The sequence below is a fragment of the Ictidomys tridecemlineatus genome, chromosome 8 (genome assembly GCF_052094955.1).
Source record: "Ictidomys tridecemlineatus isolate mIctTri1 chromosome 8, mIctTri1.hap1, whole genome shotgun sequence".
NCBI classification, from domain to species: domain Eukaryota; kingdom Metazoa; phylum Chordata; class Mammalia; order Rodentia; family Sciuridae; genus Ictidomys; species Ictidomys tridecemlineatus.
In genome coordinates this window covers 133,305,530-133,376,740 of record NC_135484.1, presented here as the reverse complement: position 1 = coordinate 133,376,740, position 71,211 = coordinate 133,305,530, and the positions used below count along the sequence as shown (strand labels likewise).

Below are 71,211 nucleotides of genomic sequence, written 5' to 3'. Positions count from 1 at the left end.
TGAGATCTCTCTGATAAAATTAATGTGAGGACTACATGAGATAACACTTGTGAAGGAGCTGCCTTATTGGAGGGGCTGGGTTCTTCTCATTCCCATCTCCATCTGGCCCCCCAGTCGCCTCCTACCCAGGAAGGGTCTGCTTTTAGTAAAACAGCAGCATGGCTTTGTTAAGTAAGAGTTCTGTCTCTACTTACCAACAGTAAACTGGCCCAGGACATTGATTGCTTGGCCACCCAGAAGAAGGTCTGAGCTCCTCTCTCCTCCCACCTGGGCAGATTGGTTGTTTTCTAAAAGGAGAAGAGTGGGCACTCCTGCCCGAGTTCACCTGCACAGTCACCAGGATGACTCAGGCCTCAGGCCACATAGATGGTTCCCACCCTCCCATGCCCTCTCAAGATTGCCATTTTATACTGCAGTTCAATGGTTTCCATATCTACGTATAAATAAAGTGTATTTGTTTTTCTGATTCTTGTAAGAAAACCCAAAGCCACAAGATTGTGTTTGAAGCTCCCAAACCAAAGACTTGAGGTTTCCCTCCCGTGGAGTGTTCCCCCTCCACCTCTGGACACAGCCGCTACACAGATCACTGGTCTGCTCTGGTCAGGCCCCCAGAGGGTGAAAGGCAGGCAACCCAGGGAACACACCAGCCTGCCACTGTCCTTGAACATCGACCAAGCCTTCGGAAACAGGATTGTTTTCGTCATCTGCCTTCGATGGCTGCAGGGGCTGTGGAATTGTTTCGTGTTCCTCCCCCGAACGGAAAAAATATTACCCATTTCAATGCATAAAAGAATCGATTTGTGTGTGTATGTGTGTGTGTGTGTGTGTGTGTGTGTGTGTGTGTGCGTGTGTTTAAGGAAGATCACAGTTCTTTTCAGTAAGACTTTTAAGGACTGAAAGTAAATGCATAGGAGTAAAGAGAAAATAACCAACTGGAAATTTGGGGAAAGTTATACTTTGTTTCAGCACCTAACAAGATTATAATAAAAAAGGTTAAATTTATTTCATACACTGGTGGTCTCTGATTTATGATGGTTTGACTTTCTGATGGTGTAAAAGTGATGCACTTTTGGTAAAGAAATCATGCTTGGCAGTCTCATCCCTCTTCCCATCTCTTTCCATGCTGGAAAGCAATAGTGAACCACACAGCTCCCATTAACCGGTGATCTCAAGGGTGAACATTCCACCCTCCTCAGAATGCTGTGTGGCTACACTAGGATGTATGGTCGTGTAGGCAGATGAAATTGTATTTTTGACTGATGGTGTCTTCAATTTATGATGAGTTTACCAAGACGTAACCCCACTGTAAGCTGAAGAGCGTCTCTGCATACTTACATACATGTAGACTCTCTTAGAAGGACTCCTAAGTAACAACACAGGGATTGCTTCTGGCAAGGAGAGGATGGTGAAGGGAGGGATAGAGGAGAAATACTGGGAACTCAACTGGAGCAAATTTTATGCCATACTCCTATAATTGTATCAAAATGAACTAATCTTTCTATATGTAACTTGACAATATACATTTGGGTGGGCAGATAAGCCATTGCAAAGCTACTATGTGCATGTACCCATTAAAAAATAGAATAAAATTTAAGACAAAGTAAACAAAACAACTAAACTTCTCACAGAGCTTTCTAAGATAAGGAGGGAAAGAAGAAGAACTTAAAGGAGCTTGTAGAGATATATTTATCAGAAGAGAGGAAGTCGGGGGCGAGATCAGCATGTGAGAAAGAGCGCTATGGTTTTGGGAGATGGGTGGGAGGTGGCTGAGTTCAAAAATTTTCTTGGTCAGAGCTAAGAGCCATATAACTATTATTTAAGTGATTTGAAGTGCATCAGTTAAAAGCCAACTGGTACCCAAGGCTGCTCTTGATGGAACAAAACGTGACCTTAATAAGCCTCCTACAATAAATACACTAGTGAGTATCAAATAGCAGTTCTCTGTAAGGCCCCTCAACATGGGCCTCATGTTCATGCCCATGTGCTACTAATGGGTACCTTATCTGGGTATCAGAGGATGGTAAAGGGAAAGATATCTATCTATCTATCTATCTATCTATCTATCTATCCATCCATCTATATCAGTACTTCTTTCCCAAGTACTTAGCACTGTGTGTGGTAGGCTGGTGAGTCAATGCTAGAATTTTGAGTGGGTGAACAGTAGTATGGTCTTGGGATAATCTTTAATGAAAATTATTTCTTAAAAATCAGCTTTAGGGCTGGGATTGTGACTCAGTGGTAGAGTGCTTGCCTCACATATGGAAGGCACTGGATTCAATCCTCAGCACCACATAAAAAATAAAATAAAGGTATTGTGTCTATCTACAACTTAAAAAATTTTAAAAGTCAGCTTTAGTGATGCATTCTCCTGTCATATATAAATAAAAAAATTACCAAAAAAAAAATTCAGCTTTAGATGGGTGTCATGTTGTGTGCCTGAAGCCCTCCCACTTGGGAGGCTGAAGTAGGTAAATCACTTAAGCCTGGGGACTGAAGACCAATGAGACCCCTATCTCTCTTTTTTGAAATTAATTCATTTTAGTTATATACAATATTGGGGTTCATTTTGATATAATTATAGGCGTATGGCATAAAATTTGCTCTAGTTCCCAGTATTTCTCCTTTCTCTCTCTCTGTTCTCTTTTCTCTACTTTATTGATTTTTCTTCTTGTAATTTTTCTTCTATAAAAAGTTATGGTTATGGGGGGGCTGGGATTGTGGCTCAGCGGTAGAGCGCTCACCTAGCACGGGTGGGACCCGGGTTCGATCCTCAGCACCACATAAAAATAAAGGCATTGTGTTGTGTCCATCTACACGTAAAAAATAAATATTTTTTAAAAAACGTTATGGTTATGGGTATAAAAATTTAATGATTATAGATAAAGTAAAGGTGAAATTCACTGTGCTATATTCATATATATACATAGGGGAGTTTGGAGACTGCCATCTCTTTAAAAATAATAAAATAAAAATTAGCTTTCTGATAAGACTTTAACAAGTTAGGGTTTAAGCTTATCTTCTCTGGCAAGAACTTCGATGTGGAGACTCTCAATTGCCAAAAAACCTGTATCCTTGAGTGGTCAGCCAGAGCCCTTGTCAACTCTGCACAGGCACATGTAAAATTGATGGGTTTTTCCTTCACATGGAGAAATATAAAAGGATTTGGTTTTTAACCTGTCGAGGGCAGGCCTCAGAAACATAAAAAAAACTATGCACGTTTATTTTTTTCTTCTTCTTTTCCCTGAATCGCTAGTTTGTGTCTGATGCAGGAAGCCGCAATGGTGAGCTGTGTGTTTACACAATCAAATCTCCTCTGGCCACAAGCCCTTGCCCCAGTCAATATTTTGACTGAGCAAAGCCCACTCCCTATCAGTCAATCAGTATCAAATCCTGCTTTCCCATGCGCCTGCTGCCGATGCAGTTGGTTCCCAGGTGGGCGTTAGTATAAATCTCAGATCTGACCAACATCAGGCGCCCAGGATCTGGAAGGAGGTCTTTTGCTGTGAGTCCCCAGCTGTGGTGTGCTGTGAAGTCACAGTAGCCTCCAGAGTGAGTGTGAAGGGGAAGGGCTCTGCAGCTTGGGGGTGGGGGGTTAATTGCCAAGGGGGGAAGCTGGAGAATTTAATCAATCTCAGTAGCCATTTACTGCTTCATATATTACAAAGCAGAAGAGATTATGTCTTAATTACACGCTCTTCATTCTAAAAGGCTAGGTTCATCTGCGGTGGCCACTAGCATTTAAAGAAATCTATGGAAAACATGTGTCTGGCCTCTGAAGTTAATAACGTGCTGGCGATTTTTCCAGGAGCCAAGAAGGTTTCTGTAATCACGGACAATTGCTCCACGGGCTTATGGAAGGACGAGTGCTGAGCTGAGTCACTTGACTGTAAACATGTTGTGGGGGAAGGTCTGGACGCATCCTGAGTTTTTCGTGGTGTTGAGGGTGGGAACGTGGTGCTGAGGAGGGCACCAGGATCCAGTCCCAGGGACGTGACTGCTGAGGAGCTGGGGACCCTGCAGAGCGGAGGCTGGTCTCTTTCTCCCACAGGCCCTGGCTTCTCCCCTCTTGAAGGAAATGCAGCAGACATTAAAATAGTTCCAAACCAAACAAGACACCCTGAAGGGCTCTCCCTTCTGCAGCCCCATCATCTGCTTCAGGCCAGATCTGAAAATATCAAACAAAGCAATGACCGAAGCGGCCCTATTCGGAAGGGGGACTGGCAGAGGAGACAGGAAAACAAAGCCTGGCTGCCCTGCTGCCCTCGGATTCAGGGGCTGCTTTTAAAAACTGCAAAGTCAAGAACGTGGGGTGGTCTCCAAGTCACAGTTCACTGAGGGTCTCGATCTCTCACCCCTCCTCCAGGGTACAAAATAACAACCCAGGGTGGTCATGTGGAGTTCCATTCGTCATATCTATTCCTTTGCACGGGGGAACTCTTGCTTTCGGGTTTTTCATGTCTATTTCCAAGAGAGCATCTTTGTACCTTAATTTATCCTAAAAAGGCTCTTTATGCTTTCTCCTGTCCCCAGTAGTTCATTCAGATGTAACATCTTTACCTGGGCTTTAATGATAACAGAAATAAAAGCATTAGTCTCAAGCCATCTGTGCCCCCTCCCCCACATTCTCCTTCCCTACCGCGGAGTCACCTCTTGTTTTCTTCCCTGAGATGAGAGCCAGCTCAGAAATTCTGAAAAGACTTATCTCATGTCAGCACTGAATTGAGGGAAGAAAAAGGAAAGTTGTAACTTTGGCCTTGTTCTGCATATAATTGTTCATAGAATTGTGGTTTCTTTTTTTTTCTTTTTTCTTTTGTAATCTTGTTTTCCAAATTAAAGACCCTCGATGACTCAGTCTTCAGCTCCAGTCTGAGAAACAAAGAGTCCTGCAAGAAAAATCAGGAGAGCTGGCTCAGGAGGTTGCTGGGGCTGCCTAAGTCAGACAGGGAATACAGGAAAACTGCAGTCCTAGCAAGTGCCCACACCAAGTTTTCTCCCACCAAATTGGATCTGCAGCTTTCTTTCTCTTGGGCAGTATTAGCTCATGTCCTGAGTAGGAAGTTGGCCTCTGAAGGCCCAGCAGATCCTGTTCAGTGTGAGCTTCTATCCCATCCACCCCAGTCCCCTGGGAGCTGAGGCTGGGACCCAGACACTCCTGGATCCCACTCTGGTATAACCCACACTCTCTCAGAGCAGCTAGTTCTTGGCTGGAATCTTTGGAGAAAGGACAGGTATCCTAGTGGCCATGCACATGCCTTTGTTGAAGTCTACCCTGTGAGGTGAGGGTGGGGGTAGTCCACAATGGTGTGGACTGTGCTTTCAGGCCATCGATGCACAAACACCCTGGTACATGCCTGGTGCACCTCATGAATTGGCAGGGTGACCAGAGGCATATGGATCCTCCCAGGAAAACTACTACCACTGTGGCTGCCACCTGTCATTTCCTGAGTAGCCAGATCCTGATGGATTCTGTTTGGGATTTCAGCTAGCTCAGTTTCTAGCTATGTGACCATAAGCAAGTTTGCTCATCTTCAAGGACTGACCAGGGATCTCCCACATGGCCAATGAACAGAGCCTGGTGCTCAGGGGCTCATGGTTCTTAATGCTATGTCAATAGAACAAATGTTTCCCAGGTTCAGAAAGAGCAAATATCTTTGCACTAATCTTTCTCTTTGGAAGTTAAATCTTGACACAGAGTCTGTGTGACTGCAAACAACACAGCTCCCCCAAGACTTTGCCATCCCTGAGAAATCGCAGACTGCCTGGGGACTGTAGCTTACTTGCATGAAGGAAACATAATCTAGCTTGTGAACTCTCAATGCTCAAGGGGACAGATGGAGATAAGGGATATCCTTTTATTAGTTTCCCCAGAGGGCTTATTTAATCTAAATTCTTAAGGGCAGGGCAGAAGGCCTGGGTGAAGAACCATGGAAATCAGGTCTACATCTGTGAACCTGATTCACAACTGTCATGAGTGGATTGAGCTCTCCACTCCTCTTCCAAAAAGAAATATGTTGGAGTCTATAAAGGTTCATCCTGGTTGTCAAACTGACTAGATTTTGAGAGATGCCTAGAAGATTGGTCAAGCACACTTCCGTGTGTATCTTGAAGGTGGCATGTGGGGTCAGTGAACTGAGTGCGTGGCACCATCCAATAGTCTGGGGGCCCAGAAGGAATAAAAAGTGAAAGAAGGTGGAGCCCACAGGTACACACTGGACTCTTTGAGTGGGTGGGATTTTTGTGGTGGTTATTTGTTTTTGCTGCTGCCATTGACCATGGACATTGGACTCTAGTCTTTGGATGTAGACTCATACCTGCCAATACCCAGGGGCCTTCCAGACCTTCAGCCATAGACTGGGGCTGCATCCTTGATCCCTCTTGTTCTGAAGCTCCAGCTTCTTGGACTGAACAGCTACTGGTTCCCCCATTTCTCCAGCCTGCAGAAGGTTGTGGTGGGAGTCTCAAGCCTCTAAGTCCCCTCTATAGTACATACACATTCTATTGTTTTTTTTCCCTCTGGAGAACTCTGGAGTCCTAACTGCCAGTGATCCTATTTGGAGGGATGGTCTTTACAGAGGAAATCAAGGTAAAATGAAGTCATTAAAATGGGCCCCCATCCAATATGACTGGTGTCATCATAAAAAGGGGAAAATTGGACAGACAGACAGACAGACACATATTAGAGAAAGAGATACAAAGCCATAGGGAGAATACAGCTGTCTGCACTCCAGGGAGAGAGGACTGGAACAGATTACTCCCTCACAGCCCTTGAAGAAACCACCCCTGCCAACACAGTGAGTTAGGGGTATGGCCTTCAGTACATTTGAAACAATAGATTTTTATTGCTTAAATCACCCAATCTGTCATACTTTGGTATACTTTGGTGCAGCAGCCCTAGTAGACTAATTCAATAACCTCATAGCCTTTCTGCACCTCGATCTGTTCATCTGCCTACACTGCTAATGGAAGCCTTTCCCTGGTCTCTGTAGGACTTCATTGGGACTCCATTCATTTATATACAGAGTGAGAAGATCCAATCCCTCGAAGCTTTACCCTCCCAGCTTCTATGCTTATAGAAAACTGAGGGTGAGAACAGTATCAGGACCACCTATGTCAGGCCAGAAAGGAACAGCTCTGTAGCACTGTTGATCACCCACTGATTTAAAGTTGATATTAGTACCCCTGTTGCTCAGCTTAGGAAACTAAAGCACAAACAGCGTAAGTCACAACATTATTGGTAGGACTAAGATTTCCATAACGTCAGCGTCTGCCTGCCTTTGATGGCCCAACTAACTCCTTTGTGAGCAGGACTGTTTTTTGGAAGAGACCCATGGGCTGAGGGTGGGTGGACCATCTGCTCAATACCCTCTATGAGATATTTATTTTAGCATATATACTTTATCTAGGAGCTATTTCCCAGGGTACAACAAGGGCAAGGGTTTACCTGTAGTGGCCTATTCGGGGGGTTCCCTAACTTTGCAGGCCAGCACCTCCACCATGGAAGACTGATGCTGAAGCATGTACGTTGTTGGTAAAGACCATTGTTGGTTGAGAGTAACATCCAGACTAGAAATCCTTGCCTCGTCACCTGCCTGGTTCCATTTGGAATTTGAACCTATTTGGAAAGAATGGGTCATCCAAAGTAAAAGGGGTAACCAAGCCTTATTCTTATCATTGCTGGGGACTCCTCATGTTCAGAGGCTGAGTCAGAGCCCCTAGACTGTGCAGTAGCCATGTCTTGGCTTCCTGAGAGGGCCCTGTGCCCTACTTGCATCCTGGGAAACTTGGCACTTTGCTCAGATTCTAGATGGTGGCCTTATTCATAGCCAGCAAAATAATTTTAACTTTGGGAAACAAAAGCAAAATTTAATTTAAAAGAGGCAGTGTTTTCTGCTTTGTGGATCAGAGTAGGAGGAAAGTCTTGCTATTAGAAAAAAAGGAAACCTCAGACAATAAGGACTAAACCCTGGTGGGGGGGTTTGGAGATTCAAAAAGATGGCAGGCATGATAAATGTCAGCCTGGGGACTTGGAGCTAGAAGGACAAGTGAATAGGATTGTGTGTGATTGTTGGTGCCTGTGTCTGTGCATCTATGTGAGCGTGTCTCTGTGAATGAATGTGTGTGTGTGTTTGCATCTTTGTGTCTATCTTGTGGTGTCTGTATGTGATTGTGTATGTTTGTGTGTCTGTACCTGAGTGTGTATATGTTTACATGTGTCTGTGTGTGTGTGCCTGTGTGTTTTTGTATTTATGTGTGTTTGCCTGTATTTCTGTTTCTGTGCTTGCATGTGTGTGTGTGTGTGTGTGTGCTTGTGTGTCCATGTATGTGTGTTTGCATGTGTATGTCTCTATGTGTGGCTTTGGCATGCTTGGCCTGGAGCACTCTGCTTCTTTAGTTTTGTTCTCTCTCAGGCACTAGGGCAAGCTCCTCTGTGGTACTTCCTACTGGACTACTATGCCTTAGAGCACAGGGGAGTGGACTTTATAGTCTTTATACTCTCTAATGCGTCTACAGTCATGGTCACCATGCTAACTAGCATATTGTCAGCTGCCCTTCTGAGAGCCCACGGGAAGATGAGCCCGAATCTCTGGATCTATTGTCCAAATGTCCTATGTCTTGCCTACAAGGTGGTATGCTTCATGACATTGAGTCCACAGAGCCTCACCAAGGTACCAGGCCTTGACCTCCCTGCTTCTCCTTTCCTGTGTCCATCTTCCAACACTCAGATTCTGCTGTGCCACAGCATGACTCATCTCTTAGGAGAGAGCCTGGGTACCTGATTAATGTAGTTACACGTGGTAGCCTTCCCGGCTGGGCCTCCCTTTTGCAAAACTAATACAAAAACAGAGTCTGAGGGTCTGTTGAGCAGCTGCACACTTGACCTTTGGGGCAGATGGCTCTAAAGCAGCCATTCTCAACCTCAGCTCATCACCTGGAGACCCTCAAGCCCACCCGGAGATTCTGATGTCATGGCTTGGAGTGGGGGCTGGGTTTCTGGTTGTCAGAGCTAAGCAGGAGACATGACCAGGTGCATGGGTCAATTTTGATCAGGAGAACCATGGGATTATGAACTAACACACCTGAGACTACATTTCCTCATCTGTAAACTGCCATCCTCCAAGAATTTCTGAAGACCATCAACAAGATACTGCCCATTCCAGGGAGCATTTAAAGGACAAAGGCCAGCACCTACCCCTGACAAGTTGACCTAATAGGACAGATGGGATCTAGAGCAGCCATAGCCACAGTTGTCTTTTCCAAACTTCTGGGTTGCTCAGCACTCGCTCAAGCTGCTAACCAGTTGTGCAGACAAACTCCCCATCCAGTAACTGCTGGCCCCAGAAGTGAGCTTCTGGTGGGTGACTTAATGGTTTTGGAATCTCTATTCAGACAAAAATATCTGGGCCTGGGTACCTTGTGTTTCACCCTGCTAGAACAATTCTGTTCTGATAGCAAGTCTGTTCCCTTTCCTCCTTCTTGAAGATTGGAAGATGTGGGCTGGGGATGTAGCTCAGTGGTGGAGGCATGTGTAAGGTCCTGGGTTCCATTCCCAACACTACAAAAAAAAAAAAAAAAAAAGGAAGGCAGACCATTACGGGGTCCTATGGCTCAGCCCATCAATTCACATGGTCTTTTGATGATTCCTGGGTGCTCAGGGCCAGGTCGAATTGCTTAGGGTGGTGGAGTAGGAGATGGCATGGCATCCCAATGATCACTGAGAGAGCAAGAAGACAGGTCTTTCTCTCCCTGTGCTCTGAGGCTGGACTTGACCCAATTAAAAGCAGCTTGTAAAGAGCTGGGGATAGAGCTCAGTGGTAGAGCGCATGCCTAGCATGACCGTAGGTTCAATGCACAGCAGGGAGAAAAATAAGTTTGGATTTTGGATGGAGGGAGGTACTCTGTCAGTTCTGGGAGGTGATGCCCTGCCATCCTGCAGACTCACTGCCCCATCTGTAGATGAGGCTCCCTGGGTGAGAGGCAGCAGCTCTAGGTGGCCGGGTGAAGAGTGGGATGGGGCCCTGCTGGAGGGAAAGCTGTGCAGGGCACCAGCTTCCTGCTGCTCCTCAGAACTCTTCTCTGTTCTCTCACGAATGCATTTATGCCAAGAGGGCTGGCAGTTCAGCCATGGGATGAGCAGGGTTCTGCATCACACACACACAAGCCTCAGGAAATGGAGAGCTGAATATTTATCATTGGGATTGCTGTGGCCTCGGGGCACTCTGAACTCCAAAAGAACTTCCAGGACTTTCATTTTTTTACCCCAATGATCTTGACGTTTGTGTGCCTAACCCTCCCAGTGTCTACGTTTGTGATATTTTCCCTTGCTAAGATAGTGTTTCAGAGAGGCAGGTTTGGTAAGATGCATTTCCTCTCTGATAAAATACATTAAAATATATTTCCATCCTAAATAAGTTGGTGCCTGTTTTGAATTAATCACCATGATGCACAGTAATTAGCTATACACGAGTCTGCAAAGAGAGTTTTTCTTTCGGGCGGGAGCTTGCTAATTCTGTTTAATGTCCTACGGTGGCCTGTTCTGATTGCCTGAAGATTTTCTCCAGAAATCAGACTTCTACATGCTCACAGTAGGTTTTTAGATTCCTCCTCTCTAGATCTCTGTCTTCTCCTTCCCTCCTCTTCCCCTCCCTTGCTCTCTCTATCTCTTCCTCCCCCTTTTTCTCTTTTCTCTCTCTTCCTTCCTGCCTCCCCTCTCCTACCTTCAGGGTCCTGCCTGGACCACTTGTAACTAGCATCACTAGGGCTGTACTCTGAGATCACAGCCCCTTTTCTTTCCCTTCTCTGTTCTACCCTCAAAAGGTTTTACAACCAATAGGAGAATTTCTTTTCCTGAGCCACCTCCTGTTTGGAAAATTCTGACATTGCTGCTGTGTGTGAGTCCTGAGACTTATTGCTCTTCTGAACAGGAAGACTTTAGTGATTCCTCCTGACTCCCCTGTGGCAAAATCTTTTGGAATAAAACAAGCATGTTTGTGGCTTTGAATAAAAATGGGGAGATTCTATTTTGTGGTGCAGGGTTCAAAGTTAGGACTAGTGTTTTTCCAGGGGCCAGTAATTAATGACAGAGGCATGTGAGTAGGCAAATTAAAAAAAAAAAAACTCTCCATTTTAGATCTGTGCTTAACTAATGGGCTAGACTTAACACCCTCCATTGGAACCTGTAAATATCTGTCAAACTGTCTTTCTAGAGCTGTGGTTCTCAAAGTGTAGTTGCTGGACCAGTATCATCTGCGTTACTTGTGATTTTTTTTTTTTTTCAGTGCTAGTGAAGTAATACCAATTCTTGAAACCTGCCCCAGACCCACTGAAAGAGCAAATGTGTGTGGGCTCTCCAGGCAATGCAGATTCACACTCAAGTTTAAGAACAACTACTTCTGAGTGCAGACCACCTCTGCCATTATGTCTGCAATGTCAAATGCAAAGTTCTCCTATACAACCCTGGGAAATGCATGAAAGGAATTGAAATCAGAACTCATGGGCTGAACCCATCACAACCATGACTTAATGCAGATCTGCAAATAGAATTCAGATCCCCAGGCTTTAATTTTGATCTGGATGTCACTTAAAGACCTGAGTGTTAAAGGTTTGGTCCTCTGACCTTGGTGCTATTAGGAGGTACAGAGTCTTTAGTCGCTGGGGCATAGTGGGAGGTCTTCGGGTCAGTGGGGGTTGCCCTTAAAGGGGATGGTGGAATCCCAATCTTCTTCCCTTTCTAACTCTCTAGCCATGAGGTGAGCAGTTTGTTCTACCACCCCCATGCACTTCTGCCAGGATGCTCTGCCTTACTGCTGTCCTGAATGGAATGAGACCTATTGATCATGGGCTAAAACCTCCAAAATTTTGAGCCAAAACATACTTTTCCTTCTTACGAGTTGATTATCTTAGGTATTAATTATGGAGATGAAAAGCGGCTAACTGACCCCACATCATAAGGATAGGGCCTTTTCCTTAACTAAAAATAAATAAAAACAAAATTCTTCCACAAAATAATCAAATGTCTTTTTAAATATCATTTTATTGTCAATGAATAGAAAACTAAGTGTTCAAAATACATTGGATAATTGAGGGAGGGGCTGGGGATGTAGCTCAGTGGTAGAGCATTTGCTTAGTATGTAAGAGGCCCTGGGTCCAATCCTCAGCACCAAAACAAACAAACAAACAAAACCCAGTGACATTTACCCCCAGTTAAGCTAGTTCATTTATTTTCACTTCTAAAAGCAATGAAGTGCTTCTTTGAGAACTTACTACGAACTCTGGAGCAACATTTAAGACTAAGCACTGTATGCTTCTCGAAGAAAGGGGGGGGAATTGGAGAGAAGAAAAAGAAAAGAACTAGATATTAATTTGTCTTGGAAGGAAGGGCAGTTAGGAGAAAAGCAATTTTGACCTTAGCTGGGGAGAAATCTAGAAACGTACCAAGACGGCTAGTCAGGATTCTAGCACCTACTACATATGGGTCAGGACTGTCCATGTATCTCCATCACGTTTCAGGATGACATTAATCGAATCTCCATCAGATTTCAGGAATACATTAGAAAGAGTAAAACAGAAAACACCAAAAAAAGTATTCCCTAAAACCGTAAAGTATAATTCCTCAAAGTGAGATAGATATTCTAAATGTTTGTCGTCAATGCACCACGAAATGGGTCATTTTGTGAAGTTGCTGGAGTTCTTGACAGGACCGGCGATCCCCATGCGTGGGTCTCCTTGCACCACCAGGGGGCGCGCTGGCCCTCCCAATGCGGTCAGTCAGACAGACGCGGAGTTTTTGTCTTTGAGGTCCTGTCATTCTCTGTATAAACAAGTTACGTTCAAGTGTTTAGGATATAAATTACGACCATGCCGGCTGCCTCGGAAGGAATGTAAACACAGCACTGTGGTCGGAGCAAACTCTGAAACTGACTTCATAATTTATAGCAGGCCCCCGAGTAGCTCAGTGTAAAAGAAAAGACAAAAAAAAAAAAAAAAAAAAAGAAAGGGGGCAGGGGTGTGTGTGTGTGTGTGTGTGTGTGTGTGGCCCTATTTAACTACAAATATAATAGACAAAATAAAATGTTTAAATCACAGCTTAATTTTTGTAAAATAGAGGAAGGAAGATTAGAAAGATGACTTTTTAAAATAAGATATTTTACTCAGGAGACAGTCCCTGGATTGAAATTCACTTGGAACACCAAAGTCCCCAACATATAAGAGTTCTCCAGAGTGGTAATAAGTGCCTAGTAATGGATTAGCAGGAAGACCTTTCAGGGGCCCAGAAACAAAGGTGAGTTTCCCACTCAGTAAAAGCAAAAAAAAAAAAAAAAAAAACCAACCAAAAATCCAGATCTGAGTTGAACAGAAAAACCACCACAGTGTGATTATGGCTGAAAATTTCTCTGTTCCTGCTCAGAGAGTGAAGGAAAGGTCAGACAGAGAGGATGGTCTGGGGAAGAAATAAGGCCTTCTATTAGTTGTCTGTTTTTTTTTTTTTAATCCAGAGCATTACCAGCTCTTTGTGTTGTATTCATGATTGGGAAGCCCAACAAGAGAAGGAAAAAAGGGGGTTAAAGGAACCCCTGAGCGAAACCTCTGTTAAAGCTGGGTGCCAGCTTTAAACCCCCAGATGCTTGGAATTTCCTTCACTAACCCTCAGCAGCCTTCCCCAAGAACTCTTCAGTACCGTCACCAGCCATAATACAACTGCAACCTGCCAAGAAGACGCAGGCCCCGTCCTTTGGGCACCTTACCCTCACTGGGCCGATAAGCCCAAATCACACAGGTGCTAGATGATGGCTTACCACTCTGCCCCCACATCTGTCACCTCCACCTGGTGAGGAGGAGGAAAGAATAAAGAACAGAAATCTTTTGGGGCACAGGAAAGAAAACAAAAGGGACACGGAGCTTGATTCCTCAAATCAGACTGTCCGCCTTTCATTATCTTTCCTGGTTTTCATTTAAGTTCCTTTCACCTTCTGTTTTTTGTTTAGCCAGAAAAAAAAAAAGTGAGGGTGAAGTAGAGAAACAAATAACAGAAAGCATTCCCTCTTTTTTTCTCCTGAGAAGACCCACAATCACAACCTGGCCTGTGTTACTCAAGGCACAGACCCCACACCACATCAATTATACAGTGTGGGGGTGGGCAGGGTAGAGTTGCAACGCTGGATGAGGGTTGTGGGGTGGGGGAGAACCTGGCCACTGATCCATCCATAGCAGGGTGCCTGTAGAGGAAACAGATCCCTAAAACAACTACTTGTTATATACATTTTATTGAAAAAAAAATTTTACATCAAAATATTTTTGGCAAACTGTAAAAGTATACATAAGTGCAAATATATCCTCCTTTTAAAATACAAGCAAAGTGTGAGTATACACGAAGATCATAAAAATATCTTTAAAATACGGTGGTAGAAAACAACCTTGTAAAAATGTTGTATTGTCACAATACTGAGAACCATTTTCTTAAAATAGATGTGGTTGGTTCTAAATCATTTCTTCATAATGTTCTTTGGCACCTGTATACAAACCTAGTGTTTTTTTTTTTTTTTTGAGGGGAGGGGGGCAGAATTCTCCTAACTAGCTAGGCAACAAGATGAGGCTTTCTTGAAATCTTGTGCTTAGCACTGCCTTTTTGAAAAGCACACAAGTTTTCATAGACCAAGAAAAAACACACACATACACGCAACTTGTCTGCTTTTTTTCAGACCCTGATTACTGAAGGCAATGGCCATCCCAGAGTTATAAGTTTATGTTTTACATGTGGTAACTTGTTACCATCCCTCAGTTCATGCTCTCCCTCATCTGGTGCATTATCTTGCCAAGGTTTTCTCTCTTCCAATGGTAGGCAAAAAAAAAAATCAGCATACGAGGCTTTCCTGGGCATTCAGGCTAAGTGACAGAGTGCTACTTACTGCTATCCGCGTGCACATTGTGTGAGTCCTTCGAAGTTCCTATCTGCCCCTTAGTGGAAGATGAAAAGAGAAGAGAGAGGGCCTTCATGTGGCCTTTGTCCATTCACATGACACAGGGCTTAATATCCTGACACACGCTCTGGTGGTGATGGTGATAATAAGACCCACTTGCCGAAGGATGGAAAGAAGAAATGCCATTGAAATTGAGGACGAAATCTTTTCTGTCACACACTGGAGTTGAGTGATGCTGGTAACGAGGCAGTCCCACTGAAAGAAGTAAGAGAGAGGGGGGCTCATTTCAGACACAAGGTCACCCAACTGATGACGGGGTGCATTGTGTTTAAAATTTCAATTTACCGCATCTTAATTTTGACTCAGGGTACAGAACTGTTGGTGTGTTCTTTTGGTGCATTGCTGATGCAAGAGGGGTAGATAAAACCCAGCTCTGAAAAATCACTGTTTCAAACTATCTGTCCTCAGTCCTTAGATGCCTCTGGAATCTTGTTTTGGTGGGGTCTGAGGCAAGAGCAAGATCTTCCCTGACCTGGTATTCTTGTATTCCTGAATTCCCATATCATTCTGAGGCTGGGGGTCAGAGCTGTGGTCTGAGTCGGGTGAGCGCAGGCTGAGACCACAGCATCCAGGCCCTGAGTCCTGGGCGCAATGCGGGACCAAGCTCCCTCCCCCAGAACCATCACTGCTCTCTTCCCCTCTCGCTTTGAGTTTTATTTTCCAATTGATTGGCCTGGTAAGAGTAGTGAGCAGCACAGGGGTGGTTCCCTGTGCCAAAGGGGATGACAAAAAATAATTCCATTGCAGAGAAAGGGACAGGAAAAGTAAGTGCAGCTCTCTTCTGTCCGCAAGCGGCTTCAGTCACAAAAGTCTAAGACTTCATCTAGAGAAGCCAGGACTTCCCTGCTCCTCAGGGAAGGCATATAGCAGCACAAGGAGATTTTGAGGGAGCCTCATGCTAGTAGAGGATGGTGAAGGCCTATACCTTGCTCCCCAAGGACTGCTTCTCCGCCCAGGGCCTGAGCCTGGCGCTTCTCAGCACCGACCCGCCGCCCACTTTTGCTTTTGCTTTCTCGGCGCCTTTCGGCCGGCCCGACCCCGGAGCGCAATCGGTCAAAGGTGTCCGGCAAGCTCTGGGTCCCAGCATCTCCTGCCTCCGCCTCTTTTTGGTGCCAGGCTGGGTAAGGCTCATTTGCTTGGTTCATTTGTGGTCACCCTGGTGGTGTGGGCAGCATAAACCACACATTCATGCCGGGGGCCGGATTCAGTTTTTCAGTAGAAGAAAAACCGTACCCGAGACCAATGAGGCTTAGGCCCTGTTCGCGTCGCCCCAGGCGCCTGCGGAGAGACCAGGCTGCTCAGTGGCTGGCGACTCGGTCCTGGCGATCGTCTGCGTGCTAGCTGTTAACAAAAAACGGCACTGCTTTATTAAAGCAACCGCTGACCTACGCGTCCCGGACCCGGGCGCTTTGCCCTGCACACAGGTGCGTTCGCTCAGCCCGCTAATGCCAGTTCCTGGACCAATAAAGAGCAGGCTCCTGCAGGGCAGAGAGCAAGAGCTCATGCCTCCTAGCAGTCTTCACTTTAATGTGCTGCGCGGGATGACAAAAATCCGAGATACTGCGCAAGGCCACTCGGGCCCCTGCGGGCCTGGCTGTCCGAGGTCTCTCAACATACCCGCCAGGGTCATGGGATCGGAAAATGGGACAGCATGGGAAGCGTGGGTGAGCTGAGGGCGGGAGGGTCGTGCTGTGTGCGCTTGTGTGTGCGCGTGTGTGGGCACACTCGCTGAACTGTGGTGGGCGTCCTCAACCCTGTCTGGCCTCCCGGCCTTCAGTCTCAGTGGGTCGCAGCCCATCGGGCGGTGCGCTCCAAACCAGGCCCAGTTAGAGCCTGGCGCACCCAGTCTGCTCCTTCCTCGCAAGCCCGATTGGGAGAAGCCAACAGGGAAGACAGCAAGAGGAGGAAGGAGGATGCTATGGTCTCCTGTGCACACTGGGCTCAAACCAAAGGTCCCCGGGCCTCAGAGTGATACAGGAAGGCCTGAGCTATCGAGGGCCTCCAGAGTGTTCCCAGACAGAGAGTTCCCAGGAAGGTCAGCCCCGGGAGGTGATGGGCTGGAGCCCGGAAGCCGGCCTGCTCGCTTTTGGAAGTTTTGTCTTCTAGAATCGTGCTTGCAGACCCCAGGATTTTTAGGGGCTTGCCTGTGGGCCTGGCGTGAGGGATGGGACAATGGCGGCCTCACGTAAAGATCTGGAGCCCCTTTCCTGCCTGTTTTGTTTGTTTGTTTGTTTGTTTGTTTTTTCCTGTTACCGTTTCCTGGCACTAGGAAGCCTGGGAGTCTGGGTTCAAGTTGAGTAGGGACTTCCAGAAGACCAGGGGCTGGGAGAAGAGCAGGCGGGCAAGCAAGGGTGCCAGTGGGCTCCAGCCTACTGTGGGAGAGAGATTGACAGCCGGCGCGGGGGTGCTGAATAAGAGGGGTGTCTGTATTGGTTACTTGTTGAAATTCCCATAAAATTGAACAAGGCTCTGCTCTCAGTGGGTTAAGTCAGGCTAAAATCCTCTCTGGTGTGGTCCTGCCGAGACTGTCTTTGTTTAGTTAACCTCTGAGACCCGCATTTAAAAGGCCTATTTGGGAAATTTCTCTGTTCAGGGAACCAACATCTTTTGCCCATTTCTGGGCTTCCTTTCTCCCCTGATGTCCTTGTTGCACACGGCATCAGGAACATATAAAGTATGCATTATTCTGTGAACGATTTTCTCATCAGGGAAGGAGGTAATGTGAGGGAGAACACCTTTGGGCCCAGCCTTTGACAGGCAGACTTCGGATTTTAATCTGCAGCCCAGTCCTCCTTAGGGGTTAATAAGGGTTTATTTTTCATATAAAGCTAGCCAAATATTCAAATTCTCTCTACCCCCCCCAATCTCTCCTCCCACCTTTCACTGCTTTCCACAAGTCAATAAATTTTCATAATCTGTAACCCATACAGTTTAAATCAGCCACATTACAAGTAGCCTCCAGGCACATTTCTCAGGGGACTTACAGCAGAGTTCTCAGGTTCTGCTGCCTGGGGACATTCATGTGTCACCAACCGTGGTCCATACTGCACGTGGGACTCCTCAACAGCCAGTGCCCCCTCCACTGACATTGTCCCTCCAGTGAAAGACTCTGGGACCCCATTCTGCTTTTCCCTCTGCCTTCCCTGTCCCCTCCTCTCAACACTTGCTGAGTTAAGAAATCCTCCCCCTCCCCAACACACATACACTCCTAGATACAGAACTGACATTTACTTTTTGACAAAGGCTCAGAAAAGTGAACTTTAAAAAAAAAAAAAAGGACAAGAAGAACTAGAACCAAACACAACTCCCTGGTCAAGGTCCCCCAAAGGCCACATGCCTTCTCTCAAAACTAAGTCAGGCCTGAATCAGAAAATCCAAAGCCCATATAGAGACATCCATGAAGGCCAGAAAGGCAGGCACCATCATCCTAGAAGCTAGAAGCTGGGCAATTCTGGAGGCCCTGTTCCTGGCTATGGGCACCTGGGAGAGCAATGAGACCCAGATCTCTGGCATCCCCACATGAATAAGGCGCCAGCTTTCCCCAGCATCCGCTCCTCCCCATGCCCTCAGACCCTAGGCTTTGTTGTCCCAGAGGGAGTGGCAGTAGCCGCTGGCTGGACCTAGAGGCATAGATGTAGGCCCGCAGCGGACCACTCTGGTCGCGATGCGTTACCTGAGAGGTCCTCGCGGGCATTCTGGTGCAAGTAGCTCTGCTCCAGCGAGTAGGAGGACATGCTGGAGTGCAGGCCTGCAGAGGCCGCGGGGTTGCTGCTTGGCGTCAGGGCGGGCGGCTGCTTGAGGTAAGGCGAGGCGCCGGGCGAGCTCCAATGCGCCGCAGGACTCGTGTAGGGCGAGTGGCACTCGATAGCGCTCGCCATGGCTGGGGATGAAGGCACTGGGCTGCTGCTGCTGTCCGGCCCATAGTCCCCGCCGCCGCCACCACCACCGCCGCTGGCTGCACCGACGCCTCCTGGACCCGGGGGCACAGGGCAGCTGGCCATGTAGGTGGAGCCCGGGTTGGGCGACATGTGTGGGACGTGGTGGTGGTGGTGGTGATGCGGATGCGCGTGGCCCGGGGCTCCGGCGCCGGCATCATAGCCTGCGGGCATCATGTCGAGGCCACCGTAGCCGCCCTGGCCGTGGCAGCCAAGAGGCGCCGACGGGGGCGCCTGGAAGTCGAAGCCCTGGGGCAGCAGCGAGGCCCCAAAGCCCAAGCCGCTCACCACGCGATGGTACATGGGCTTGAGCGCCTGGCACTTCCGCCTGAATCCGCGCGGCCGGCGGCGGAAAGAACCCTCCTCGAACATAAACTCGCTGGCCGGATCGATAGTCCAGTAGTGGCCCTTGCCGGGCCGTCCAAGGCCCTTGGGCAGCTTGATGAAGCACTCGTTGAGAGAGAGGTTGTGGCGCACCGAGTTCTTCCAGCCCTGGTAGGCGCCGCGGAAGAAGGGGAAGCGCGCCTGCAGGAACTGGTAGATCTCGCTGAGCGTCAGGCGCTTGCTGGGGGAGCTCTGGATGGCCATGACGATGAGCGCGATGTACGAGTACGGCGGCTTCTCGGGACGCCGAAGCCCCGAGTTCGCCTTCTTGGTGCCCCCGCTTCCCGCGCCCGAGCCGCTGCCGCCAGCCGAGCTCTTGCAGGCGGCCGAGGGAGCGCTGGCCGAGTTGGAGGAGGACGAGGCACAGGAGGTGGAGGACGACGACGACGAGGACGAGGTGGTCTCCAGGGCGGCGGCGGCGGCGGCGGCGGCGGGGGGCGGCGGGCTCATCAAGGCGGCCTGGAGCGCGCCGGGGGCCGGGCTGCACGCGCGGCGGAGCGGGGCTGGCGGCGGGCGCGGCGGGGGCGGCGGCGGCCCGCCCTCGGTGGTCATCTGGGACCCGGGAGCGAGGCCCGGCCTGGGGGGCGGGCCCCGGGCCGGGAGCGGAGGCGCAAGAACGGGGTCGGCCCAGAAGCCGGGCGAGCGCCCTAGCCCGCCGCCCGGGCTGCAGCCGTGGTCACTCCGGGCCAGCGCTTCGGCGTCGCCTCCCTCAGCTCTGCTGGGGCTTCTGGCGGCGGCGGCGGCGGCGGGCTGGAGGCAACGCCCGGTGCATCCCTTTTCGAGGCTCGGGCCCCGGCCTTGCGCAACCTCCTCCCAGGCCGCGGAGCCGAAGCGGCCGGACGCCGGGAGGCAGCGCCCGTGAGCTACGACCGCGGCGGGGACCCCGGGGACGAACCCGACGTCTCCCTTCAGGAGCGCTTCTCCCTCTGTCTCTCGGACTTCCTCCCTCCCGCGCCCTCCCCGCGGCCGTCCTCCCTCCCTCCCTCGCTCCCTCCCTCCACCCCTACCCCGCCCTGCCCCCTTCTCGCTCCGGGCCGCTGCGGGGAGGGCGCGCTCCGGGCGTCGCGCTCACTCCTCCCCCCTCCCAACCTGGAGGCCCGCTCCCTCTCTTATCTCCTTCTTAGCTCTCCTGGGTCCCCCTCTCTCTTTTAGTTGTTCTCTGGTCCTCTTTCTCTTTTCCCACCCACCCTCTTTCAAATGGAGGGATAACTGAACAACTCACATTTTGCTAAGAGGACGACGCCCCCTCCCCCACCAGACTACCCACCTATGACTTCACGAAAAGCGTTCCCTTTACCCCTTCCAGCAGTCCCTTCTTCCCCTCCCAGAAACCAGCTGCCCCCCCCTGGGAGTGGACCCACCCCTCCTTCCCTCCCCCTCCCCCTTTCCTCCTCCCAGCCCGGCCCCAACCTAGTGGTGCTGCCGCGGGTGCCGCCGCCGGGAGCCGCCTTCCCCAGTGCCCGAAGTGACACCATCTGTCAACTTCATTTAGACATTGCGGCCCTCAGCCACACGCCAGGGTGCCAGACGCCCAAAGGTAAAGTGCCAATCCTCTCTTTCTGGCCGGGCCTGTAGGCTCCGGACCATTGTTTTAGTAAAGGGTGAACGCCGACGCCCCAGGGTGCGGCCCCGGGCGATCGAGGACATTTTGGGAAGTTTGACCAGAGGGGTTTGGATACAGAAATCTGGCCCAGCTTCAGAGACTCTGGAAACCTGGGTCGATAGGACTCATGTTTGCATTTGATGCCACTTCCTTTTGGTTTCCCACTTCAGGGTTTGTTTGGGATTAAAAAAAAAAAAAAAAAAAAAAGCAACCAGAAGGCCCACCCTGAGATAAGCGCGGCGATAGCTTTATTTCAATGAAATCCCGAAGCAGCCTGCAGCTGTAACGTTCTCAGTCTCAGTTTTGCTCGCCCCCAAAGGTGCCATCTCTAAGTTGCCTTCTGTAAGAGAACACACCACCCCAACTGTGGCTTATTCTCTCTGTTAGAGTCCCGGCTCTGAGAGAGATGTGCCCTCAGGAGAAATCATTTCCAATGAGACCCGACAGTTAGTTATTGGATTACACGTGTAGGGAAATGTAGTCTGACCAGGGATAGGGGCTGGGAATCTGGAGGAGAGCAGGAGGCCAGGAGCAGGCCGGGCCACACAGGGGCTGATGGGGAGGCCCAGAGGGAAGGGACTACAGAGTAGGGGACCAAATGAGAGACAGAGCCTGACACCTCTGTGCATCTATCTTAAAGGATCAAGGTGAAAGGGCATCTGTGGTTGCCTGGGAAAATGGGGGGACAGAAGAAGGGGAGATGGTGCAGGGACCCAGGTAAAGAATGCAGCAAAGACCCTTCCCTGCAGCAGAGCTGAGCCCCTTGAGGCTGGCACCAGCTCTCTGTGCCCCTGGAGTGCGACGGGGACTGAGCCTAGCTGGGAGTACTGGTAGGTCTGTAAAAGCAGAGGAAAGAGGGGGTGGGGAGGGGGAGGGGGGTTGGGCTGGGGCTGGCCCCAGACAGTGACCTGAAGTTGAGTGGAAGCAGGCTTTTTCCATCAAACCCTGCCTGGATACCACACACAGAGACCGAGTGTCAGTTTACTGCCCTGAGCCGGACTCCTTTTCCCTAAGCTCCACAGTAATTAGACAAAGAAAACCTAAATTAGCTGAACAGGCGTCGACAGCTTCCTCCAGAGCACCCCTGGTACCTACATGGGAATGTGTCCGAAAATGGCCTGATTGTAGCCAAAAGTCAGCTAAGAAAACACCACCAAACCGAACTCAGTTTACCACTCATTTCCAAGAGAAAAAAGAAACAAGTCGCTCTTTTCCGGAAGGGATGTTTTGATTGAGTTGGAGTGGGGGGTTTGCAGTTGTTTCCACTTTCTAACATTTTTTTTTTCTGACTAACTGGTGAGCATTTTATGGGGACAGGTCCCCATTTATTCCATTCATTTCCCCCCTCTTACTGTCTTTTGTCATTTTGTGTGAAATAATTAAAAAAATTAATAACTAAATATGGAAGTAAAATGTGCTCACTAAGTCAATGCTCTAAGTGTCTGAAAATAAATAAAATATAATCTGGAATGAGGAGGGTGGTAGTAATCTTCCTAGGTAGGAGGGACATCCAAGAGAAGAGTGGAAGAAGGAAGACTTTTTTTTTTTTTGTATGTGGGGAGAGGAACAGTGTGTTTGGGGGGCATTTATCAAGTAGATATAATTGTCATTTAGCCACAGACCCCCTCTGATTTTCTGCACCTGGGAATTCTAAGTGGCCCAGAGTACTGGTGGGTGGGTGGGGGGTACCTGCTTTAAGACAGGCCTGAAAAAGTTGTAAGACCCCAGGACTCAAGAATAAAATTGAAACCCCAGGCAGGACCAGAACCTTCTATGCCGGTCATGGAGCATTTTAAGAATGGACAGAAGCTATGGATGGAGCCTGTCTCCACACACACATACAAAAATAGTTTGTGCTTGCTTGGGATTTTAAAATCCACATTCTACATATTTTGTTTTTAGCTTTTACTAATTCAACTTGTTAAATTATGAAGGATTTTTTTTTCCAGGCTTCCTTCTCCATCCAAATAGCAATGATATCCATTTTACCAAAATTCTCTAAACTTTCAAGAAATCCCACTTATGTTTTGGTGAGTGTCACAGGGCCCCAGCCAGCTCCTGGAAAGGCAGTGGGCACTGGACAACAGAGCCTGGGTGAGTTCTGCTGTCTTGAAGTCTGCTTTCTTTCCAGGGATCTAAATACTACCTTCTAGAAGGATGTGGAGCTTGGTGACATTGAATTTTCAAGGAGGAAAGGTTTCTCTCCAGAACTCTTTCTTTGGAGCCCCCACTCTGATCATGCCCCTGGCAGAGGCTGCTTAAGATGACTTGCCATAAATCATCCATGGGCAAGTGATACAGCTGACCTATAGTGGGTGTCCAGGGCTCCAAGTTCAATGCTTTTTTTTTTTTTAACCACATTGCAGCAAAATTTCTCTGAGCTTTGTTTTCATCACTGATTGGTATGAATTTATTGGGTAAGAATGAGTGTGATAACAAATTAGAACAAATTATTTTTGCCTGGCAAGAATAGAACTTTGTTTAGTAGGCAGGGTTTATTTATTTGTTTATGATTTTGGTGGTGTTGGTGATTGAACCCAGGGCTTCAGATGCATGTTAAGTGGGCTCTCTACCACCAACCCAGCAGACAGAGTTTAAGAGGAAACCTGTGTTTGTCTCGGAAGCACAGCCTTGCCTGGGTCAATTTTCCTCTCTAGGAGGTCCCTTATGATGGTGAACTCTCCTCCAATGACTCCTTATAAGCAACAAAAAAATCTTGATTCCCCCCCCCCTACGGAAAAGAAAGGTATGGTTCATTTAAATAATTCTAGATCAGCCCCAGGCGCTTCTTGGTTAACCAGAAATATACAGCCCCAGGGTCGATCGGACCTTTTCTCCATCCGGGAGAAAAGGTTTGGTTGACTGTCTCCGTCTAGGGCTGTGGGTTCCTTTCCCGCTCCCAAAACTTTAGATCCCACCCCTGCCCCAGCTCAAGGGAATGTAAACTTCGGGAAGCTTGGGTTTCTCCGATTTTGCTCTGTAATCAGTGTTTTATTCTAGGAAATCTCTTCATTATTGCGGTTTAAATCTTATGTTCTTAGCACGCTTCCTCTGCTTGGTGGGTTTTACATGAAATGGCTTAGACTAAACCGGTTACCGACAGGAGAGACGCATCTGCACCGACGATGTTTACGGCCATTTAAGACACCGTTGGGGTAGTTCGCGCTCGGCGGCACCCCCCCCCCCTTCCTTCCGCCTGGGCTAGGGAGGAGGAAAATCTCTTCCCCAGGTCAGTCTGAAACCGGCCACGGTTTTCACCCTGGGTTTAGGAACTCTGTTACTATTACGGGGCGTAGAGGATTCCCGAAGTCCTTGGAGACCTTTCTAAATTTACACGGTAGGAGCTCATTGTTGGGGTTTAGGGATATCAGCGCAATTGTGAAAAGGACCGAAATGCACCACTATGCATCCCGCAGAGACCTCTATAGAAACTTACAGTTATCATAGAAAATTCGGCCGGGAACAGCATTAGGCTGTCTCTCCAACTCAGGGATTAGAGAGGGGAAAGTGGCTAGGAGGGGTAAGTGGGGATTTTACACCTCTCCTGGCGTCTGCTCTCCTTCCTCGTTCCAGAACCCCCGAGAACTCCGGGTTTGAACAACAGCCACCCAATTCTGAATGTTTATTTGGATCGATTCTTCCTCTCTCCCAACGTTTATGTCCTGGGCAGGCCTTTTTTTTTTTTTTTTTTTTTTAATAGCCACCTTCCTGAGAGATCTGCTGATAGCCCCCATAACTTCTGTGCTGGGCTGTAGGCATGACTCCGTGAACCACTTGGCCAAGTCTGACGGTGCTTGCTGAGGGAGGAGAAAGATCCAATCTGCCAGACCCTCTATGCAAAGACCGGGCTTCTTCCACACTTTCCAGATTGCAAGGCCAGGAACTCATCAGCTGGGAGAGCAAACTTTCGGGGTGCTCACAGGAACCAGCCCCACCGGCCTGCAGTGCACCCCAGTCCAGGTGCAGGTACAGCAGTACCAGGTGGAGTACCACTTAGACTTCATCCACAGCCTGCTGGTGTTGAAGGGTCGGGCTGCCAGGGGGCGTAGAAGAGGGTTTCTATGGCGAAAGCGATCTGCTCCAAATAAAAGGCAGGGGAGAAAAGGCCTGGGTTGGAGCAGATCTCTCTGAGACTCTAAAGGGCGTCAGAACGAGTGGTCGCCCAGAAGAGAAATAAAATAATAGGGAAATCTGCACCGCAGGTTCTTGCAATCAAGTGTGGGCCCCGGTGACCGTTAATTTTGTGTCCATTGTGCAGCTGGGAAGGAAGAAAACCAGCTTTAGGGCACAGGACCAAACTCTGAAGATGAAATGGATCCCGGAGGAGCCAGGCTGCGCCGTCTTGGGAGTGAGTGCAGCGCAGGGACCTGAGGATCTCTGGACCACCGCCCCTCTTGGATGCACCCTCTTAGCTGCCTCCGCCCAGGGTACCCCTTCCCTCCTGGCCCGCATGCCTCTTATTGTTGCGAGGCCTCGGGTCCCCTCCTTCCGCCCACCTTCTGGGGCTCGAAATGAAGTAGCTTGGCCTCCCACACAAGTTAGGCAAGCGGGTGGGCCCTCTGAGCCCAGCCGGGAGGCGCCCCGCAGGGCTGGAGTGGTCACCCCGGGCACAGAACCCAGGAGAGTAAGCTAAGGGCTGTGGGAGGCACCAGTCAACTGCTCCCGGAGGTCCCAAGACTGATCCTAGATTGCCCCCCCCCCTGCTGCAGAGGGGAAGCCCGCTGCTGTGAGCCTGCTCCCAGGGAAGCGCCCTGGAGGTCCCAACCCAGTCCGGTCGGGTTTTCATCTCTCGTCTGGTTCGCCTCCTCTCCCCCTGCCCTCCCTTTCCCCCAAATAAATAAATATCTCCAAGGGCAGCGAACTCAGCAGGGCGCCGGACCCTACGCCTGGGCGATAGATGAACTTCCTGGCGCATCAAAACTCTGCTCCAGTCCTCCCCGCGGAGCTCAGGATATGGGGCGCGCTTGCTTCTCTTCTGAAAAGGAAACGTAGCTCTTCCAAAAATATAAATCAGCTCTGACGTCCAAATATTTCTTTTGTCCTCCAGCATCCTCTGTGGGGATAAATAAAACGTGCTCGGCGCCCAGAGGCCGACTTGGGACCTCGGGGCGCCCAGACGCCGCCTCAGAAGAGCTGCCTTTGGGGAGTCCCCCCATCTCCTATTCTCTCTCTGCCCCCGGCCTGGCGATGGGTCCCAGTCCGGGTATGAGGCCTGATACTCGGCTGCAGAGAAAGACATGGAGGGCAAAACCCCAGAGCCTTGGAGGAGAAAAGCTCCCGAGGTCTGTCCAAGTAGGAAGGGAGTGCTTGCTGGAGATAAGACAAGAGGAGGGCAGAAAAGCTCAGGTCTAGTATCTTAGAAGAGTTTGGATCCCAAAGCTGCCTCTCCAGGTCCACTTTGCCTCCAGGGTTTTTACTCCTCCCTTGGAGCATGTGCCTACAGCTTTCCTCATGGGGCACCCAAGGGACCCCCACCTCTATTCCTGGAGTATCCATGCGTGGTTGGGGCTGAGGGGGCCGAGGTAGGGCATCTCTGAGTGCTGTTGCTGCTGGAGAAGCCAGGGAGCCAGTTCAGGGCTTGGTCCTCAAGGGTCTCCTATGGTGAGCTCCCGAGGATGGCTTTGAGCCCAGTCATACTTAGCCACCCTTCAACCCCCAAGGATTTCCTCTCTAGTTGGGATAGAATTCTGGTTGGGGCTTGGAAATCTACACTAGGTTAAAATCACAGGCAACAGGATGGTGGCGAAGCTAGCTAGTGGGAGTTCTTCAGGGAGATGAAATAAGGGTGAAATATTCCTAGTGGAGGGAGTTGGCCTGAAGGTGTGTCCAGCATCTCCATTCTCCTTCTGGTTTCCTTGTCACCAATGGCCTTGGCAACCCAACAGTCCTTCAACCCACCTGTCCCTCTTTCTCCAATAAATCACCCATATCCACACTGCCAGCCTGAAAGACTTCCCTAAGTTAGTGGGTTCCAGCAAGAAGTCTCCACCTGCCCAGGGTCCGCTCACTCACCTCTCATGCCCTATCACCCTGGCCATGAGGTTCTATTCCAGACCTGGGACTTGGTGGGGGTGCTGTTCAGCTGGCCACCCCCCTCTCTTCAGGGGGGTCTTTATTGATGAGCTGCCTCAAGAACCCCAGCCCAGATCTTCCCAGAGGGTTTAGACAATCCATCACCCACCACTTCAAGAATGCTTCCTCCCTTTCAAACACAATCCTTGCACACCAGACAGGCTGCGGTGGGGAGGGGAGCGCACTTGAAAAGAGAACAGCTATATAATCAACGTCAAAGCAGTCCCCCAACCTTTCGGAAACAGGGATTTGGGCCAAAAATCTCTCCAAATGATTTAGGAGGCCTCCCTCGCCCTCGTCCCCACCTTCCACTTGACTCTTGCCTGTTTCTGCAGTCCTGCGGCCAGCACGGCCAACGCACAACCCTACGCTGTGTTGAAAGTCAACCCTGAAGGCTCTTCCATGGGTAGTTTACATTTAGCTAGAGAAAGCGTTTTTCTTTTGGGGGTTCAGGGAGGGATCAGAATTTCGGCCTCGCCATCATGCTCTCAAGGCCTGGTCACGGTATCCTCATGGAGAGGAATTGAATTGGGAAGGCCAGGTGTGGCCCTTTGGAGTTGTCAAATAAGTGTCACCTTCCTTTCTTTTAGAGTCCGCGGATTTTTGCGGTCTCAGGAGCTGCGCCTCCCCTTAGCCTTAGGCGCCAGGAATTCCTTCAGCTTCCGCTGGGTGGCGCCAGGCTCTCGGAAATCGCTGCCCGCGGGGCAGCCCAGGCGCGGTTCAACGCCACGGGCTCCCTTCCACCTGCTCTGGGCTCCCAACACCCATGGACCGTGTTCCCCGAGGCCCCGCGGCCCAGGCCCCATCCCCTGAGGCAAGCCAGTGTTTTGCCTTCAGGTGGACACATAATTCCAAGTACTGTCGCGCATCTCGTACTCCATTGGCCATTGTAGGGCATATTCGGCTTTACCCCTCCGTTTCCACCTCCAGGGGAAAATGAGCCAGGCACTAGACACTCCTGTATTGGAACGCGTGCTCTCCGAGGCACATCAGGCTTCGCAAGGCACACCAGGCCTTGCGAAGAAATGCAGAATCGGTTCAGGTATTTTGATTCCCGGCAGCAAGGCGCAGGCGCTGTGTCTTCATTTTTCAACCTGGAGCTCCTGGAACTCTCTTGAGGTCTAGTAGAAAACGAATGAACAAAGGAAACGTCAAGCATCTGGAGGATGCGGGTTCGGGTTGGTCCTGCAGCGAGTAGCCGGAAAGGCGAGTTCTGTACCTCAGTGTGCTCACACGTGAAGCTGCATCTGACCTCCTTGTGTCTGCCGTGTCAAGAAGACAACTATTTGCGTTCATAATTATCTCTCATTTTTTAACTAAAGAAAACCCTTGCGATTCCCTAAACTTGTGCTGATGAAAGTTTGCAAAATAAAAGGGGACTTGAGGGGTCTTTTGGGGGCGGGCTGGATCCAAACCGGGGGATAATTTGCAGATAGGGTAGGCTCCACCAGGGGCTGTGAACTTGACACTCAGGTATCACCCGCTCGCCTCTCTTCTGTGGTTGGTGTCTAATACTTAACTGGATTTCCTCTTTTCTGAGACAATAAGTTATTCTCCATAGCAACTGACTTTTTAAAAAAAACTCTAAAAATTAGCTTTAATAGCGTAAAATTTACATACAAACATCCATTTCTAATGAAGAGGGTTTTTATAGGTTGTCTTTTGTATTTGTTATTGTAAAAGTTCCCTAGTACATAGTGGAGATGCCATGCAATAAGCCCCCACACACCCATTACCTGAATGGAACAATTACCAAGGTTTTGCCACATTTACTTTATTAATCTCTTCTCATTCATTTCTTGCTAAAAAAAATTTTAAAGCAAATCTAGACACTAGGTTTAAAAAAATATCTTACTACTTTTCACACTTTTCAGGTCTATTTCTCTCATACCTAAGATTGTATTTTGATAAGCATAACCTTCCCTTAGAGAAGTTCAAACTTACAGGGGACACTTTGTTTTTGGATGTGAATTTTACTGAGAGAATTCTCCATCCTGGTGCTTCCCCTCCCCTAAGTGACTTTAAGCCCTGAATTTGTTGGCTTTCCTTGGGCTGCTGAATCCTGGGAGAGGTTGACAAACTTTCCCTCCACCACTTTCAATGGAGGCTGGGTGCATGCTGCTATTGTAATCTGTGAAAAGGGATATTCAGGTTCCTTCCATTGGCAGAGTCAACCCCATTCTGCCTTCCATACACACATGCCAGATCATTCATACAGAATGTGTGGCAAGATCATATGTCCTTTGAAAATATCTATAAATATGAATATGGATGTATGCTTATTCATGGGGACTGTTCAGTAATTTTCAAATTGTTTATTCATACAGTCGCTAGCCTAGAGGACTTTTCATATTGTTTGAAAGTGATTGTGGCAAAATTTAGGGAGAGGCAACCCTCTCCCTAATCCCACCACCAAATCACATCATGACTCTACACATACTTCACAAACATTTGTTCATTGACTGTCTGATTTTCCTACTCCCTGAACAATACATGTTACCATTCTTAGCTTTTCCTTCACCCTCAATGGAACCTTCAGCAAATGAAGAGCTATGTGGTACTTATAGGTAATCTACCATGAACTGCTACCATATACCACCATGTTCATAGTTGCACCTGCTCCCTGTGATTTTGGGTAAATCACTTAATGTTTCTAAGCTTCAGTTTCTATTATTTTTTGTAAGATGGGAATAATAAAATTAAAATAATAATGTCCCTTCCCACGGTGACTATAAAAATGAAATAATGGTTGTAAAAAGCATTAACATTCTGACATATACACATTTATGCTGTTATTTTTGGCCCAGTCCGGTAAAAGCACTGTTTAGTTTTAGGCACCCCATAAGTTTCTTGCGTACTTGGGATCATTCCTTCCCTGAGCAATCTCTAGAACAAGCATTTGGTTTAGTCCTTATTAAGGAAAAGATACAATTGGTGCAATGTGTACAAATTTAAGCCCGCTTCTTCAGGCTGGGGTGCCAGCTCTCCCGGATGTTTCTGGACTGTGGCTGTGGCTCCAACGCAAAGGGAGAATCTAGGGAAGGAAAGAGAGACGTTTCCTTTGGTGGGGTCATTGCGGCTCTTGAATATATCTGACTCTTTCGCAGCACCCGGGCGGAGCAGACACCCTCGCAACGCCGCGCGGTTAGTGGTGTTTTGTAGGCTTGCTCTGGGCACCATGGCTATGGCATAGGGATGTGTGTGTGTGTGTGTGTGTGTGTGTGTGTGTGTGTGTAGTTGAGCATTATTTAGGGGACTAATCAAGGAGGGACCAAAGGCAGCGAGGTGGAGGGTCAGTCTCTTCTGTGATCCAAAGCAGGGTCTGCAGTGCGGAAAAGCCCGCGTAACGCGTGGGCGGCTTGGGTTTGTGGGCGCTAGGCTCACTTACCCCGGGTCAAAACACCGATGTCCAGTCTACATTCGATGAATTAGTTCTGAAACAGGAATCCAGAAAGCGTGAAAGTGTGGCAGAAAGACACTGCCTGCTGCTGGAGAGGCGAGTCCCTTTGCGGTTCCTCGCCAGCGTGGCCGCGGGCAAAGCTACCCTTCGTACTTGTTTCGGAATGTGATTTTCTTCTTTCTACCCTATTTCCTATATGCTCTGGACCATTCGAAGGCAGGCTGCCGAGCCGAAGAACCCTCGCTGTCTACATGCACCACCGCAGCCGGAGGAACCCTGGACAGCCGACAATCATGTGGGTCCCTAGTCCCCATTAGGCCAGGTTACAGGGGTCCACAAGGCACCCCAACTACACTTTTGAGGGTCCCAACTCTGGCTATTTGTGAAGTATGGAACATTAAGGTCATAAATAGATTTCGCCCATTTATTTATTTTTGTTTTGTTTTTCCTGTTTTCCTCTTCTTTTTTCCTCGTTGATATTTTCTGCATTTACTAGTTATGTGACCTGGAACACGTTACTTTATCTTTCTGCACCTCAGTTTTGTCTTTTTTTAAATAATTGGAATCATAATTATAGTAACAGCGTTATTGGAAGGATTAAACGAATTAGTAAAAGCCAAATGCTTAGACCAGCGTGCGGTAGGTGGGAAGCGCTCAATAGACATCGGTGTTGAAATCGGTGCAGATTCTTCTGAACTTGAAGTGGTGAGGGCTCCGCTTTCTCCAGGGTGATTTCACTTTGTGGCCCACCATGCTAAGGGTAACTTGGCCCCTGCGCTTGTCCCAATCCCAATGAAACTCCTGGGCTTAGTTTTCAGGATTTGATTTAAAGACTTAGGAGGGAGTAAGTACGAAAAGGCCCTGGCAGGAGCCTGAAGCAGAAAGCTTAAGCCCAGAGAATAAGTGGCACGAAGCAGGTGCGCTGTGGCCAGGCCAGGACTTTCTGGGCGCAGCTGGGGCTCCTGCTTTTGGGGGCTGGTCCAGTTTTTGGAGAAGGGACTTGGCGTCGGGTGTTGGACTTGGTTTCGTGCTGCTGCTTCTTGCCTTGGAGGTAGCACTTCCACCTGCTCAACGTTCATGTTACTTGGGGTCCGGGAAGTGCGCAGCGGAGAGAGCAGGGGAGACTCCAAAAATGGGAGGGTATCCTTCCAGGGTACGAATGGATCAGACAGGGAAGGCATCGAGGGCGACAACTGTAGAAGTCAGGGGTGGAAAACACCCACAATATTTCCGTTTTGACGTGTCCTCTCTCCCAAATATGACCCTGGCCGTCAGTTTGGTCCCCCCGGCGAGGACTGGTCGCCAAACACTGCTTGGCAAAGTCAATCAACAGCCACTCGTAGGCTGTCGACCCCTGCTGTGAGATCAGCTCGGGCCTCTCTGGGACTTGGGAGGGGGCGCGGGGCCCAACGGCGAGGCTGCAGGCCTCTGGGAAGGCGAAAGTGGCTCGGGCGGCGGCTGCACGGCGGCCGCAGGATGCGAGGCGCGAAACCTCAGGCAGCGCGGACCGCCCCCCGGCACTGCGGGCTGGGCCGGCCTTCAGGAGGAGGTCCGGACGCGGCTGCTCAGAGGAGCCAGGAGTGGGAGAGTGACAGGGGAAGTGACCTCTTGAACCTCATCAAATTCAAATACTATAAGAAGTTTTTTAAGGAAAGAAAAGCGGAAGGATAGGGAAATGGAGTTCACCTGAGGCTTGAATGGCCTTTTTAAGAGTTCCAGGCCCCTGGGGTTTGCAGATTTCTCTGCGGTAGACCGACTCCTGGTAATGAACTTTGGATTTTCCCTTAGGAGGGTGAAGCTACCAGCTGACTTCCTCCAATACGAGTATTTTACATATATAAACACCTTTGCAGTTTAATAGCCCTTTAAATAAATTATTCATATTAACTCTTGGTCAAACCAACCTGGCACAAAATAGCTTTTCTTTATCTCAGCTCTCTCTTTTTTTCTCCCTTCTTTTAATTACTGGTTTTTGCTGTTTAGGTTTCATCTCCAGGCAGGTAGTCAGAGTTTTTATGTGTCTAACTTTATCCTCTGCCTTAATGTAATTCCCTGCATGACTCTCCCTATGAACATGGACAAAAGATAGACTCAGGGTTTTATTTTCTTATTTGGGTGGATAATGTACTTTTGAAAAAGCAAATGTCATTTCATTTTGGCTTTTGTTGGTTATTATCTAGCAAATGAGAGTGATTATGGAGTATCTGACTGCAGCCATTCTAATGAAAGTCACAGCTGCAAGTAGGACTTGACTAAAAAGACTTCAGCCCTCTGGATCAGCCAGACATTCACCTATTTTACTCTTCAAGTCTCTGGAGCTAAAATATGTCAAGAATCTGAGAAATTGGGAGTTGTTTCCATATGTCATCTTTTCATTCAGCAAAGTGGTGGTATTGGGGGGAATGCGGTTTAAACATTTTTTTTCCTCCCATGAAAAGAAACGTTCTTTGGTGACATGAAAATATAAACTAAACCTCCAGAACCTGTGTCTTGGAGCAAAATGAGTGTGGAAAGCTAAGTAGGCCAATTGGGCAGACAGAATTTAGGGATGGAAGTTGAAGAAGACAGGGGCTGTGTAGATTCTTTGAACAATGATGCTTACCTGACAGTGCCTTTGGGAACTCTGCCTTGTGTCAGAGAGAGATGCAAAGTCAATTGGTGGGGAGTGTGACAGAATGGGTTTCCGTAGAATTTTTCATCTGAAAAGCAGGTTTAAATGTCCCTTGCCCATCTCTGATAAGATGCTTTGTGTAGGTGAGAGGATACATGCTGGTGTCTGGCTGAATATATCTGTTCTACTGAACCCAGATAAAACAGAATTTAATAGACTTTATTTGTAATTTCTTATCTATGGAAAACTTTTTTTTTTTAATTGGAGGGCTCTCAGAAAAGATCTGAGACTGAGAACCTTTCCATTTGTAAAAATGCAGTTGAGTTGTGCATTTTATGGCCATGAGGATTTAATAAAATGGAATAGAATTTAGGTGCACGTTGTAAGTAAGCATGACTGGAGAACAAGTTTAGTCATTTTGTTTTGTGTTTATTTTTGGACATCAGAATGTATAAGTTCTTAGTAATGTGAAAGGGATCAGAAACTTGGGGTGTCTTAAATTTATTCTAATATATTTCTTATCCTTTTCTAACTAGGGAACTATTTCGAGGCCAATATTTGATTGATGTCTGGACTTTGGGTGTTCCTGCATATGAAGATTGGAGTTGGCAGTGTAGGTAATACCACCTAAAAATATTTTTTCCTGACCTATGCATTTATACTCTTTACGTTTTTATATTCACTTTTCTGATATAGTCACATAATGCAATTTACTTTCATACCTTGAATTAAAAAGTGGAATTTTAGGTGTCTTAAGTGATGCAGAAAAGCTCATTTGCATTATTAAAGTTACCTCCACGTCTTCCATTTAACCTATGTTTTTGCAGAATGCCCTGGGTTCCTTCCACAGTGCTATGGATTAGGTGTGAAGTGACCCCCAGAAATTCAAGTGTGAAACAATGCCAGGAAGTTTAGTGGCACAAATGATTGGATTATGGGAGTTCTAACCTAATCAGTGTATTCATCGCCTGATAGGGATTAACTGGGTGGTAATTGTAGGCCAGTCGGGTGTGGCTGGGGGAAGTGGGTTACTGTGGGCATGCCTTTGAGGTTTATATTTTGTCCCTGGTAAGCAAGAGCTTTCTGTGCTTCCTGATTTTCATCCAATAAGCTGTTTTCCTCTGCCACACCCTTCCACAAGATGTTTGGCTTCACCTTGAACCCAGAGCAATGGATTTGTCTGTCTGTGGACTAAGACTTCTGAATCCGTAAGCCAATTAAATTTGTCCTCTTCTAAAATTGTTCTTGTCAGCTTTTGGTCACAGTGGCAAAAAAGCTGATTAAAGCATCTAGAATCTGAAATACAAGACAAAACAGAAACCATTTCTTAACCCAGTTCATGTTGTCTTTAAACATTAGTTTAAGAAAAGGATTAAATTTTGAAAATTTGAATGACTTTAAAAAGATTCTACATTTTTTAAAAATGTAATAAACTGCATTGCAATTTTTTTGGTAACTTGCTTGTCTTTTCTAGAGAACAGAAACAACTTGGCATATTAGTCTTTGAAACTAGGAAAATGGAGTCATTAGAAGAGTAAAAGTAAATCCTGAGGTCAATGTAGCTTGACATTGCTGGTAATAATTGGGAATTTTGAAAGAAAGCAGTATGGTAGAATACGGTATAAAAATTTAAGTACTTTGCTATATGTAGAAAATTTTCTAGATGTACTGGTATCCATATACAATCTAGGAATCCCTGAAGAAAGAAAATATACCAGACAACCAGGCAAAAATAGACAAATGGAATTACATCAAACTAAAAAGCTTTTGCACAGCAAAAGAAGAAATCAACAGAGTGAAAAGACAATGTACAGAATGAGAGAAAATATTTGCAAACTAAGCATCTGATGAGGAATTAATATCTAGATTATGTAAGGAAAACAACTTGATAGCAAAAAAACAAATAGTTCTATTAAAAAAAAATAGACAAACACCTTAATAGACATTTCTCAAAAGAAGATATATACAGATTTAAAAAATGCTTAATCATCAGGAAATGGAAATTGAGACCAGAATGAGATGGCTATTCTAACTAGGGTGTGGTGCTATTATCAAAAAGAAAAAAAGACAAACACTGTTGATGAGGGTGTGAAGAAAAGGGAACACATGCACACCAATGATAGGAATGTAAGTTAGTATGACCATTTTGGAAAATAATTTGAAGGTTCCTCAAAAAATTAAAAAGAGTGGTACCACATGACCCAGTAATCCTGATAGTAGGTACATATAGAAAGGAAATGAAATCAGTATGTGGAAGAGATATCCACACTTCCATGTTCACAATAGTCAAGATGTGGAAACAACCCAAGTGTCCAAGAATGAATGAATGGATAAATAAAATATGAATACTATGCAGCTGTAAAAGGAATTTTTATTCTTCATACTGTTATTTCTGACAATATAGATGGACCAGGAGGACATTATGTTAAGAGAAATAAGCTAGGTACAGAAAGGCAAATTCTGTAAGATTGTATTTATTTGTAGAATCTAAAATAGTTAACTGCATGTAAGTAAAGAGTAGAATAGTGGTTACTGGAAACTTGGGGCAGAGAGCAGGGATTGGGAGGGTGGAGACAGATTGGTCAACAGACACAAAGTTACAGTTATATGGGAGAGATAAGGTCTGATGATCTGTTGCACAGTAGGGCGATTACACATAACAATAATGTATTATGTATTTCAAAATACCTAGAAGAGAAGTTTTTCAATGGTCTTGTCATAAAGAAATGATATTAGGCAATGAATATGCTAAAAACCCTGATTTGATTGTTGTGCAATGTATACATGTTTTAAAAATACCATTGTACCCCGTATATATACAAAATTATTGTGTCAATTAAGAAATGATGTATTATTTGCATGTACCATATGCATATCCTCCCATATACTTTAAATCATGTCTAGATTATCTATAATAAATGATATGAGGTAAATACATATAAATAGTTATGATAATCCATTTTTAGAGAATAAGGACCCCAAACCATCTATATGTGTCCAGCACAGATACAATTTTTCTAAAATTTTAAATATTTTCCATCCAGGGTTGGTTGAATCTGAGGATCTAAAACCTGTGGATACACAGGGCTGAGGGTATGTTTCTTTGGTTTGCCTGGGTTTTCTTCCTTTCCTGAACTGGTGTCAGCATCTCCATATTGTTAAGGAACTCTGTTCTTTCCTTACATTGCCTCCTGGTGCAATCACCCAGCTGTGTGATACCATTAGACCCGGGGTGGTCATGTAACCTGTGCCTGCCTATGCTACCACAATGGTTGGTCAAAGTACTGGCACAGGATCAACTTCTGTCATTTAGAGTCCTTCTCTGGTCTTGTTAGCAAAGATAGTAAGAGATAACTTTTCTTGATCTTTTTCTCCTGGATTAGGGCATCAAGAGTGCATACTTGGATGTTTCAGTAGCCATCTCATCACTTCTCTGGCTTTTTAGGGAAGCCCATTAGAATAGAAGAAACCAGTGCACAGACAGAAGCAGAGGCTGTAGAAACAGTGAGTGGGCTGACAGCCTTGTTGGAGGTGGGTCCTGGAGTTTTCCTTAATCTCCCATTTCTGTTGTAGTTTCCCAAATAGGTTTTAAGTGCCTGCTCTAATTGGGCACTCTAGGTCCTGGGAAATAATCAGGAAATGCACTCAAGTTCTCTGCTTTCAATGTTTAACTTTGAGGGATAGGGAGATAAATAGACAATAAGCAAATGTACAAAAATCTTTCAGCTAAAGAAAAGTGCTATAAGAGTAGACCCTATCTAGATGAGAAAATAAGGTCCATGATGGTGGTCCACCATGGTAATAAGATAGATATCTGAGAGCAGTCAACTATGAAATGATTTGGTGCAGATAGAGCAGCAGATTCAGAGGCCTTAATGAATGATTATAGGAAGTTCAAAAAACATCAAGAAGAGCAAGGGACCTGGACTGTCCTTCCCCATTTAGGTGCTAGTTGTTTGGAATCAAAGAGACAGTGTTAATACTGGTACAGTCTGACCTTTGGGCTCTTCTTTTTCTATACATCCAACCCTTAAACACCTGCCATTTTATTGCAACCACATGGCATTGCTGGACTTTTTCAGTATAGCTCAGTAGGTTACAATGCTTTTGACAGCCACCTGACTTTCCCTACCTTTTTTTTTTTTTTTAAAAAGTATATGTATACATTTGGGTATAGATGGACACAATACCTTTATTTTATTTATTTATATATGGTGCTGAGAATTGAACCCAGCACCTCACACATCCAGGAAAGTGCTCTACCACAGAGCTACAACCCAGCCTTCCCTATTTTTCACATGAAGCACTCACACTGTAATGGCACACGTTGGTAGGTGTGTTGATTTCTCCCATTTCAGTCACAGATCATTCCTAATTGCTGTAAGAACTGAAGTTGGGCCATAAGAGTATTACAGGTATGTGAAGTTGTTCAACACACTCTTCAACCCATGCCAGGGGATGCTTCCAGGGCTGGAACTCAGAATGCTAGGAGGAGGTTCTGAAGAGAATCATGACTCTAATTCAAGAGATGAAGGAGGGTACTCACGATGGGAAGCTCATATGTTTAAGGAGCATTTGGTTCTAAAGAGGTATTTTAATTGTGGTCTGTAAGGAGGTGAAGATTCACCTCCCCAAATCAAAAGTGGTTTGTCAAATTTTTAACCTATAATGAAGCAGAATGTTATCAGTTAGGATGATTTAGGGTGCAAGCAATGGAATTCCTTACTCAAGGAGGCGTGAATATTAAGTGTCTCATCTAATAAAAGTACAGGCATATATTGGAGTAGGGCAGGTTTTGGAGCAGGTTGTTTAACTAGTCCACAGATATCTGGCTAAAAAATATAATTCATCCTAGAAATTATTTGTTTCCTGGTTGTTAGATAGCACCAGTGACAATTATGTGCTTCATTATTTCCTTCATTATCCAAAAAGATAAAAGTGGAAAATATGTCCAATAATGGAAATGGAAGTTTTCCCTTTTTGTTTTGTTGTTTGTGGGGAGGGGGAAGGGACATCCACTCATATCCATGTTTCTCCCCAGACTGGTGACAGTCTCCAAGGGAAGGTTACAGATTTTCTAAGCCAATCATAGGCTTGTTCAATAGAATTGACTGGCACCCCTCAGGACATCCTTCTAGAGATGGGAATGGGACTACCCTTCTCAAACCACACAGTCTCTTGTGTCTCCTGTTCTTATGGAATTAAGAAATGAAATCAGGAGCAGTGGCACATTCCTGTAATCCCAGAGGCAAACAGAAGGCTGAGGCAGAATAAAATTTTATTTATCTCAAATTCTATATCTGATTCTGTCTGAACATGGGGCAGGGTGACGTAGAAGCAAAAGAGCATGTTTCCTAAAATTGTCACTAGAATTACCTGTGGTACTAGGTACTAGGAATTTAAGAGCCTCATCTTACTAATATCCTATTGATGGACATTTGTATTCCTTCCAGTGTTTTGTGACTATCAGGAAATGTCCATAAATATCTTTATTATATTTTTATTTCCTGGAAATGAAATTGCTGGATGGAAAGATATTAATAATTTAAAGACTTTTGATTAAATTTTCAAATGGTTTTCTTTACTAGACATGATAAGAGAAGCCCTTATTTCACTGCACTCTTTTCAACTATGATTATTTTGTAAAGAAGTGGTATCTCATGGTTGTTTTAATAAGATTTTTAAAATGTGCTGGAGGGTGAACAATTTTCCATATATTTGCTAACCTAGTTATTTCCTGTAATCTCCATTTTACATATGAGAGAACCAAAGGTCAAGGAAGACAAAAGAATCCTTTTTAGTCCCTTATTCAGCAGGGATGTAGGATTTACACCCAGGTTTTTCTAATGCCAAAGCTGTTGTTTATAACAACTGTTCTAGCTCACAGAAGACAGATGTATTTGAATGAATACATAAATTATAATAACTGAAAGATCAAAAAGAAATGTAATTGGAGTTTCCAAAGAGTATTCCAAGGAACCAGAGGCTTTTAAAATTCTCTGGTAATAAAACAATTCAATATACAAAAAATTGGGGAAACACCAGATCATATTTCCCATCTTGGAGGCTTGGCAAATCTTGGGATATTTAAAGGTTTTTGTGAAGTCTTACAGCAAAGAAACTGACTTAGTTTAACATTCCAGAAAAGTAGTGTTCCAAGGAACATGCTTTGGGAAATGCTGCTAATCATTGTACCTCTTATATTTGTTTCATGTTTTATTGCATTGGCTAGAATGTCTACATGGTGGTAAATGACATTGGTGATAACGAATATTTTATTGTCTCCCTCATTTAGTGAGAATGTTCCTACTATTTCGTCATTAACCATAATGTTGGGCATGAGTTTAAGACAGATTTGGATATCATTTATTATATTTAGAATCCTTAATTCTTATTTTCTGACTTAAAGAACCAGAAATGGTTGTTGAATATGAAGTTTCTCATAGGAGAGAAAATTCAAAGATAGGCTATGAGATGAATATATGCAGCTCTGGGGGTTGAGCTAAGGGCTTTGTGCATGCTAGGCAAGCACTCTACCAGTGAGCTACCTCTCTAGAACCTGGCAATGTTTTTGCAGGAGGAGGGACTACTTTCAAGGGCTGCTGTAAAAACACATGCATTTTCTCCCAGAAGGATGATATTTGGGTTTATTTATTATCTATTCCCAAGACTAAAGGATGTGGATGACATCTTTCTTGCTTATCATTTATTCAGCAAATATTTTTTGAGTGCCTATTGTGTACAAGATGTGTCTCTAATAGCATTTAGTGGCTTGTGGTGCCTACATTGTCAACTTAAGCCAAGTTTTGAAGAATTGGCTTTGAGGTGGGGCTATTGGCATCCTTTATGATAATAGAACTGATGAGGTGAGGATTTCTGTCTTTGGTCTTCTCCTTTCTTCATTTTATCTCTCTCTCCTCACCCTTTCTCATGCTAGCCATGATGGACAAGCTTCTTATATGCACTTCAACCTGGCCCAACCCTGGCTCAGAAGTAGCGTAAGTATTCAAAAATAGAACCAGCACAGGAAGATTTTTTTTTTTTTTTTTTTAAATCATTCTGGACACAGAACTTTGCTTTTGGCTGGAGAAGTCCTTGGAGATGGACTTGTTAGTCCTTGGGGGAAACTGGCGAAGAGGGATTGCGTTTGAGCTTTGGAAACCTTTTTTTTTTTTTTTTTTTCCACTAACAATTTCCTTGTCTACAAGTTTATGAGGCAGTAAATAGCCCCTATGTGCATAATGAGTTCTGACATCGTAAGGTCTATGGCACTTAAAAACAGCGGCCAACCAGTGCTTGCTTTTATTAACAGCACACCCTGAGGCTGAGCAATGAGCCCATCCCCCCCCCAAATGTTCTATTATAAACCTTATTATAAAACCTTCCCTGGCCTTTCCCTGTCTTCAGTAAGGGCGTTTTTTCATGGTCCAAGTAATTTCCTCCCACCTTCCCTCCTCGAGGATTGTTAGAATGAGATGTAGTCAGATTATGCAAAGCCTGATTCCTACACATGTCTTCAATTTTGCCTATGGGTGCAGGGTGGTTTTTAGGAGGAACTATGTAGTCCTAATCCAAGAGGGTGGCAGAATACAAGGTAGTTTCTGCCGTCTCTTTGACAGAACCTGTTGACTGCTACCTTCCCTTCCCTCTTGCTATTTATTGCCAATCTGGGACCTGTTGAAATTTTGGAAATTAATTAATTAATGTTCCTGTTGTTCCAGATGTTGGAACCCAGGGCCTCTCACATTTTAGGCAAGTGCTGTAACACTGAGCTTGATCCCCAGCCATGGAAATTTTATTTGAATGAATGGAAAAAAAAATGTAAGTTGAAACATAAGTGAAGGAGGAAGGCTCAGAAACTGGCGATGAAGTGTTAGTTCATAGTCTTTACGTTGCACTTTTTTTTTTTTTGGTGAGGCCAGAAAGGTTTCAGAGGGACTAGGACTGATGTGGCTGAAGGTGTAGCACATGCCAGGAGCCCTTGGGTTCCATCTCCAGTACCACACACAAAAAAAATAATAATAATAACAAAAAATCATGGCTAGGAAAGAAAACAAATAATTTTCCCTATGAGTGGAGAAAGCTTCCTTTTAGAATCCACAGTAATGAAGGCAAAGAGAGAGCTCAAGTTTGAAGATTTTCTGCCAGTTATCTTGTCTCTCCTGCCACTGAGAGTGTGTGGCACTCTGATGAAGTCCATTGGAAACATAGATTGGAGTTTATGAAAGTGAGTCTTTTTGGTATCTCTGAGCCATTGGAAGAGCCATCTGGCTTAATTTTTATAACTTAAAGGGGATTAAGAGAATCACTTTATGGTTCTGCTTCACGAGGTACACTGCTGGTCACAAAATGTCCAAGGATCACATATAAACTGTTTCGAACATAAACACTAGTTTATTGTGGGGGAGCATACGTCCTCCTTTCTCTTCCTGTCTAACTTGATAGTATTTCTCCTTTAAATCGTTATCCAGAAGGTCTGTGTCTGGCAATCTGAAGATTATAAAATAGACTTTTATCTTCCTTTTAAAATAGAAAGGGAGAATGTGTGCCTAAGGGTTCATCCTTTTCTTTTTTCGTCTTTTTTTTTTTTTTTTTGTGTGTGTGTGTGTATGTGTGTTCCTGGAGATTGAGCCATCCCCCCTCCATTTAAAAAGTTATCTTGAGACAGAGTCTCACTAAGTTGTCCAGGCCATCCTTGGATTTGCCGTCCTCCTGCCTCAGCCTCCCGAGTAGCTGGGGTTACAGGTGTATACCACCACACCAAACTCAAAGATCCATTCTTAAGAACAAAAATCTGACAACATTTTTGGGAGATGCACATGGGCACTGGGCCAGCTCAGGAAGTAGAAAGGGAAGGAGACTGGGGTTTGAACTTCCGTGTCCTCTCTCAGGGCTGGACCTTGTGGATGGGGCTGTTCTTGGGTTGGTCCTGGTCTGGGTTATGTCTTCATCATCTGGTTCCTTCAGAGTTGGACACCTGGTGGGATGAGGAGATGAGTGAGGCTGGACTTCCCACACATCAGGGACAGCCTCGGGGGACACACTCCATCTTTTGTTTTGTGGTATTGGGTTTCCTCTGATACTACCTGCTATTGTTCATCCAGGGTCTTCTCTGTTCTCACCACACCCTCATTTTTGATTTCCATATCTCTCATATGAACTGGCTTCTTTTTAAAAAAATCTTAGGTTTCCCCATTTTTATTTTTATGTTTCCCTATTTTGATTAGGAGTGAGCTCTGTTTATTCAAGGTGGTTATTCCAACTCTTCTCACTTTTTTTTTTTTAGTTGTCAATGGACCTTTATTTATTTGTATGCAGGGATGTGAATTGAACCCAGTGCCTCACACATGCTAGGCAAGTGCTCCACCACTGAGCCAGGACCCCAGCCCCTCCCTTTGCCTTTGATATGGGAAAAGCTTGCTAAATTCCTTATTGTCAAAAAGTTCCTCTCATCCCAGGGATAAAGAGAAATGTCAAGTCAGCATGCTGGCATTTGTTCATAATCCCAGAAATATGGGAGGCTGAAGCAGGACTGCAAGTTCAAGGCCAGCCTCAGCAATCTAGTGAAACTCTAAGCAACTTAGCAAGACCCAGTCCCCAAACAAAAAATAAAAAGGACTATAGATGTAGTTCAGTGGTAAAGCAACCCTGGGTTGAATCCTCAGTACTTAAAAAAAAAAAAAAAAAAAAAAAAAAAAGTCAGAAACAACCAAACAAAAAAGTCAAAGTTTTCCTGCTTTTCCAGATCTGCACAATTCAAATGCAAAAATAAATTTCTTTTTCAAGTACTTTTTTTTTTTTTTTTTTTTTGGGGATGGAAATCAGATGCATAGTCCATTGGCCATGGCTTTTGCATAAAGCAGAGGGAAGTTTCCAGAACAATTCCACAACATATTCAAACTTCTTCCCCTCTTGCCTGGATCTTCACCTCTTGTGGTTGCACATTCTAAGTGGGAGAACACTTGCCTAGCAGGTGCAAGGCCCTGTAGCTGTGTGGATGATAGGCTCTGCATTTGGAGGCCACAGTAGGAGGTCTGCTCCACAGTTAATTCAGTATTGCAGAAAAATCAGCAAGATTTCCAAACCAGAGCAGACCCATGAAGGCAAGGATCCGAAATATCTGAGATTTTATCAACATGATTCCTGAAATGGGGAATTCTTTTTTTTTCTTCTACAAGTTTCTTTTTCCTTTTCCTTTTTTTTTTCCTAACTGAAATCTTTTTTCGAGTTTCATTGTTGCCGAATAGGTTATCTGTAGGTCAGCGAGTTCACAAGTTGTTTGGATTTCCTAAAATTGTGCTTTTCCCTAAATGTGGCACGAGAGATTGTTTTTGTACTGCTGAGTGACTGGGGTGGCCCACTGAGGTCCACACAATGTCTCTATTTCTGTTTCTGTTGTCCCTAGTAAAGGTATTTCAGAGTTCCCTGGTCTTTAAGACTAAAACCAGCAGCAACCAATCTTGAACTTCTGAAGTTTCCGGTTAATTCTATGAAGTTTAGAATTCTTTAATTCTCTCTCTCTCTCTCTCTCTCTCTCTCTCTCTCTCTCTCTCTCTTTTTTTTTTTTAAGAATTTTTTTCCATGACCTTCCAGTGGCCGGCTACATTTTGCAATACTTTTCCTTCTGATGAATAATTTTCCAGATATAGTACGTGGATGATTTTCAGTTTAGATACTCAGGCCATATAATGCCAGATGCAAATGCAGATGTTTCTGAGTTCATGGAATAGAGGATATAAATGTTCCAACTTTCCTGTATGCCTTGGGGAGCACCCGTTTTCCTATTTACAGAGAGGGATGAAAAAAAAAAATACGAGAAACAAAAAGCCAACCCAGCCACCCCAGATTTGCTTAATTTCCTGTTTAAATGAGTTCATTTAAATGAGTTCACTTTAAATGAGTTCATTTACATATGAACTTCAATGGTGTGAGAGCATATGTGGGACAATTTTGATGCAAAAGCATTTTCCTTTAATCCGCACATGCTGTGGTTTGCGGGAAGGCGCCTTCACATGCGCGTGCAGACTGACTTATCAATATGGAAGGATTTAGCCCATGTATAGCACAGTTTAAAATAAAACTTTCCTCATGTAGTGACAATGTAAATTAATCTTAAGCCTCATTCTGAAAATTATATTTGAAAAGTGTATTTGGATCTCTTATTTTCAGTTACCATTCAGAACATAATTTGAGGCCTAAGAATGACATCATGTGATAATCTTCAGGTCTGTTGCTTCTTTGGGGGCACTTTGGAAATAAAGGAGCATTTGTTATTATAAAACTGTAGAATTGAGTCACCTCAATAGGATTTTTTAAGTTTTAATATTTTTTTCATCTTTGATATGCCGATAATCTATAAGTGAACATTTGTAAACTTTTCATATGTTTCAAAAACTGTTTATTAATGTATCACTGCATGCTAAGTGCTGTCTATTCCCAGGTGCACAAGGTAGATAAAGTGTGCTGCCTGCCTGGCCCACACTGAAAAAAAATTCAGCGAAGTTTGAAGTGGTAACAGGCTAGCTAGTATTATAGGCTGAATTGTGTCCCCCCCCCCCAGCCAAATTCCTATCCCCTAGAACCTCAGAATGAGATTAAACTTGGAGATAGAGTCCTAAAAAGAGGTAATTAGATACAATGAGGCTTTGGAGTTGTTGCTAATGCAATATTACTGGTGTCTCTTCAAGAAGAGACACAGACACACGACGAATGGTGTGAATATATACTTTGTATACAACCAGAGATATGAAAAATTGTGCTCTGTTGTGTAATATGTGTACTATGAATTGTGTAATATGAATTGTAATGAATTCTGCTGTCATATATAACAAATTAGAATAATAATAGTTAAATAAAAGATGCAGGGGGAAGAAGGCCTTCCGAAAGTTAAGAAAAGAGCCCTCAGGAGAAACCAGCTCTGCCCATGCTTTGATCTTGGACTTCATCCTCCAGAACCATGAGAAAATAAACTTTTGTTGTTCAAGCTGCTTAGTTTATGGTACTTTGTTATGGCAGCCAGAGATCACTAACCCAGATAGCCAGCTCCTTAACGAGAGATAGGAAAGGGAATCGTGTTCCAGGGAGGGCACTGAGTCAAATGGCAGCCTACTGCTATCTTGGTATAGGACCGAATAATACTGAAGTTTTAAAAAGTACGTGTGGAATAAATTCTCAAGTTTGATGACTGTGCCTGTAATATATGGGGCAGACACATTGTTACTGCTTTAACTATGACACCTGTTATAGTTACGATTGATGATGGTTTGCAAATCTCCTGAGCACGGGAGTCGGCTGGACCTCATTCCCCCAAACTATCTGTTTTAGGGCAGAGGATGGAGATGGTACCTGATGTGAAACAAAAAATCACTTTTACAGCCGAAAGATTCTGTCGTGAGCCTTGGAAAATTGTTTTCAAGGCCAGGGTAAAAGCAGGTTTTGTGTTAGGGACACTATTCACATCCTTGCTTTCATCTGGGAAGAAGTCGAGGTTCTGCTTTGCAGTCACATTTTTGTCCATGGTAAGTGGATAAATGTGGTTTGCATCACTCAGTGCCTTGGGAATGTCTTACGGGTTATTTCTGGAATGGGCAAAGTTCAGCACAGTCTGGAGCCAAAATGTCCCCATGATGGAGCCAATATAGTTTAAATGTTTATGACCCATCTCCAGAATGGTGTGCACATGTGAGAGGTTGACAGTGCAGTTTGAACGCATCCCCAGGAACAGGGAGAAAAGCTTCAGGGAAGCAAGAATGACGTGCGGGCTGTCCTTGATTGTCTTTTCTCTTTTGGAAGCCTGCAGCTGCCAGAGGAGGCCCAAGAAACCGTGGGTGTTTATGAAACTTCCTGTCCAGAGAAATCAAGTCTCCCGAGCCTGGTTAGAAGCTCAAAAGGCTACAGAAAAGACCAAGTTTCCTATGCTTCAATTTTCTTTCTGTTTTTTTTTTTTTTTATTTCACCTTCAGGACCAGTTCAACCCAGCATCCCTGAAGCTTCCAAATAAAACCATCAAGGACGGTGGTGGATTTTACAATGTGCTCTTGCAGATCTGGGGGGGGGGTGGTGTGTCTCCGGGACCTTGACAGGGAGTCTGTGGGTTGAAACCATTTTCATAAAAATACTAAGACAATATTTTTTTTTAACATGAGAGTACAATAGAGTTTTCCAAAAGCTCTATAGAATGTGACAATGTCATTGTTCTGGTGGGCAATGGAACGTGTGTTTGTGTATTCTTAGGTTCTCTAGAATTTTCTAGGTTAGTGTAGTTGAGGGATATATGTGCACATTTTGTGAGTTCAACTCCATTTGTCCTCAGTGCTTTTGTTCTTGGTGTCTTAACTATTCCTACTATAATCTTCATAAATTGCTATTTGGAAGCCCCAACAGTTTTTTTGCATGTATAGAAATATAACAAAATGTAAATAAACTTTTGTCTTCTTTCAGAACTTTATCTTTTTCTGAAAAAAAAACTCTTGTAAATTTGATAATTTTGTCTGAAATTGTTACTCTTTTAGAACCTAATATTTCATTTAAAAATAAAATGGAATTTATAACATATTTTCATTATTTTTGAGAGTGGATCATTAACTTTAAAAGAGGGGATTAGAAGACGTGCTTTCCCAAATGTGCAGAAAGATGCTGAAGAGGATGGAGTTGATGTATCAGAGTATTCTCTCTCTCATGAAGGGCAACATTTAATCCACAGACACTGGAAGAAACTGTAAATAAGAAATGAAAATGTGAAGAAAGCTGTTTCCCACTTCAGCTCTGTAGATGTTAAAAATTCACTGTGTTGTGTCTTAGGCAACAGAAAAAAAAATGAAGTGTTATTATGATGGTAATTAAGTTGTGACTTCATTTTTTTGGACCAATTATTCAGAGTTTTAAGAAAAAAACAATTGAGTATTTTAAACATAGACATGATGAGTTCCTTTAGAACTCCAAAATTATTTGTTACAGCTTTTCAAAGTCTACATGAAAGAACAACCAGCATCTAAGAGTAAGTAACCGTATTGCATGGGTAAGTGCTCACCCAGCTTAGGGAAGGACCAAGCCTTGCCCAGCCGGCTTTGCACTAGTGATGAAGAGTCAGCCAAGAGGTGGCACTGCCCCTCGCCAACAACATCGTAACCTTTGAATTAAAGCTGTAGCTGTGAACATGAAGACTAAGTTAATAGCTTGTTTGCAAAATTGTCCTTTTAGCTTGTAAGTGGAGGCTGGTCTTACTGTTCTGTTGGTTTCAGCTAATCCAATGAACATGTCCTTAAAGGAAGCTGTGTTTAATGGGAGTGCGGGGTAATTGACAAACACAGGGTCCTGAAATATTCAAAATGGTGAATAGCCTTTCAGAATCTCATGGCTTGTCCTGGAGTAACTGTGTTGCCCTTTGCACTGATGGTAAGTCAAACTGCTTGTTTCCTGTCATACATACAGTCAGGGCTATCTAACTGCCCTGAACTACTGGTCATTTTGTTTTTTACACATTCATTGTTTTTTTGTTTGTTTTTTTAAAGACCCAGTATTCCTTTAGAATGCCCTGGTGAAGAAGTGAGAATCACTAACTTTCTCTTGGTTCTATACCTTTTGAATGACCTCGGTGACAAAACAGGCAGTGCCCATCAACCTCCTCCACTGCATATTACAATGGTACCTTCAACAAAAGCTCAGGCACATTGTTTGGACTGGTAACTGAATTAGCTGCTCCTTGCTCCCCCAACCCAGTTTTAATTGCAGAATCACTGAAAAAATGTGGTTATTCTGATTGAGGTATTTGGTAGGCTTTTTCTTAAAAATGAATGAATTATGGGCTGGGGATATATGTTGGTGGTACAGTGTGTGTCTGGCATGCTTGAGGTCCAGGTTTCAATTCCCAGCACCACACAAAACAAAAGAAAACACCAAAAACGTGTGTTTGTCACTTTGAGAAAATAGGAACTGATAGTATTTCTTGCTAATGGTAAAATCTGGGCTTTCTAGTAAACATTAGAATTTTGGAAAACTTGTGTCCATCATTGTGATCTTGATAGATTCCTAAAACATCAGGGCTTTTTCAGCTAAAATAAGTGGTGATATTAATAAATGTTACTCTTTTTTTTTTTTTTTTTTTTTTTTAAAGAGAGAGTGAGAGAGAGGGGGACAGAGAGAGAGAGAGAGAATTTTAACATTTATTTATTTTTTCTTAGTTCTCGGCGGACACAACATCTTTGTTGGTATGTGGTGCTGAGGATCGAACCCGGGCCGCACGCATGCCAGGCGAGCGTGCTACCGCTTGAGCCACATCCCCAGCCCTAAATGTTACTCTTAAATGTTTGTATCATAAAACATGTCCATTTTAGAAAATCTTTTGCTTTAGCAAATGAGTTTTCCTAATGACAACATATAATGCTAGATCAGTATGTTTTCTTGTAACAGTAAATAAGTTCATTGATATTGTTTCAGATTTCACATTGTGAGTAATTTTAAGCAACTATAATTTTTCAATTGAACCCAGGAGCACTTTACCATTAAGCTACATCCCCAGCTATATTTTGTATTTTATTTAGAGACAGGATCTCACTGAATTACTTAGCACTTGGCTTTTGCTGAGGCTGGCTTTGATCCTCCTGCCTTAGCCTCCTGAGCTGCTGGGACTATAGGTGTGTGCCACCACACCCAGCTTTATTTTTAATTTTGAGACAGGGTCTCACTAAGTTGGTTAAAGCTTCTCTAAATTGGCCAAGTTGGCCTCAAATTTGAGATCCTCCTGCCTTAGCTTCCTGAGTCTCTGAGGTTGCAGTCATGTGCCACCACACCTGGTACTTTTCAAGTTTTGATGTGTTATTTTTAATATTTCTCACCTACCTGTCTGTTTGAAATTGAGTTTTCTTCATATACTTAAAGCAAAACAACATATTACAAACAGGTTAGATGTGATACAGAAATGAGACTGAACTGTCTATCAAGACAGCAGGTGAAGAGATTTGTAAATATATAAAATAATGTGGCCCTCTGTCAAATATTTGTTTTTTTTTTTAAGAAAATATACTTATTTTTTTCATACACTATTTTATTGGTGCTAGTATGCAATCTATTCATTATTGTTCTTTAAAATAAATGAATGAATAAATATTTTAAATGAAATGAATAAATACAGTAAAAATGGATAGGTATAAACTACCTACACAAAAAATCCCAGGGATCCTCAATTTTAAGAGTTTGAAGAGGTCTTGAGACAAAAAAAAAAGTGTGAAAACAGTGCTCTGGAATTTTGACAAGATCAAGCCTAGAACTGATAATTTCAAGAAATGGATTTAATGTTTAATAGTTATTGTATCATGACTCGAATCTGTCAAGATCAACTCTATCAGCATTTTGACACTAAGTTCCAGTCCTGTTGCCATACGATACAAAGCCAGAGATTTGAATACAAATTTCAAAGCAGCTATACTAAGGGAGAGTGGTCTTTGAGTCCTAAAAGAGACTGGTTGACCACTTTGAGAATTTAAGGTGCAGGGTCAGGTAGGTTGGCATGATTGGTGGTGGGAAAACAGGAACTTTGTTTTTGGATGGCTTCTATTTCAACAGTGCGATTGAAGAGCCAGAAGGAGTAAGGAGTTTTAAGGAAAGAGTTCATGTGAAGTAGGCTTGGTTATTTCTTGCTTTTTCAAATAGTTCAAACCATATCCTACTAATCTAAATGGACATGTTAAGGATGTTTATGGTATCTACATATAATATCTTAAGGATGTAGATACCATAAACAAAAAGGTAAAATTGTTAATACTAAGTCAGCTAAAGGGTGACTACAATCTAATGTACACAAAGCTCTCAAATTGTTAAGAAAAAGGTAAACAACCTAATAGAAAAATAGGCAAAGGATACAGTTTGGCAATTCAAAGTTGGAAAAATCTCATTTGCATATTGATTGAAAAGAAGTTTGCATATTGATAAATGAAAGAGGGAAATGGAGCTTAAATAATGATCTTGTTTTCACCCATCAGCTTGGTAAAAATTAGTGAGACAGAACTCTGAAAGAGATGAAACTTTCAGTGCATTTTAGTTGTGTGTGAATTAGTGTACCACTTTGGTAAAATAATCTGGCAATATACAAAATTCGGGGGAAAATTTCTTTGATATTTATATCAATCTCTTGGGAATATGTTCTTTAGAAATAAAACCACAGCATGTAGCAATACATGTACAGAGGTGTTTATTTCTGCATTTTCATTTTTATTGAGATGTACATTTTATAAAATCCACCCATTTAAAGTGCATAACTCAGTAGGCTTTCTTACATTCGCAAAGTTGTGTAACCATCATCATTGCCTAAATCAAGATCATATTCATTCTATGACAACAGCAATAAAAACCCCTGTACACACTAGCAGTCATTCCCTATTCTCTTCTTCCTCCAACCCCTGTTTTTGGTCTCTATGGATCTGCCCATCCTGAACATTTCATATAAGTGGAATCGAACAATATATGGTATTTTGTGTCTGGCTTCCTTCAGTTCGTAGTGTGTATAAGGTTCATCCGTATTGTGGCATGTGTCAGTATTTCATTTCTTTTTATGACCACATAAAATTCGATTTTATGGAGTTATCACATTTTTCTTTTTATCAGTTGGTAGACATTTGGATTGTTTCACGTTTTGGCTATTATAAATAACTCTACTATGAACATAGTAGGTATCAAAATGCTGGTCGAGTTGATCTGACAGATTTAAGTCAGATTTGTGATGGAATGTGTTCTGAAATTTGTTGAGTGTGTTCTTAAGATTGGAATTGCTCAGTCACATAGCACCTTCACATTTATCATTATGAAGAATAATGCGAATAGTTTCCAAAGTGGCTGCCCATTTTGAATCCTCACCAGCATGCACGTCCTTACCAACAGTAGTTATTGTCTTTGTGACAACCTTATCTAAATATAAAGCCCTTTTCAGAGACATGATTTACAGATACTTTCTCCCATTCTATGAGTTATCACTTTGCTTTCTTGTTAGTGCCCTTTAAAGCACTAAAGTTTCTTCTTCTTCTTCTTTTTTTTTTAAAGTGCTGGGTGTTGAACCCAGGTCCTGGTGCATGCTAAGTGAGCATTCTACCCCTAAGATACATCCCCATCCCTTGAAGGCTTTAATTTTGATGGAGTTCAAGCTATTTGTTTCTCTTTGGTCCCTTGTGCTTTTGGGGTTGTGTTTAAGAAGCCTATGCCTCATTGAGGTCATGAAGATTGTATCAACATTTTCTTCTAAGAATTTTATAGTTTTAGCACTTCATTTATGTCTATGACCCAAAAGGAGTTAAATTTTTAAATATGGTATAAGGAAGGAGTCCAGCAGTCGTGTTCCTTCTTGAATTTCTAAATTTAGTCATTTGAGTCATCATTTTTTTCTTGGTCAGTCTAGCTAAAGGTTTGTTAATTTTGTTGATTTTTTTCAAACAAGTTTTGTTTCATTGGTTTTGTTTATTGTTTTTCTGTCTGTATTTAATTAATTTCTATTTTAATCTTTATTACTTCCTGTTTCTGCTTCTTAAAGATTTTTTTCCTAATTTCTTAAAATGGAAGGTTAGGTTATTGATTTGAAATCTTAAAAAATTAATTTAGGTGCTTATAGCTATAAATTTACTTTTAAGCATTTATTTCACTGTATTCCCAGAGTTTTGGTATAATTTGTTTTTGTGATCATTCATCTCAAAGTATTTTCTGATTTCCTTTATAATTTCTTTATTGAGTCATTGGTTATTTAAGAATATGTTATTTATTTTCCACATACTTGTGAATTACCCAAGCTTACTTTTGTTATTGATTTGTAATTTCATTGAATTTTGTTCAGAAAAACATACTTTGTATTATTTAAATTCATTTAAATTTATTAAAACTTGTTTTATGGATTCAAATATGGTCTGTCCTAGACAATGTTCCATATGTATTTGAGAACAAGCATGCATTTTGCTATTGTGGGGTGGAACTTCTATAGATGTCTGGTAGGTCTAGTTGTTTCACAGTATGGTTTAATTGTCCTGTTTCCTTCTGCCTCAGCATTCTGTCTATTATTAAAAGTAGGATATTGAAGTCTCTGATAATTATTGTTAAGGGTTTCATTTCTCCCTTTAATTTTGGAAGTTTTTACTTTATGTATTTTGGGGATTCTGTTGTTTGATGCATACGTTTATAATTGTTATGTATTTTTTGATGAATTGACCCTTTTATCATTATAAAATGTTCTCTGTGTCTCTAGTAACATTATTTTGGTCTTAAAATGTATTTTGTGTGATATTGGCATAACCACTACAGCTCTCTTTTTGTTGTTGCTTGTTATATCTTCTTCTATATATTTACAATATATCTGCATATTTGAATGTAAAGTTTTTCTGTTTTTGAAAGCATGATTGGCTTATGTGTTTAAAACCCATTCTACCAATCTCTCTTTTTGTGATTGGACTGGCTCATCCATTTACATTTTGTTCCTCTATTATATCTTAGGTCTTTGTTCTGGTATTATGTTAGTAACACTTTGTATTACATAGATATACATTATCACTCAAATTCACAGATATTTTCTACAGTGTCACTTAAATTCACATCTTTTCTTTTAAGTGGAGTTGTCTTACTTTTTGCCCTGGGGATTACAATCAATAGTCTTAAGTTATAGCAATCTACCTTGGATTGATATCAAATAATTTTAAATGAATGTAAAAACTTTGCTGTTACATAACTCTATTTACTCCCTCTCCTTTTTCTGTTATTGTCATACACTTTATATCTTTACACATTGTATGCTTATCAGCATGGCTTTATAGTTATTGCTTTATGGTGTGTCTTTTAAATTAGGTTGGTGAAAAAATGTTATAAACAAAAACGTAATTACATACTCTTTTATATTAACTATGCAGTCTTCATCTGTACACTTTATTTTTTCATGTGGATTTGAGCTACTGTCCAGTATCCTTTCATTTTAGCCCAAAATACCCCTCTGCTACTTGTTGTAGGGCAGGTTGGCTAGCAACAAATTTATCTGAATTTCTTCTTTATTTTTGAATGATAATTTTGCTGGATATAGAATTCTTGGTTGGTAGTCTTTTCATTCAGTATTTTGTGTATGTGATCCTATTGCTTTATGACCTCCATGATTTTGATGAGAAATCAGTTGTTAATTTGATTGAGCAGCCCCCCTCACCCCTGCATGTGAGAGGTTACTTCTTTACTTGCAGCTTTTGTGATGGCCACTTTGCCTTTGAAAGTTTGATTATGATGTACCTAAGACTTCCTTTCTATGTGTTTACCCTTCTTGGGATTCATTGAGATTCCCAAACATGTAGATTAGCATTTTTGTCACTTCTAGGACTATTTGGATCATTATATTTCTTCAAATATACTTTTTCTCTCCTCTCTTCTTTGAACTCTCATTATGCAGATGTTCATATACTTGGTGGTATCTCTGGGGTCTCTGTGGCTCTGCCCATTTTTAATTCATTTATTTATTTTTTTGTTCCTCATTTTAGAGAACCTCTACCAAACTATCTTCCAAAGTCCTGAGTTTTTCTTCTTCCAGCTCAAATCTGCTGCTGAGCTCCTTAGTGAATTTTTAATTTCAGTTTTTGTACTTTTTAAAAAATTCTGGAATTGCATTTTGGTACTTTTTCCTGAAAATAATTTCTATCTTTTTACTGATATTTTATATTTGGTGTATCATTCTCATAGTTTCTTTATAAGATGTGGTTGCCTTAAAACAAAAGGAAAGGAGGAGAAGATGATATCATAACGATTTAGGGAAGATCATTGAAGTAGAAGAAGGAGATCAAGAAGGAAAGAAGAGGGATGAGAAAGGGGAGGAAATATGGAATGAATTTTTAAAAATCATGCTATGTGTATATGTAAATATGCCTTTAGGTATAAATAGAAAGAGAATTTCACCTTTCTTCATCTGTACTCTTTATTTTTTCTTGTGGATTTGAGTTACTGTCCAGTATTCTTTCATTTTAGCCCCCCAAATTGCTGATTTAAAATCTTTGTTTAATAAGTTTAATGTCTGGGCTTCCTGGGAACATTTTCTGGCCATATTTTCTTTTGATTGCCTCCCCCATATCTGGACCATAATTTATAATTTCTTTGCTTGTCTTGTAATTTTCTATTTAAAAACTAGACATTGAAAATTATATAATGTCACAACTCTATAAATGAAATTCTTCCACCCTTCATGATTTATTGTGATTTTTTTTGTTGTTATTTTTTGTTGTTTAGTGTCTTTTCTGAACTAATTCTATCAAGTCTGTGTTCTTTGTCATGTGTGGTCATTGAAATATGTGCTGTTATCTCAGTGGTTAGCTAATAATTGGAGAGCAACTTTTTATATTTATATATCTGGAACCAGAACATTCTCCAGTCTTTTCCAAGGGCCTTTTTGTGTCTTGGGGGATGCTTTTACTGCTCAGCAACTGAGTTGACATTTTTTACTTTTGCCATTACTTGTGCTTGCATAGAGCCTGAAGGTCAACCAGAAATGAGAACATGGGAAGGTCTTAGTTTTTTTTCCTTAACATTCTCACAATCCTAGGTGTGCCTTCTTGGTTCCCAAGAACATGTCAGAGATTTTCCAAGCTTTCCGAAGTCATCTGATTGCCTAACTTTTCCTTTTTTATTAGCTTATATGTTGTTCCACCTGTTACCACTGCCTCAGATAGTCATGACACACAACAGTCACTACTCATCTGTTTTCCACAATTGTCCTTCCCGTGTATCTCTCCAAAGGCTATTTATACTGTTTGCTCTTTATTTGACACAGATCAAATAAAGACAAGCCTTGTTGTTGGGACTCTTTGGGGGAGCACTTGAGAAGTCACATAATGATAATTCTCTGGGACCTGAGCTTTGAAGGGCTTCCAACCCTTTTCCCTCTTCAGAGGTTGCAGGCTGCTGGTTCAGTATGGCTGCCAGCTGTTGGTTTTCAAGGGTATCCAGGACCTAGGGAGGAGGAGATAGGAATAGGGCAAGTTAAAAGTGCTACAAAACTTTCTGTTCTTGCTGAGATTTGGCTGCTTGACTTGCATAAAGGATCCCTGTATTACTGCAAACTTTGACTATTTTTCAGAGGTTAGGAAAGGTGATATGACAGTTTTTATGACAGTATCTGTTGCTGTTATGAAGGAGACGATTTCTGGAGGTCATCAGCCTACCATTCACACTGATGTTTGCTTGTTTTTAACAGTAAAAAATGAGTACAACCTGATAAATTGATAGTCCATCAACAAGAAAGTTTGATATGCCATGGGACAGCCATACTGTGAATACTGTGAAGCTTCTCAAAAGAATCAATTTGTCTCTTGACCTGGAGCAGTGTTTGTGATATTTTAAATGGGAAAAGGTGGAGGAGTATCATGTGTGCCTATGCATGTCTGTATTTATACATCTGTCTTCCATTTTTCTGTAAGCATAGTAACTCAAAGCACCTGAGTGTCTATGTTTTCCTTTGAGTTTAGGATTAGGCTGTTACGATTTGGGGAATAAATGGAGAAAGGGTGTGTGATAGCTTAATACCTCCTTTATTCTCCGCATTGTCTCAGACATTGTGTTGAGCATGTGTTACACTTGTCATCTCTGAAGATGACATTATTTAAAGACATATTTATGGGGACAAGCTTTTCCATTCTTCTAAATTCCTTAGGGATTTAAAGTTTTCTCTTTGCTTTCCACAGTCATATCCATGTATCTTCATAGACATAGCATAGATGAATTTGTATTCTTTTTTATGTGTGCCAAAAACATCATAGTTTAGAAAATCAAATATTGCACTGGCTCTCCCTGTTTGCTAGGACTCATTTTTTTTTTTAACTCAGAGATGGGTATTCAATGGGTGCCAACATATGCAGCTGTGCTTACGATAACATGGAGATGACTGAAGCAGTTGGCAAGCTTTCTGCAGCCACTGCTTTCTGCCAACCACTTGAAATCTTCAGGACGTGATGGGAGGGATGGGAAGCTTCCCAGGCAGTCTTGACTTTCTCCTATGGAGGCCTTTTTGGATTCTTAAGAGCCATTCTGTTATCCTGTGTACTCAGTCCTTAAGTGACCACTCAAAATCTTTGGCCCACCAAGACTTTTAAGAGATGCTCTTTAGTCTTGAGAGGACATTGCAGGAGAAGCCCCAGGTCCTCTACTCTCTGACTCCATCTTTGGCTTGTTGGGCCCTGCCTGTGTGGGATAACTTGAAATTTCAAGGAGCAAGTCCAAGAGAGTGATGCTCGGGCTTCCTGGAAACCTGGAGGGTGATCTCTGGTCTGTCCTTGAACAGTGTCTGTTATTCCTAGATATTCCTACTATTCCTCGATTCCCTAGATAGAAAGAATGAAAATACTTCCTAACCTCATCTACAAGGGTTCATCTTCACACATGTGCATGGGCTATGACTCTCACAGTGGTACTTATGATCTCCCCAGCTTCCTGGTGGCACTGTGCCATGGCACTTGTGTTTGGGGATCACAAACATGCTGTTACCCTTTCACATTCCTTCATTTGCCACTTTTCCCTCTTTGTTTCAACCTCACGTATCCCTTTACTTTTGTTTAGAGCAAATATATAATGTAAATAGTGCTAGGTGGAGACAATGATGCTGTCATTACGCTGCCTGGACTTCATCCCTCCCCTCCAATGCTTCTGATGTTTGTTGAGAGAGGATAAGGAGGTGCTGTGGGCTCTGATGTGGGAAAATATGGTGCTAGTGCTGACATGATGTGAGTGAAGGCCTCATTCAAATGCAGCATTGATCTGGGAGAATGCAGGGCCGGTCACCTGTGTGTGTGTAATATTGTCAGATGTGCATATTGTCATATGTGGGGAATTTGTTCCAGGACCTGGAAGGATACTAAACACTATGAATGCACAAATTCTTTTTTTTTTTTTTTTTTAAAGAGAGAGTGAGAGAGGGGGACAGAGAGAGAGAGAGAGAGAGAGAGAGAGAGAGAGAGAGAGAGAAAGAGAGAGAGAATTTTAACATTTATTTATTTTTTCTTAGTTCTCGGCGGACACAACATCTTTGTTGGTATGTGGTGCTGCTGAGGATCGAACCCGGGCCGCACGCATGCCAGGCGAGCGTGCCACCGCTTGAGCCACATCCCCAGCCCCCTGCACAAATTCTTTATAAAAAATGTCATGGCCAGGCACAGTGGCACACGCCTTCAATCCCAGCAGGCTGAGGTGGGAGGATTGACAGTGCAAAGATAGCCTCAGTAAAATTGAGGTGCTAAGAAACTCAGGGAGACCTTGTCTCTAAGTAAAAATACAAAATAGGGCTGGGGATGTGGCTTAGTGGCTGAGCAACCCTGAGTTTAATCCCCAGTAACTCCCCACCTCAAATGTCATGGAATTTGCATAGAACCTACTATGTCCTCCTGTATACTTTAAATCATCTCTAGATGACTTATAGTTACTCATAATACCTAATCAATATAACTGCTATGTAAACAACTGTTATGCTGTATTTTCTAGGGATGATGATAAGAAAAAAATCTCTACATGTTCAGTAGAGGAACAATGTTTTTCTAAAATTTTTGATCCATAGTTGGTTGAATCCGTGGATGAAGAAACCGTAGATACTGAGAGCCAGCTGTATACTGGGATAAGGTCTCAGGTCCATAGCCACATCTAAGCCACTGACTGTCCATTGGAAGAATCTGGTGGGTCAATGGAGGCATAGCCAGTTTAGAAATCCTTGGAGGGCAGAGTCTGAGATGCTTGCTACCTCTGCAGTATGGCCTGCCCTTATTAGTTGTTCCATGTGATCTTCTCTCTCATGACAATGATTATATAAATAATACATAAAAAAATAATCCAGTTATAATTCCCTTTTTAAAATTTTAATTAATTTTTTATTTATGTATGACAGCAGAATGCATTACGATTCTTATTTCACATATAGAGCACAATTTTTCATATCTCTGGTTGTATACAAAGTATATTCACACCAATTTGTGTCTTCATACATGTACATTGGATAATGATGATCATCACATTCCACCATCATTTATAACCCATGCCCCTCCCTTCCCCTCCAGCCCCTCTGCCCCATCTAGACTTTGTCTATTCCTCCCATGCTCCCGCTCCCTACCCCACTATGAATCAGCCTCCTTATATGAAAGAAAACATTCAGCATTTGTTTTTTTGGGATTGGCTAACTTCACTTAGCATTATCTTCTCTAACTCCATCCATTTACCTGCAAATGCCATGATTTTATTCTCTTTTATTGCTGAGTAATATTCCATTGTGTATATATGCCACATTTTTTTATCCATTAATCTATTGAAGGGCATCTAGATTGGTTCCATAGTTTAGCTATTGTGAATTGTGCTTCTAAAAACCTAGATGTGGCTGTGTCCCTGTAGTATGCTCTTTTTAAGTCCTTTGGGTATAGACCAAGGAAAGGGATAGCTGGCTCAAACTGTGATTCCATCCCCAATTTTCCAAGAAATCTTCATTTTGCCTTCCATTTTGGCTGCACCAATTTGCATTCCCACCACCAGCATATGAGTGTACCTTTACCCCCACATCCTCGCCAACACTTACTGTTGTTTGTCTTCATAATAGCTGCCAATCTGACTGGAGTGAGATGAAATCTTAGAGATGAAATCTTTGATTTGCAGTTCCCTAATTGCTAGCAATGATGAACATTTTTTCATATATTCGTTGATTGATTGTATATCCTCTTCTGAGAAGTATTTATTTAGTGTCCTTGGCCCATTTATTGATTGGGTTACTTATTTTTTGTGTGTTTTTAACTTTTTGAGTTCTTTATATACCCTGGAGATTACTGCTCTATCTGATGTGAGAGGGGTAAAAATTTGCTCCCAAGATACAGGCTCTCTACTCACCTCACAGATTGAAACATCTTTTGCTGAGAAGAAACTTTTTTAGTTTGAGTTCACCCCATTTATTAGTTCTTGGTTTTAATTCTTGCGCTATAGGAGTCTTATTAAGGAAGTTGTGGCCTAATCCCACATGATGGAGATTAGGGCTTACTTTTTCTTCTATTAGATGCAGAGTCTCTGGTTTAATTCCTAGGTCCTTGATCCACCTTGAGTTGAGTTTTGTGCATGGTGAGAGATAGGGGCTTAATTTTATTTTGTTGCATATGGATTTCCAGTTTTCCCAGTACCTTTGTTGAAGAGGCTTTTTTCCAATGCATGTTTTTGGCACCTTTGTCTAATATATAATTGTAATTTTATGGGTTAGTCCTCTATTCTGTACCATTTTGGTCTTCCAGTCTGTTTTGGTGCCAAAATCATGCTGTTTTTGTTACTATTGCTCTGTAGTATAGTTTAAGGCCTGGTATAGTGATGAACCCTGCTTCACTCTTGTTGCCAAGGATTGCTTTAGCTATTCTGAGTCTCTTATTTTTCCAGATGAATTTCATAATTCCGTTTTCTATCTCTATGGGGAATGTCATTGGGATTTTCATCGAAATTGCATTAAATCTGTATAGTGCTTTTGGAAATATGATCATTTTGATAATATTAATTCTGCCTATCCAAGAGCAAGTTAGATCTTTCCATCTTCTAAGGTCTTCTTTAACTTAATTCTTTAAGGTTCTGTAATTTTCATTCTATAGATCTTTCACCTCTTTCATTAAGTTGATTCCCAAATATTTTATTATTTTTTGAGGATATTGTAAATGGGGTAGTTTTCCTCAGTTCCTTTTCTGAGGATTTGTCACTGACATGCAGAAATGCCTTTTATTTATGAGTGTTGATTTTATATCCTGCTACTTTGCTGAATTCATTTACTACTTCTAGAAGTTTTCTGGTGGAACTTTTAGGGTCTTCTAGGTATAGAATTATATTGTCAGCAATTAGTGCCAATTTGAGTTCTTCTTTTCCTATGCATATCTCTTTAATTTCCTTGGTCTGTCTAATTGCTCTGACCAGTGTTTCAAGGACTAAGTTAAATAGAAGTAGTGAAATTTAGCATCCCTGTCTTGTTCCAGTTTTTAGAGGGAATGCCTTCAATTTTTCTCCATTTAGAATGATGTTGGCCTGGGGCTTAGCAAAGATAGCCTTTATGATGTTGAAATATGTTCCTGTTATCCCCAGTTTTTCTAGTGTTTTGAACATAAAGGCATGCTGTATTTTGTCAAGTGATTTTTCTGCAACTAATGAGATGATCATATGATTCTTATCTTTGAATCTATTGATGTGATGAATTACATTTATTGATTTCCATATGTTGAACCAACCTTGCATCCCCAGAATGAATCCCATGTGATTGTGGTGCACAATCTTTTTGATATGTTTTTGTATTTGATTTGTCAGAATTTTATTGAAAATTTTTGCATCTATGTTCATTGGAGATATTGGTCTGAAGATTTTTTCCTTGATGTGTCTTTGCCTGGTTTTTGGATCAGGGGGATATTGGCTTCATAGAATGAGCTTGGAAGTGCTGCCTCTTTTTCTATTTCCTGAAATAAATTGAAGAGTATTGATATTAGTTCTTCTCTAAAGGTCTTGTAAAACTCAGCTATATATCCATCTGGTCCTGGGCTTTTCTTGGTTGGTGTCTTCTATTTCATCACTTGAAATTGATCTATTTAAATTGTGTATATCATCCTGATTCAATTTGGGCAAATTATATGACTGTAGAAATTTGTTGATACCTTCAATATTTTCTATTTTATTGGAGTACAAGTTTTCAAAAATAATTTCTAATATATATTTCTAATATATTTATGTAGTGTCTGTTGTGATATTTTCTTTTTTTTATCACATATGTTAGTGATTTGAGTTTTCTCTCTCCTTCTCTTCATCAGCATGGCTAAGGGTCTGTCAATTTTATTTATTTTTTCAAAGAAGCAACTTTTTGTTCTGTCAATTTTTTCAATTTTTTTTGTTTCAATTTCATTGATTTAAGATCTAATTTTAATTATTTCCTCTCTTCTGCTGCTTTTGGTGTTGATTTGTTCTTCTTTTTCTTGGGCTTTGAGATGTAATGTTAAGTCATTTATTTGTTGACATTTTCCTCTTTTATGAATGAACTCCATGCAATTAACTTTTCTCTTAGTACTGCTTTCATATTGTCCCAGAGATTTCAATATGTTGCATCTGTGTTTCCATTCACCTCTAAAATTTTTTTAATTGTCTTTTTGATGTTTTCTGCAACACATTCAATATTATTAGTCTCCAGGTGTTAGAGTGGACTTTATTCCTTATTTTATCATTGATTTTTAATTTCATTCCATTATGAGCTGATAAAATGCATCAGTATCTCTACTTTTTTATATTTGCTAAGAGTTGCTTTGTGGCATAGTATATGGTCTATTTTAGAGAAGGATCCATGTGCTGCTGAGAAGAAAGTGTATTCTCTCGTTGAAGGATAAAATATTCTATATATGTCAGTTAAGTGTTAATTATTGATTGTATTATTGAGTTCTATAGTTTCTTTGTTTAGCTTTTGTTTGGAAAACCTATTCAGTGGTGAAAGAGGTATGTTAAAGTCATCTACAATTATTGTGTTGTGGCCTATTTGACTCTTGAACTTTAGAAAAGTTTGTTTGATAAACATAGACGCTCCATTGTTTGGGGCATATATATTTATAATTGTTAAGTCTTGTTGGTGTATAGTTCCCTTGAGCAGTATATAGTGTCCTTCTTTATCCTTTGTGATTGACTTTAGTTTGAAGTCTACTTTATTTGATATGAGGATGGAAACCCCTGATTGCTTCTGCAGTCCATGTGAGTGGTATGATTTTTCCCAACCCTTCACCTTCAGTCTGTAAATATCTTTTTCTATGAAATCAGTCTCTTGAAGGCAGCATGTTTTTGGCTCTTTTTTTTGGCGGGGGGGGGGGGGCGTCGGTGGGATCCAATCTGCTAGTCTGTGTCTTTTGATTGGTGAGTTTAGACCATTAACATTCACAGTTATTATTGAGACATGATTTGTATTCCCAGCCATTTTTGTTTATTTTTGGTATTTAACTTGACTTGGTTTCTCCTCTTATTTTCCTTTAGTGTAATACCCTCTGCCTGCTGATTTCTATCATTGTTTTTCATTTCCTCTTCATGGAATATTTTGCTGAGGATGCTCTGTAGTGCAGGCTTTCTAGTTGTAAATTCTTTTAACTTTTGTTTATCATGGAAAGTTTTTATTTCATGGTCAAATCTAAAGCTTAGTTTTACTGGATATAAGATTCTTGGTTGGCATCCATTTTCTTTCAGAGCTTGGTATATGTTGTTCCATGATCTTCTAGCTTTGAGGGTCTGGGTTGAAAAATCTGCTGAGATACGAATTGGTCTCCCTGCTATATATGATCTGATTTCTCTCTCTTGTGGCTCTTAAGTTTCTATCCTTATTCTGTAGGCTAGGCATTTTCATTATAATGTGCCTTGGTGTAGATCTGTTGTAATTTTGTACATTTGGTGTCCTGTTAGCTTTTTGTATTTGGTTTTCCAATTCTTTAATTCTTTATGTTTGGGAAATTTTCTGATGTTATCTCATTGAAGAGATTGTACATTCCTTTGGTTTGAAATTCTGTGCCTTCCTCTATCCCAATAACTCTTATATTTGGTCTTTTGATGCTGTCCCATAATTCTTGCATGTTCTGTCTATGGTTTCTTATTATCTCCACTGTGTAATCAACTTTATTTTCCAGATTGTATACTTTGTCTTCATTTTATGATGTTCTTTCTTCCAAGTGATCTAGTCTGTTGGTTATGCTTTCTATTGAGTTTTTAAAATTTGATTTATTATATCCTTTATCTCAAGGATTTCTGACTTTTTTTTTCAGAGACTCTAGCTCTCTCTTGAAGTAATCTTTTGCTACCTTTATTTGCTCCCTGATCTCATTGTTTGTTTTTTTATTTCAGAGTGGAAAATTAGATGTTTATTAAAGGACAGCAGAAAAGACTTCTCCCGGAGGAAGAAGGGGACCTGAGGTGGAATCTGTTGAAGGGCGAGTGTGTTTCCCTTTTTATAGTTTTTGGTGATGGAATGTAGGTGGGAAGGGTTGGGACACAGGTGGGCCAAAGAAGTAATCTGGGCACTTCCGAGTCAAGTTTGCTGTTCATTAACATTTCTTTGGGACAGGCTGTCTTCAAATCTGTTGGGGGCTGTTTCCTGAGCTTCATTAACATTCCAAGAGTTGCTCAACTTTTCCGGAAATTCATTCTCAACATGAATTTTAGATTCATGTTAGATTTTAGATTTCACTTGATATTAGACCTGATTTACCTAACTACACTGACTACCTAATTTTAAATCTGGCTTCATTCCCCCCTCTAATTTTGGGAACTCCTTACTGCTGTAAGGAATGGGGGCGAAGATCGTTCTGGCTTCTTCAAGCTGAAAGGGGACGATGTTGGGCAAGCAGTTTGGAGTTCCCCTTTAAAAATCGAGTCTATCAAGTAGTCCATGATAGAAATCCGATTGAGAAGTACTAGGCTGGAGGGCCATTTGAGTGATGGGTGGTCTGTAAGGGAAACAATAATTCATTAGTACTGGAACCATATTGATGCAGCAATAAATGCCACAGCACAGGAATATGCCAATGAGTATGACGCCAAAGAAAGAGACTAACAGTGTTTTCCACCAGGAAGTACCGGAGAACCAGGAGCTAAGATATTGTTCCCATGACAAAGTTGGTGAGGACATGGCTTCTATCTGAGCATGTAAATCTTTAAGGATATTTGTCACATTGCTAGAATTGTCAGGGATGTAAACACAACATTCAGTTTTAATAATGGCACAAGTACCACTTTGGGCTGCAGTGAGGACATCTAAAGCCATCCGATTTTGTAAGATGGCCTTCCTCATAAGTGTTATTTCAGTATTAAGGAGAGAGATACTTTCCTCAACATCATGGAGGGAAGTTTGAGTATAATTGTTTAAAGTCTCCACATGCCACATTATATCTTCTAAACCAATTTGTGGGATAAACAGAGAAGCTAGATGATCATACCAACGAAACACAGATCGTCTCCATCTGTGTTTGAGATTGGGGAGGTTTGCTGGCTGTGTTATATTTGGGGTCCATCTCCCCTGCATCCAGGGGTAGGTTAGTTCCACATATCTATTGAGTCCCATTGGGTGCTGGCCAAATAGTTTTAGGTCTAGAAAGCCATTTTGTTCCAAACCAATCCTTGGATTGTAAAACTATAATTTGTTGACATTGTAACTCTGGGGTCCATCCTAATTCTTGAGTAGCATTAGGCCACGTGTCATAGGTATGGTTTCATTGTTCCCAACAGAGTGGGGCTTTTTGGTTTAAATGCCCAATAGTGGGAGTGAGCCATAAATCTCCATCCCAAATCTGATAATAACCATCTTTATATCTGTGACATATTGATGGTGCGCGTAGTGGAAGCAGAGAATTAGATGGGATTTAACAGTAGTGGACATCTGAAGGTTGGTCTGGTTTAAAGTGAAAATCTTTCCATGACCAGGTTGTGATAAAGTTTCATTTATAGGCCATAAATTAACATTTGTACGAGAGGGACTTTGTAAATAGGGTCTTTCTTTCTTTTGTTGTAACATTAAGGATTGTAAATTTATCCAGTCATTTCCTTGTAAGGGGGATACCCACCAAGGTAGTCCAGAAGTGTTGGAAAGGGGTAATAGTCCTCATATCCAGCAATTATCTTTCTGTAACCTAGTGGCATATTGTTGACCCACATTAGAAAAGAGTTGCCTCAGTTGGTCTGTTTATGGTAGCAAAGAGAAAGAGAAGGAAAAGTTTACATATCACCATTTTCTCTGCAGAAGAGATATCTTAGGTCCTCTACTGGAGTGCAGGAGTATCGCTCCTCAGTTTCTTGGGAAGAAGAAGTCTCTTTGGGTATCGGCTCAGGATGGCAGGCCTTAATCCGAGAGTGGTGGGTCCAATTCTCCTGTCCCAGCACCTTTACTTTGTATAGAATCTCGGTTGGGAACCTCTAATATGTTACCGCTGTTGACCGGTGATGAGTCCTTGCTTCCCCAATGTTGAAGAATAACACCAGAGAAGCACACTGAGGCAAGGTCAGAGTGGAAAGTAGAAGTTTATTAAAGGACAGCAGAAAAGACTTCTCCCGGAGGAAGAAGGGGACCCAAGAGGTGGAATCCGTTCCCTGATCTCATTGTTGGAGTCATCAGTTTTTGCCTGTATTTGCTCATTTAGGTCATTCCTTAATTCACAGATCTTTTAATTATGAACCTTCTGAACTCCCCCTACGATATTTCATCAACTTTACTGTCCATAGGTTCTGTTATTATAGTGTTCTGGTTTGTTTGGGGCACTTTCCTCCCTTATTTTTTCATGTTGTCTATATCTTCCTTTCTTGCAGCATGGATCTGAGATATTACAGTTTCTTCCCTATATTCTTACAGTACCTGTGCAGATTGTCTGTACCTCACCTTGATGTTGGGCTTCCAGATCCTGCTGGTGCCCCTCAATGTATGCTACTGAATCTACAGGTGGTGGCAGCAATGGCTGAGGTAACTTGAGATAATATTTAAGGTGCCCCAAGATGGAAGCAATGTCTTACAGTGATGGGGCTGAAAGGGTGTGCTTCACACTCCTTTTGGGATACCTGCTCTGATGGCATCCCAAAGGGATGCTTTTAGTCCCTGTCTGTTTTCAAAAAGTTAGGGGCTACTGTGTGGGGAAGGCTATGGTAGTGACTGCAGTGTCCCAAGATGGAAGTGGGTTAGGCTTAGGCTCCCAGGTGTGTGAGGGGCAAACTCGGACCTATCCTGGATCTGGGTCCTGCGTAAGACAGTGTGGACAGATCTGGTCTGGCCTGGGATCCTGCAGTAGTCTGCTGGTTGGAAGTGGCAGTCCTGTGCTGGATGCAAGTGCCTGCCAGTGGAGGGGTGAACCTGGGCCTCATGTGAGCCTGAGTTCCACACAGGTCAGTGTGGGTGGATCTGGGCTTGACCTCCCGTGGTAGTCTGCTGGTCGAAAGGAGCAGTCCTGTGCCCAGGCTAGGCTTCCATGGGTGTCTGCCCCTCGGATGGGGGGGTGGACCCGGGTCTGCTGTGAGCCTGGGTCCCTGCTCGGGCTGGTGTGGGTGGGTCTGTACATTCCTTAATCTCAGGGTTGCTTTCAGGATTTTGGGGACCTGTGGGCAGGACAACTACATGTGACAGTGTGTTAGCTTTCTGTCTGACAAAATACCCAAGATAAACAATTTAATAGGGAAGGAAAGATTTATTTTAGCTCATGGTTCTAGAGGTCTCATTCCATGGTGACTTGGATGTGTGGCTTTGGGCCTGTGGTGGGCAGTATAAGTGGGAACTTGAGGTGAAGAAGGCTGCACACCTCATGGTAGATGGGAAGAAAATGAGAGAGAGAAGGGGAAGGGTCCAATATTCCTTTCACTAGGTCCTCCTAACGGTCCCACTGCTTCCAATAATGCCAAAGACCTGTGAACAGGAATCTAACACACGGGCCTTTGGGGGTTACTGAAGATCCAAACTATAGCAGACAGTTTTTCATACCAGTGTCAAGTTTAAACATTTCCTCTAAACATTTGTAACATGGGAACATTCATAATTAGGTAAGAAAATAATACATTTTTTCCTAAGAGAAGTCACATATTGAATATGATAGCCATTTTATATTTTTTTTTGCATGAATGAATCAGTCATGCTTTTTTTATACAATCCTATTTATTCTGAATAGGGTAAAACCTTATTTTATTCAGGATTTTGGTGTGAGCAATGGAAGAACTCATTTTAAGCTCTGACTGATGGGTAGAGATACCAGGGTGAGACATAGGTGTTAACTTTGAGGAGCAATGAAGACCCCAAAAATGAGGGCATGAGGCCCAGAAGAAAGGACCAACATTGCATTTCTTATTTATAAAGACACAACACTCTACCCTTCATGAGATTCAAATTAAGCCTATATTGGCAGATACATGGTCAAGGAAGCATTTGTCCAGAAAGCTCTAGCAATTAAGATATAATGATTTTGAATATCTTTGCCTTTTTGTCTTTCTGGCCTCTGCATTTTATAATTTATATTACTTAGGTGGTATGCTATTTGTGGTCCAACATCATTTTGAATTTTCTTGAATTTCTTTGATTTCTCTCTGTTCAGCACTGGCATATATTTTGAGGGACTTTGCATCCATTCCTTTCCGACCAAGACTTTCAGAATATGAGCTTTGGGCCAGCACTGCCACATCACCTGACCCCAGACCTGCTGAATGAGAATGTCTCAGGTGGAGATATCAGCAATGTTTGTTTTCCAATCCCTCCAATTGATGCTGATGAACCATTAGTCCAGAGGACAAAAATAATAAGGCTTAAATAACAGAAAATTGACATATTTTATATTCTGAATTTGTGATTTCTCTCTCTACATATATGTATCTTCTCATATAATTATAATGTTCCAGTGTTATGAATGTTTGGAGAAAATGGAAATACTTAAAACTTATAAACACACACACACACACACATCATTTGACTTCCATGTTCATGGGCTTCAAATCCATGAATTCAACAAACAGTAGATAAAAATATTAAAGTAAAAAAGATTACATCTATAGCAAACATGTTTGACTTTTCCCCTAAACATTATAGTATAACAACTATTTACATTGTATTTACATTGTATTAGAAATTTAAAGTGATCTAGAGATTAAAGTGTTCAGGGGGGTATGTGTAGGTTATGCTGCTGCATTTTGCATAAGGGACTTGAGCATCTATGGATTTTGGTATCTTTGGAGGATCCTGGAATCATTGAGCCATGGTATCCAGGGACAGCCACGTATATGGAGTAAGTGAGAATGCCTTGCGCTAAATGGTGGAAGGGCACCAGTACTGCTATTTTACATGCCAGTGAGCATCTATGTTCCTAAAAATTTGGAAGAGAGATCTATGAACAGTCATGAGTGAATTTTTTTTTTAGCAAGGTCAGAGCTCCAATATGTCTCCATTGTAGAAAAGACCTCAAACAAAAAGAGAATAATTATGCAGAATAACTCACCATTAATAATAATTTTGAAAACCTCACACTGATGCTTTTACAAATGCATAGCTGATGGCATGCTTTGTGAATTTTGAGTCATAATGAAAGGGTAAAGTTTCTAAGCTGGAAGGCTTGAATTAAAATGTAAGATTAGGTATTATTGAGTTCCTCTGTTACACCCAGATTCCTGAGATAGTTAAGACAACACTCTACTAGCCATTTAGCCTAGGGCCCTGTGCAGTTTGTCACAGGGCCCGAACCAATCAGTTTGAATGTGTACCCGCTTAGGAATGACCAATCACCCCCGCCCGAGCTGTTCCCGCCAATGAATTTGCTAATCACGTCTCAGAGTTGTTGTTCAATTTCCCCGCGCCTCATGATGATTTGTTCTGATGTATGTAAAGCCCACCGCCCTCTCCAAAAAGTGTACTTAAGCTCTGCTTGACCTTTGCTCTGGGCTCTGGGCTGCTCTCCCTCCTTGAGTGAGCACAGAGTCCCAGCGCGCTGGAATGGATCCCCAATAAATATCCCCTTTTGCCAATTGCATGGAGTCAGTCTCTTGGGTGGTCTCTCCCTCCGACGTTTCGCCAGACCCTTACAATAAGACATTAGGGGATTGCCGCAGTCTGGCTGGGCACAAAATCACGAGCCACTCACAGCCTTGTAGATTCAAACAGCAATTCTTTATTCCTGAACTCACACCAGCATTCTACACACGTTCTGGGGAAATTTACGTTCTGCCACAAAATTTACGTACTCCACCAGGCTCTGAATCCCAAATACTTTCTGAATCCCACAAGAACTCAACGGGAACTCAAGGATCGGGCGTGCCTGAGGCAGCAGGATACGCCCTATTCCCCTGGCAGGGTATACCTTAAACCTGGAACCGCCCTAAACCCAAGGAGTGGGATACTCCCTAAAACCTGATCCGCCCTAATCCAGTAGGATCCTCCTTGTACCTGGATCCACCCTGGTCTTTGAGCAGGGTCACCTTTCTCAAACATACATGCAATGTCACTTCAAATGTCCATATCCACGAGTCCTTCCTTTAAGCAACATGGGGTACGGTGGCAAGGAAATTTTGATGCGTCATTCCTACTTGGCAATGGCTCTCAGCAGGGGATGGGTTGGCTGGAGGGATGGAGAGGGAGAAGAAGTAAGATGAGAAGTGATTGTGTGTATAACAGTTTTTGTGATTATATCCACTTCAAAAAACTAGGTGAGTGCACCCTGCTATTTACTAGCCATTGGGAGTGGGGGTTTGAACGTGGCCTTCATATTCCAGAGGAGGTTCCCACTTTGGGGCTTCCTGTGGGACAGGGGAAGAAATGTAGTAATGAGTCCACCTTCCCACTTATATATATTTTTAATATTTAGTTTTTAGTTTTAGGTGGACACAATATCTTTATTTTATTTTTATGTGGTGCTGAGAATGGAACCCAGTGCCTCATGCATGCTAGGTGAGCACGCTACCACTTGAGCCACATCCCCAGCCCCTTCCTACTTATATTACTTTTGTTAAACATGCTAAGTTGATGGCATTTGTTGACTATTTAGAGACTCCTTTAGGAGCATTTGGCTTCATGTGGGAATTGATGGTTGACAATTTTTATTCACTGGTAAGGAGTAATGAGCATTCCCTGTGCATGGTTGGATTATACAAAGTTTCAGCAGAGTCAGAGTGTGCTGCTAGCTGGTGCAAGGAGAAGGGAGTCAGAAAGACCTCCAAATGTGCTGTGGATGGCTTCTGGTGGCTGTTTGTTAGGCATTCAGGTCATTAGAAAGGTTTATATAGTCTCCTTCTGGAGTCATCTACTTACTTGCACTCTTTGGTGAATAGTTCTTGATTCTGGTGAAACCAATTAGATCATTAGATCATTCAAGTACTTTGTGCCAGATGCCGTGAAATCACTAGGCAGATGGGTATGAGAAAGGCAAAGGCTTGTGGTCCACCTGTCCTTGTGGGTTTCATAGTAATAGGCTCAACCCCCTCCCTATCTTGCAAAGCTGACTGAGGAAGCAGGTCCTAGTGGCTTTGGAATTATAGCAAAGTTGATACAAAATTGTATCCTAATACAGCAAGACCTTGGAAACGTCATTTAATCTTCTAATGTACCAGTCTCCTTCTATGTAAACTGCAGTGAATAATTTAAGACCTGAGGATGATTTGGTTGTTAAATAGATGTTATAAAAGAGCTAACCACTGTGCTTCACAAATGGCTCTCAGTAGGCACCAGGGGTTATTATTATTGGTTCCAAGCCTGGTGAGGTTTTCAGAATAGAGACAACTTTGCAAAAATCCATCACCACTATTAAAAACAACGAAAAAAACAATACCACTGGTAGACACAGTGTATTATTTTCTTGTGCCAAAGACTGTAAATTTGAGTCCCAGTAAATAAATGTCTTCCCTAAATTTGGAGAAAGTTTCAGTTATAATGAAGGAAATAAAAATAATTACCCCTAAAAATAGTGTTTCATCAAATAATTGAAAAATATATATGGCAAAAAAATACCTGATTCTGAAGTACCATCTTCTGTTTGAAAGGGATGTGGGACTTGTAGGCAAGCCCTCAGTCCCTTGTTTATAGCTGAAAATGTGAGAAATACATATGGTTAAAAAAGAAAAAGGTTCTGAGCTTGAAACATATGATAATTGTCTCTAGTTTAGTTCCTAAACCTTGTACTCTGAAGTATCTTAATTGTCAGTTTTGGGGTTTTATTCCATAAATAATTTGTGCATACACAAATTTATGCCAAATATCTACTTATCCTCCCATTTTAAAGATATTTAATTGTGATCAAATGCATATAACAAAAGTTACCATGTGAAACATTTTTTATAGTTCAGTAGAGCTAAGTACACTTTTCACTATTGTGCAACCACAGTCCTTCATGGAAACTTTTCATCTTGCAAAACTGAAATTCCATGCTCATTAGGCAATAACTTCTCATCCTCTTCTTCCTTTAGCCTTTGGGAACCACCATCCTACTTTCCCTTTCAATGAGTGTAACTACTCTAGTACCCCCAATAAGTAGAATCATACAATATGTCTTTTTGTGACTGGTGAATTTCACTTACCCTAATGTCCTTGGAGTTCACGTGTTGTAGCATGTGTTAGACTTTCCTTTCTTTTAGGCTGAGGAATATTCTGATATACTTATGCATCACATTTTGTCCATTCTTCCATTGATGGACACTTGGTGTTGCTTTCTCTTTTAGCTATTGTGAATAATGCTGCTATGAACGTGGGTGTGCAAATATCTCTTTGAGACTTCTTTCACTGCTTGTGGGAGTATATTCCAAAGAGGAATTGC

General features: G+C 42.8%; 2 protein-coding genes across 5 annotated transcripts; one reads left to right on the top strand and one right to left on the bottom strand.

Moving 5' to 3' along the window:
• Positions 1–12,013: 12,013 nt before the first annotated feature.
• Foxf2 (forkhead box F2) lies at positions 12,014–19,980 on the bottom strand. Its single transcript, XM_021733141.3, has 2 exons — positions 18,649–19,980; positions 12,014–15,170 (listed from the first exon to the last, which is right to left on the bottom strand). Exons 1-2 carry the CDS (start codon positions 19,844–19,846, stop codon positions 15,007–15,009), a joined length of 1,362 nt encoding a protein of 453 aa, XP_021588816.3. The 5' UTR covers positions 19,847–19,980; the 3' UTR covers positions 12,014–15,006.
• A 202-nt stretch (positions 19,981–20,182) lies between these two features.
• LOC110599106 (uncharacterized) lies at positions 20,183–62,955 on the top strand. Of its 4 annotated transcripts, none has more exons than XM_078020435.1 (4): positions 20,183–20,831; positions 30,590–30,664; positions 33,517–33,597; positions 62,804–62,955. In XM_078020435.1, exons 1-3 carry the CDS (start codon positions 20,564–20,566, stop codon positions 33,540–33,542), a joined length of 369 nt encoding a protein of 122 aa, XP_077876561.1. In that variant the 5' UTR covers positions 20,183–20,563; the 3' UTR covers positions 33,543–33,597; positions 62,804–62,955. The 4 variants fall into 4 exon arrangements, 3 of the variants coding, with proteins under 3 accessions (XP_077876561.1, XP_077876562.1, XP_077876560.1); XM_078020436.1 differs by lacking the exon at positions 62,804–62,955 and adding an exon at positions 45,773–46,534 and having other exon boundaries at positions 33,517–33,593; XM_078020434.1 differs by lacking the exon at positions 62,804–62,955 and adding an exon at positions 45,773–46,534.
• The last annotated feature ends 8,256 nt before the right edge of the window (positions 62,956–71,211 follow it).

What these genes read in the sequence shown, in the direction of transcription:
- Foxf2 (XM_021733141.3), bottom strand. Translation starts at nt 19,846, where the DNA reads ATGACCACCGAGGGCGGGCCGCCGCCGCCCCCGCCGCGCCCGCCGCCA. An exon ending in TGCCCGCGAGGACCTCTCAG is followed by an intron (nt 15,171 to 18,648) that starts GTAACGCATCGC and finishes TACTTCTTTCAG; the next exon opens with TGGGACTGCCTCGTTACCAG.
- LOC110599106 (XM_078020435.1), top strand. Translation starts at nt 20,564, where the DNA reads ATGACTTCACGAAAAGCGTTCCCTTTACCCCTTCCAGCAGTCCCTTCT. An exon ending in AGGGTGCCAGACGCCCAAAG is followed by an intron (nt 20,832 to 30,589) that starts GTAAAGTGCCAA and finishes ATTCGAAGGCAG; the next exon opens with GCTGCCGAGCCGAAGAACCC. An exon ending in CCTGGACAGCCGACAATCAT is followed by an intron (nt 30,665 to 33,516) that starts GTGGGTCCCTAG and finishes TTTTCTAACTAG; the next exon opens with GGAACTATTTCGAGGCCAAT.